Source organism: Mytilus galloprovincialis, chromosome 2, assembly GCF_965363235.1.
Source record: "Mytilus galloprovincialis chromosome 2, xbMytGall1.hap1.1, whole genome shotgun sequence".
Taxonomy (NCBI): domain Eukaryota; kingdom Metazoa; phylum Mollusca; class Bivalvia; order Mytilida; family Mytilidae; genus Mytilus; species Mytilus galloprovincialis.
Window position 1 is genome coordinate 97,218,880 of NC_134839.1, and position 60,948 is coordinate 97,279,827.

General features: G+C 31.4%; 1 protein-coding gene across 2 annotated transcripts; it reads right to left on the reverse strand.

Moving 5' to 3' along the window:
- Positions 1-11,827: 11,827 nt before the first annotated feature.
- LOC143065022 (uncharacterized) lies at positions 11,828-60,649 on the reverse strand. 2 transcript variants are annotated; one of them, XM_076238298.1, is made up of 10 exons: positions 60,518-60,649; positions 34,688-34,810; positions 27,894-27,990; positions 23,698-23,753; positions 20,320-20,370; positions 19,657-19,774; positions 19,204-19,255; positions 17,795-17,893; positions 17,092-17,172; positions 11,828-14,665 (listed from the first exon to the last, which is right to left on the reverse strand). In XM_076238298.1, the coding sequence occupies exons 2-10, from the start codon at positions 34,800-34,802 to the stop codon at positions 13,340-13,342; spliced, it is 1,995 nt and encodes a 664-aa protein (XP_076094413.1). In that variant the 5' UTR covers positions 34,803-34,810; positions 60,518-60,649; the 3' UTR covers positions 11,828-13,339. The 2 variants fall into 2 exon arrangements, with proteins under 2 accessions (XP_076094413.1, XP_076094414.1); XM_076238299.1 differs by lacking the exon at positions 60,518-60,649 and adding an exon at positions 59,215-59,349.
- Positions 60,650-60,948: the final 299 nt, after the last annotated feature.

Below are 60,948 nucleotides of genomic sequence, written 5' to 3' on the forward strand. Positions count from 1 at the left end.
CGTCAAATTTATTTTTTGATAAAACATTTAATAATGACTAAACCAATTAATAAAATTGTTTAGGAATTTTATAATTACAATTAAAGAATTAAATCCATGATTTTAAATGTAATACTAAAATTATACCAAAAAGGATTGTAATTTAAACTGGAAAACAACTTGTTTTGAAATGAGAATTGAATTGGTAGTGTAATCGTAAAAACGAAGTTCAAAGTTTAAAATCATGCATTATTTCTTTATATACGAGTCAAAACCGATGGTGCGTTTCATTTCATGTTAATCTTCAGGTAAAAAAGTGAACAAAAAGCGAAATCCAAACTTTATTATGTTAGGATGAAGATAGGATGATCCTAAGACACCTAATTAGGTGTCCTAAAGTTAGGACGAAAACTGAGATATATTGTAAATTAAGAGAGCTTCGAGAACCCGACTTTGGATAAATACCTGTCATAAGATGGACTTAGGACACGTCCTAGTCCTAAGATAGCTTCGAGAACACCACCCCTGGGGTGTTCTCGAAAGTATCCTAAGATTCGTCTAAAGTCATAGATAAGACCGATTTTAGGATGGACTTAGGATCGACTTAGGACACTCTTAAGTTGCGTCTCAAAGCTATCTCAAACGCATCTTATGTTAGGAGGTCTTAAACATATCCTATGCGCGAAAGTCTAAATAGTTAAAGTAATTGTTTGATAATACCTTTATTAGAGACGAAACCAATTAATAAAATTGTTTCTAAAATTTCGTAACAACATTTTTTTTTTAAATGCATGATATCAAATGTAATTATAAAACAATATCAAATAGGATTTTGATCATATAAACTGTAAAACAATTTGTTTTGAAATGAGAATATTGAATACGTAGTGTCATCGGATCTGGGACAATTTAGGTGAACGTTTGTATGTAACGACCAATGCTCACTATGTACTTTTTAAAGACACTTAAACTATGGGGTCACCAAAGGTTCTCAACACCTAAATAAAGTAATTCGAAAAATTAATCAGAAATAATACGATATTTTGATTTATATCAATTATATAAATCAAAACACAAAGGTTATTCCTGATTAATTTTTCGAATTATTTTATAATTAAAGGCGTTAAGAAACCTTTGTTGACCCCACAGTTTAAATGTCTATCGTAGGTACGTCATGAACAGTGGTTGTTACAGACAAACGTTCACGTAAATTGTCCCAGTCAATGGATGATTTTGATGGGTCAATCAATGGCCACAGCTACACTGTTTTGAATTTCATACTATATGTGCATTTCGACAATTAATGTCTCTTCCGTGTTTCTCGAGGACAAACGATGATTGTTTGCACTCCGAAACCTGAGACAACAGTGGAATATAGAAAACAAATCAAAACTCAGCTTTAAATATTACTTTGACTTGGCTCACTAGAAGGCGAAACTGAAATCGTACAAGAGTGAGAAGAATGGAGACAAGAATCAAGTTGCTAAGACGGAGACCAAGAATTCCCTTCAATATCCTTTTTAAGTACGTCCCAGTCAGGACCGGGACGAATTCTGGAATCATTTTAGAATGGACACACAGACATTTGATATGATTCTTATATTATAGTTGAACAACTGATCGAATCAAATTCAATACGTTCATCCATCATATTCGGGAAGTTTCTTCTAATCTGACTGAAACTCAGTTTAGTTTACCCCCATTAAACACAATTATTATGTAATTTACAAAAAAGATTGTTTATAAAACTAAAATTTGAACAAATAAATTTTCAAATATCAAAGTAATGTCGGATGTCATACACTTCAATAACAACGACATGTTTAACAATAAAAATAAACTGTTTCCTGTAATTAGCCTTCTTAAAGTAAAGTGTTATATGTTGTACACATCGTTGTTATGTACTTTTATACTAATACATAAATTTCACATAAAAATGCAATAAAAACGCCATATTAAATGATAATAATAGTTGTATGATTGATGTTGTTTCATCGTCCCGTAATTTATGTACGTTGTGTATTCAAATTTTTTGTCCCATTTGAATAAAGACGCTGTTCAAAATTATGCAGGTTAAATGATATGATGTAAATTTCAGGGGATTTTCTTTTTTACGTTGAATTTCGGAAAATACGTGGCATGAAAAATTGCATATATGGGTTTATATTTGTGCGTGTGTATGTGTTGCTCATAAAATTGATTCATTGTCTGGTTGTTTCTTCAAGTTTAAATTATTGAACCAACCAGTCTTTAATCCCATAATCTAAAAGCCGCGTGCTTTAACTTTAAAGCAAAGCAGCAGATATCAGTTTAAAATCTTTGATTTGATTAATCCTACGATAACGAATCCATGACCTCCTGCATTCTAGGCGAGCAAGCTACCCGTCGTGTTGCGTATGCTATTACAAACCTAGTAAATAGCCTGAGTCGGTAGGTGAAAAGGGAACAGGATTGTAGCTACAGCATAAGGAACATCCGATATCATCTGTGAAACGGATATTTCAGAACTGCCAACCAACTCGTGATGACGTCCGTAAAATTTACGAAGGGATGATTTCAACTTCACTATTGAATAGCTATCTAGTGAGCAGCAATCATCTATCAAAGAAATAATGATAGGAAATACAAGCCCGAGAATATATACTCCGTATGCAGGCGCTGCTGGAATGTTGCTACAGAAAAATTGAAAGCTCACAATTGGGAAGCTGAAATCATCCCTTTTGTCGTTATGTTTTGTTTTCAACCGACCCTCATTGCCAATATCTAGATGTAAGTCAAGATATGAGATACACTTAACTATATCTGTTGTATCCTTTATTTCTAGTTCGATGGGATAGATGCGTTTAACATAGTCACCAAATTTTTAATTATTTAGTGGAGAACATCATCTATATATAGCGGAAAGTAAAGTAGAAGGATATTGCAAACTTCTTTTGTTTCTCCCTAAGAAGTTCCTGTACAAGGTCAGCTTCATAAGAATAAAGGAACAAGCATCATAATTTTGTCAGCTTCAAAGAATGTTCCATTGAATCAGAGTGATTCTTTACAAAGTAGAAGTTATCTTTCCCTAAGACAAGATACTTGTATCTACGTTGGCTATTCTTTTTCATGAAACAAACCGATACCAACTCTTTCAATTTGTCGTTTAATTTAAAATGAGGACTACTTGTGTAAAGTGACGAATTATTAAATGTTTTAATACTATTGCAAGATGAAAGAGTCTTAGATTGTATGTACTAGTACTGTAAAAGATCTTTGGAATTTTATAGTATCCACATCTGATTCACGCAGCCGCTTAGAATAGGCAGTTTCACAATTACTATGAAGCCCGGCTTTGATTGCTGATAAAATTGATGTTAATGATTCTGAAAGAGGTTTCGTGGAGCTCTTGGAAGACCCAGCAATATAACGTTGTGTGTAAGGACACTTATGTAGTTATGGTATCCAATACAGTGATGGAAGATTCAGTTCTTCATCTTGGGTTGAAATTCCAAAGGGACATAGAACAGACCTAGGATTATCCCGGATTTTCTCTTTGGTAAGTATGTTGATTTTGTGTGTTTGGAAGTCTTACCTAAACATTTGTTTGCCTGTATATGGAGTGTATATCTCCAATTTGACACGAGTTTCAAGAACTTTCGATTGCTATCAATGATTAAGGATTTCTTTATTGACCAGGAAACTCTAGAACTAGAGGTTCCTAGTTGAATGCATTGATTTTCAATTGGCCATTGTCGATTGCTCCCTTTCTATTTTTATCCAAATCAAGGTTATAAGGTTCTTAAACTATTGTAGTCTATTTGCTGTAAAAATCAAATAAGACTGATTTCTTTTTAATATATATATAGTGGAGACCATGTTGTTAATCTGTATATATAAATCTTGTCTGGAAACATTTTCTGTAAATATAGCTTATTTCATGCTTAGGAGTTGTAGAAAGGAAACAGGTTCAATGCTTTCTCCTTATAATAGGGAAGGGTAGAATAACCTTGAAACAAAACGATGTAAACTTGTATAGAACATGATTCATTGCACATGCTTTTTTCTTTCTTTTTTTCACAAAAAAAAATATTTTGATTGATTAATGTCTGTTTAAAGTCAAGAGGGAAATGTTTCATGCATATAAAGGCAACAGTAGTATACCGCTGTTCGATACTCGATACTAGTAAACGTTAACAGTCAATCCAGTGCTAAAGTGCGATGAAATGTAAGATTTGCAGAAGCACATAGTTATACATTACTTTGCATTTTGTTATTTATTTCAACCCAAGACATTTAAATACATATCAGATACAATTAGTACTATACAAGAAAATTAGCCATAGGAAAACATGCTATGTATCGGTCAACGAGATAAAACTCTGGAATCTTAACCGACTGAAGTGCTATAGAGAACAAACAATGTATGTCGAATCCATTTCCATCAACTGTTGTGTATCATATCATTGTAAAATTCAAATTAACTTCAATCGATATTGTAAAAAATTCCTCTAAAACAGAACAAATAGAAAACATTAAATTAAAACGAATATAAAAACAATACAAAAACAACAAAAATAAACAGAAAAAAAATAACATATGCATAAAAATACGATTCAAGTACGTTTGAGATTTATGCATACTAAATCCAGTGGAGAAAGATGCTGTTTTTGTTAATCCATTATACGATATTGAACTCCAGGCAGAACAGTATTGGTTTTTCAATATCTTCAACTGAAATCAAAGTTAAAAGCATCTAATTAGTAATAACTTCAATCTAATCAGCAGAAGAAACCTTAAATTATGACAACTTTGGTATGATTAAACCCGCTTATCAGCAATATTCCAGATAGACCAAATTAACAGTTGTATTTGTCAACAGTATGAGAACTGATCAATATTCCCACAGAAAAAGGAAATGATATCGATATTGTCCCTGGAATGGCAAATAGGTTATCAAGAAAAGCATACGGGTACACATTTCGATCATATTTATTACGATTTTTTTTATTTCTGTTGTATAATATAACATTTTTGTTAAAAAAGCTATAACGTGAATTTGTATTCATCGTTATGTGTTTTGTTCAATGGTGACTCACAAGAACACATGTCCATCCATTGCCGTTTCTTATATCTTAACATAACCACAAGAAGACTACCAGAAAGCAATCAGAATTTGATCGAAGTTTTGATCATTAAAATGATTAACCAGCGTATAATATATTTTTTTTAATGACATGGGTATAATCTTTGTATCGATATCTTTTAAAAATATCGGATAATGAAATAAATAGAGAAACTAAAGATATATAGAAAAATCTTAAATGAACCGATTTTATTAGTCTCGACGTTGGCTTAAATCAGGGGGATTTTCCCGAACGTTACTTTTATTCCCATGTAAACGAAACTTAATTGTTTACTGATTTTGAGTTGGCATAGGAAAAACAAGTGTACAAAATGTCAGTAACATTAATAATGAATAATAAAAAAAAAGGTTGGCTTTCCGTTTTCTACGATTTTTGTTCGAACAAAAGAGTTCAACTTTTGTAACAAGTGCATCTGTAAATTAAAATGAGTTTCAATAGATTCATTAACATGTCTTGTTTGTCACATAATATTGTAAAATGTTATGAAAATGATAGATGTAAAATGAGTATCATTGTTAAAGGGTGTACGGTAACCTATAGTTGTAATGTCTGTGTCATTGTTAAAGGGTGTACGGTGACCTATAGTTGTAATGGCTGTGTCATTGTTAAAGGGTGTACGGTAACCTATAGTTGTAATGTCTGTGTCATTGTTAAAGGGTGTACGGTGACCTATAGTTGTAATGTCTGTGTCATTGTTAAAGGGTGTACGGTGACCTATAGTTGTAATGTCTGCGTCATTGTTAAAGGGTGTACGGTGACCTATAGTTGTAATGTCTGCATCATTGTTAAAGGGTGTACGGTGACCTATAGTTGTAATGTCTGTATCATTGTTAAAGGGTGTACGGTGACCTATAGTTGTAATGTCTGTGTCATTGTTAAAGGGTGTACGGTGACCTAAAGTTGTAATGTCTGTGTCATTGTTAAAGGGTGTACGGTGACCTATAGTTGTAATGTCTGTGTCATTGTTAAAGGGTGTACGGTGACCTATAGTTGTAATGTCTGTGTCATTGTTAAAGGGTGTACGGTGACCTATAGTTGTAATGTCTGTGTCATTGTTAAAGGGTGTACGGTGACCTATAGTTGTAATGTCTGTGTCATTGTTAAAGGGTGTACGGTGACCTATAGTTGTAATGTCTGTGTCATTGTTAAAAGGTGTACGGTGACCTATAGTTGTAATGTCTGTGTCATTGTTAAAGGGTGTACGGTGACCTATAGTTGTAATGTCTGTGTCATTGTTAAAGGGTGTACGGTGACCTATAGTTGTAATGTCTGTGTCATTGTTAAAGGGTGTACGGTGACCTATAGTTGTAATGTTTGTGTCATTGTTAAAGAGTGTCCGGTGACCTATAGTTGTAATGTCTTTGTCATTGTTAAAGGGTGTACGGTGACCTATAGTTGTAGTGTCTGTGTCATTTCCCTATTCCTAGCCATGTAGAGAAGCGGGGATGTTCAAAGTGATAAAAGAATCTATATTAAACAATGACACAGTGCACCTCTTGTTGCATGTTGAGATGTGATAAGTTTTGAGTTTCTCATAGCATAAGAACCTACCCCGCCTACTTTTTTTAATGTAAGCATAAACATTTGAATGTGTAATATAACAAAGGTATCTGATAAAAGTGGCAAAGTTTGGTGTGCAGATACCTTGTATACTTAATGACATCACAGCACAATCTTATCAAACTGATATGATCGCTTCATCGACACCCATTTGTCCATGTAATTTTGAACCGAAACAATATCCATGAAGCATGAAAAGAAGTAAAATAACAAAAATACCGAACTCCGAGAAGAAATCGAAATAGAAAGTCCCTAATCAAATGACAAAATTAAAAGCTCAAACACATCAAACGATTGGATAAAAAGTTGTAATTCCTGCCCTTTTAGTAAAGAGTTAACGAACACTGTTAAGTACACCATGGGAACGAACACACAATGCATATTTGGACTTGAAAAATGCATGTATTCAATTATTTCAATGGTTTGTAAATGTTAGCAGCATTGCTGCTATTCTTTTAGGGGAAATTTTGATATTAAATATCATGTATTAGCAACCTGTGGAATACGTCATTCAAAATGCTCACTGAAAAAGTGCACAAATTCAACTTTAACTGGAAATTAAATGCAAGTAGTAGTTTCAAAAGGTGAGCAGGAATCGCCAAAACACCAGACAACACCCACCACCGAACAACCGAATCGACAAAAGATCTGACGCACAATCAATGCAAACAACAACAAATTACACACGGCCTAGACAGAGTAAATAACAACGGCCTAAACAGAGCAAATAACACACGACCTAGACAGAGCAAATAACACACGGCCTAGACAGAGCAAATAACAACGGCCTAGACAGAGCAAATAACACACGGCCTAGACAGAGCAAATAACAACGGCCTAGACAGAGCAAATAACAACGGCCTAGACAGAGCAAATAACACACGGCCTAGACAGAGCAAATAACACACGGCCTAGACAGAGCAAATAACAACGGCCTAGACAGAGCAAATAACACACGGCCTAGACAGAGCAAGTAACACACGGCCTAGACAGAGCAAATAACAACGACCTAGACAGAGCAAATAACACACGGCCTAGACAGAGCAAATAACAACAGGATTTCCTGTCATTGCAAAGTGTCAGTGTTGATGTTGGAGAATTCTCAGTGAGCTATAAAAACCTTAGTTTTCTTTCAATAAATGTATGCAGTTTATCGATAAACAAGTCTACCCAAATCAAGAAAGATGAACTGAAAATATTGGTGATTAACTAGCCAATAAAGATCGGATTGAATTAAATACCTATGCTTTAAAAAAAAACAACTCATTGATATAATGTTTATGGATTTCCGTTTGTAAAAACCAGATGAGCAACTGAACATGTTCTTCCCCGAGTATTGATGTTTAGTTCCATTTCCATGGCTTCGTCCTACCGAGTATAAATGTTTCCATTCTTGTTTCACTATTCTGTAATTTGCAGTATGCGTTGCTCTGTTTAAAACCGAAGTGAAATGTCAAAACCTACCTGAGTACCTATCTTCTCTGAAATTGTTATCGCCATGAATATTAAAGCTTAACATTTAAGAATACTTGTAGAAGGAATCTACAAACAAGCAACGACAAAAGTATACCCAATACCCGAATGGACCGAGACAAAAGTGTTTGGACAAAATTACAATGCTGAGAACGTATCATAACTTGTACAATAAATTATGGACAATTGGTGGATGCTACCCATGGAATCAAATAGTTCACTTGCATTGGTATCGATAGAAAAAAAAGCAACCGGAATTGAAATTGAAATTGCATCTTTCAAACAATTTGTGGAATATAACGTTCCCAGTGACATATACATAACTAAACAAATCGGAAGTCAATACATGAACGTGGATGTGTTTTAAAATCAAAATATCTAAATATAAAAGCCAAAACTTGTGGTTATCAGACTGTCGCTTTAATACAACTATGGAAATTATGGCGAAATCTATCTTTTAGATCAAGAGTTTTCCTATTAATCTGTCAATTTGGGTTGTCGACGAATAGAAAAAAAGGTTCACAAGCAATTTTCAAAGCATTTCTGAACAAACTGCAATATTTGCTCATTATTTGATAAAATGCATAAAATGGCCTTATAAATTTATTTCGATGTTTACGAAACGTATTGTACGATGTGGGTAATCTGTATTTTTATGTCTGCAGTCTAGACGCTATAATAAGATAATGTCCTTTAGCTTTTAAAGTAAGGGTTTTCTTTCGTATAGTTATCAAAGGTACCAGGATTCTAATTTGGTACGCCAGACGCGCGTTCCGTCTACAAAAGACTCATCAGTTACGCTCATATCAAAATATATATAATTCCAAACAAGTACAAAGTTGAAGAGCATTGAGGATCCAATAATATCATTCTTGATGACTTGCCACTCAACGTACGAAGAATTTTAATCTTGAAATCAAGTTCTGATCATACCCTAGCAGATTTTCCCTCTAAGCACATAGGAGGTAATAATAACTTTCAAGTAAAATGATAATACTCTGATGGAGTACAAGTGCTGATAATATTACATGCCCGGTTGGCAGTTTTTAAGTACAGGCATTATTCTGTTTTGATATTAACACTTGATAAACTATCAACAATTCTCTCGATACATTAATATATCTTACAGACTACTTCAAAACGGCATTCAGAAATCAGTATCCAATGTATAATATACTACCAAAACAGGACAAACATGAGGATGAATGGACACACTGAGGTATACGAAGGGAAAACAGGCAAATGTTGGGCATTCATAACTCAAACTAAACCATGTCGGTGAACTTAAGCATATCCCGCTTAGTATATTACACACCTGTCGTATATAACAGTGATCAAAAGTGGTAATGCGTTCCAAAAGGATTAAAGTAGACAAAGGTAAAAATAGAGTGACCTGCATGGAAAGTGTGCCTATGATCTATTCTGTTTGGCAGTTGTTATCTTATAGTTTGTTTTTCTGTGTGTGTTGCATTGTCTTTTATTTTTTGTTCCAAAGTTTCTGTTGTTTCGTTGTTTTCCTCTTATAGTTGATATTGTTACATCGGTTTTAATTTGTAACCCGAATTTGTTTTCTCTCAAACGATTTGTGACTTTCGAACAACGGTTTACTACTGTTACCTTTATCTAACACATTCAACTTCATCCGATTACGATCGAACAATTTGTTGAATTAGATGATGAAAATAACACCGAATACACCACCCTTTTCCCCTAACAAAATGAAAGCTAATGATGTATAATTACATTTACTCAACTATTACATGACAAATATACTGACCTAAAAAGAACCCTTTTTAAAAACTAAATACTCGTACAAGTCAACTTTGCCGGGTGGAGTTAGAACCATGTTAAATATTATATCGGCACATAAGGACTGGCTACTGAGCTCACGTTATCCTCGGGGAATGGCAGTTTACCAGCAGAGGTATCATACTAATGACAGAAAATAATACATGTTATGCAACAGTGACTTATCATTTACGAAATTCACTGCAATAGATATATAATCGATTTTTTTTACAGCACTTGGTCGATTCCGATGCCAGTGGACTATCACTCACCTAGAGTATCGTAAGCTCAATAACCATTACTTCGGTACTGGCATTATTTCATAACGAACTCTTCTTAAATTGTCCTTTTATATAAATCAGGCAACTTGACCTCAGACGGATCTGGCAATTATTTGTAGTCCTTTTTGACATGTAGCTTTTCAACTGGTTCTCATTCATCCGAACAATTGGCTTTGAGCGTACCAAATGAAGGCAAAGTTCAGAAAAGCCTTTCGGATGTATACGAGATTATTAAAAGTTGTTTTCATATTGTATCTGGCTAAAAAGCAGTATCAAAAAATAAAATCACAAAAATACTGAACTCCGAAGAAAATTCAAAACGGAAAGTCCCTAACCAAATGGCAAAATCAAAAGCTAAAGCACATCAAACGATTGGATATCAACTTTCATATTCCTTACTTGGTGCAGGCATTGTCATATGTAGAAATGTTTGCATTGTAGAAAAAGACGATTCATAACCATAATTGACGATGTATCTCTAGTATATAGTCGACATATTGTTCGAACAGTTCTAACAGGCCATATGATTTCTGTGATGGGTATTACGGATTCATTTATATTCGTTGGTAACAAATTTAGTGGAAATTTTATTTCATTGTTTAGAAAAGGTTTGTATAGAAGCATAAAGAAAATTTAAACATGCTGAACGTTTAAATTCGTGGTTTCCATTTACCCATGAAATCAACGAAAATTGATTATCCACGATCAATAAATCAATTCACAGTAAATTTTAATTATATATATATATGTATATTTGGAAACTGTAAGATAAATGATCATTATCGAAATATTTGTGTGTATGGTAATTGATGTGTACGATACTCTCTAAATAGAATAACTAAAACATCTGAAGACGCTTTTATCGATGTTATTTTTGTGCATCCTCTTAAAAGCTAAAAATTCTTCAAGTTGTCACAAAAGTGTATCGTAGGTGTAACCTATTTGTCTAACAATTTAACAGTTTATTTTTTAACACATGCACACATTAAAAGTTCCATTCTATAGCGAATAACGGATACATTTTTACAAATAATATGTATGTTTCTATAATATAAATCAGAGGGTATTTCTTTACCAAAAGCAAAATTTTACTTGTAATATGTTTTTGTAAACACATTAATTTGTTATTTGTTACTATATTTATCAAAGGTACCAGGATTATAATTTAGTACACCAGGCGCGCGTTTCGTCTACATAAGACTCATCAGTGATGCCATTCGATTTCAAATCAAAAGTTTGCTCCCAAAAATAATTGTTATTTTGTATCAAATTTTCTCCCACAGCTGCTAATAGCGTTAAAAAATAAAAGAACAATTGTATATATATAAATCTGTTGAAATTGTCTTTTAAGTATATGCTTTTAACTCTATACTATTTTTTAAATGTATTATGGATATAGGATATTTCAATAGGTTTCAATGCCTTTCAAATTAAAACACTGAAAGTGAAACAAAAATGGAAAATGTCTGTACCAAGTCAAGAATATGACAATTTTCCATCCGTTTGGTGTGTTTAAACTTTTGATTTTGCCATTTGATTATGGACGTTCTGTTTGGAACTTTTCTCAGAGCTTAGTAGTTTTGTGAATTTAATTTTTAGGCAAAACTCTATTACAAAATAATCATGAACTATTATTTTAATGCAAACGAACATTTCACATAAACTTTTGTTTATTTCTACAACAACAGACAGTAACAGATTGTATCTCATACAACCAAACATAAAATAATGTTAACTCCTTCACAAGGATTTCATTCAATATAATATATTTATCCTTAAAATAAATAGCTTTAAAATCAAATATAAACAATATTAAGTAAAAGGAAAACATAACACTTAATACATATTTTAATAAACACATATCAAAAATGTTTGCACCTTACATTGTTTCATATAAAGAGATAGAGAGAGAGAAAGAGAGGAGAACGGGAAAAGAGAGTTAAACCATTCTGTAAAATTAAACCAGCTGAAAGATATAATATAATCACCATAGCGCAATATTTAGATAGAATATAAATGGAATTAATGAACAACTCTGGGACAAAAATACAAAGACCATAATATGATTTGTCAATTTTTAAAAGTTTAACGACTTTTAATTCAATCGGACTTTTAAGCTGGATTTTTTACAGTTATTATTATCATTTTCCATTAACACAAATAATAAAATCAATATCTATGATTTGTTTTTCCATAAAAGTTATAAAGAGTAAAATTGATACCCATGACTTTTAATTATGTTATACATAATATTAAGAAAACAACTGTTTCTTTACAAACTTAAAACAAAATTCAAAAAATGATTATGTACAGTAATGTATGATTGTTATATTATACATGATTGTTATGAATGTGGGAAAATGAAAAATATAATAGTGTAAAGGCTATGAAGTATAATAAAAATGCTTAAAATCAATTAGCACACATAATAAAAAAAATACATATTTTTTTGAAATAGTTTGTCCAATAATCAATTAAAATATAATTTAAAATTTATCAACAGTGAAAAGATCTATCAAAAAACTTATTTATGCAAAAAGTTAAATTCTAATTGTTATTTTTTTTTTAAATATGATAATTGGTTAGACATAAGCTTTTGGAACTTTTGAATTAATTAATTTTATATTTTTACCAACAAACAGAAGGAAAAGAACCACTACGTCTAGGGCAAAGCAACCATTATTCTAAGAAGAAAAAATAGTATGTCCAAAAAGAATAACGATTTAAATGGAATGAAGAAAAATCACCTATATCCACACAGACCTCTCCTGGTCCAATATTTAAACTATAAAGCTTATAATTAATACATACATCCAGTGTGTTTGAAGAAGCTAGCATTTACAAATGCAGTTTGTGCTATAAGCATTGACTTTTCAATAACATAATTCAACACTGTGTAAACGTATCACTTGTTATTCACATCCATTTTTAGTTATTAATGGAACAGTCTAATAAAATCCACATTCTGTTCTCATGCATGACGTTATAAACAAACAATTTAGCACTAACTTATATTCTGTCACATAAGCAAGACGTCCTTAGAACTTATCAATCGTATCATCCTCAATACAAATTCTTATTTGACAAACCCACATTAAAATTTCTTATCCATAGAAGCCATAGAATAATCATTCAATTCAAGGTTAAAGGTTCTGACTTTACGTGTTGCAGTTTACGTGACGTAACTGGTGTAGCTGCGTCATCATCAGTGAACGCGTACTTGTCAATTTCGCCGTTCTTTTCCTTTTTCTGATTGTTTTCAGAAGCACTTTTAGGTGCCGGAGGCGAGTGTTTTGTTGAATCCGGTAGATTCTTTGAATTATCGTTAGAGTCGATAGATTTCTTTTTCATGCTAAGGTCCTGAGGGGCATCATTACCATAATCCTGTATTGGTGGTCTATAGTAGGAGAAACCATTCATGCTTTGATAATGCGCGGCCATAGGGGCATACGGAAGGATTGGCCTCTCCGGTATATGAAGAAGTTTGCGTGCTTTATCAGCAGACGACAATGTACTACCCACGAGACTTGCTGGAGATTTAGTTACATATGGTATGTTGACAGGTTTATTTACATGGTTATCCTTCCCATTTTTATAAATCCCGGGTTTAGCAAGAGATTCCGTATTGTATTTTGGTTTCTTTGTGTCAGGGGAAACACAACAATCGACATGAGTTCGTTTAATTTGTTTATCGTTTACTGAAATCGTGTTTTTGCTTCCTATAGAATTGCTACTGCTGCTTGCTTTCATTATTTGGCTAGTAGCACTAGTGTTCGTGATCTTGCCGTTGCTATGAGTAATTGAAGCACTTGGTAGTTTCAGAGTAGTTGAGACTTTCGAGACATTTTCTACAGGCCTTGGATTAGGGACTGTTATTTTACTATCTGGATGTTTCACTGGTAGACTTAATATTTTCTCTTTAGAGTTTTTCCAACTTGACAACTCCTTTTGCTTCGCTTCCATTTTTTCTTTTGGTTTCGGTCCTAATAAGAATGATCTGTGAGGAGTTGGCACATTGATTTGAGTACATGTCGGAATTTCTGTCATTTTTTGTATGTCAGAGGTTTTCTTTGTTTCTGTTTTCTTTGTTTCTGTTTTCTTTGGTATTTCTAAATTTTGTGTGACGACTTCAGTAGTTGGTTTTTGTACCTTGTTCTCCTGTTTTGAAAAATCTACTGTGGAACTAACAGTTTCTGTACATTTACTGGAGCTGGTGGTAGACAATGGAAGCTCAGGCTTCTTTGTTTCACTTTTTGATTGGTCGTCATATTTGGTTGATGTTTGAACGGGAGAAGCCACTTTCTTATCAGTATCGTCCGCATTCTCGGACGGTTTGGTGGCACAAGGCATTTCAACAATACTCGTGTCAATGTCTGATGTTACTGTAGCAGATATACTTCGTTTAATCCGTTTAGCGGGATTTGTGTACACGGTATAAAATAGCCTTAAAGGTCCTCTCTGCAATAAAACAGATATACAATCAATAAATAACATTTTATATTCCTTCATATGTTAATTAACATTTTGAAAAATGAAAGGTATCAATACGTGAATAAATGCAAATAGACTTCTGATGACACGTGATCTTCATTGATAAAGAATTTTTTTAATTCGTAAAGGGTCTCCGCGGACCCTGTGTCTCGTCTGCGATTGTTGTTTTTAAAAGTGTTATGTTGAATGTAATAAGTAGAACAATTATCCGTAGAATACGGAAATTATAAATCAGTATCTAACTTTTTTCTTCAGATACTTTTTTTAATCAAAATATTTAGCATCTGTCCAAGTTCCATGATAATCAATTAATATTAAGAAATGGATCATGTCAAAAACATTATCCCAGACTTCCGTAAATGTTATTTGATAAAACAAAGTCCATCGATCAGTAAAATACGGCAAAATGAAATATATATTTTTCAGCGTTCTACTTCAGACATTATCTCTTTATCGTAAAAAAGCTTCTGCAAAACCATCATAAAATTTTATGAAGGTTGGTGTCTTACAAATCCTATTACCAGTAAAATAGGGGGAAATATCAAAAATCATCATTGTGTTGTGGACATTTTCTTTAAGTCATAAGAAACGTTTGTCAAATTGTGTATTTATCCATGAAAGTTTCACAATGACATTGATACAGTACTTTAATAACTTTTATATAATAATGTATAAAATTAACTGTAACAAAACAAAGTGACAAAAACACAAAAAAAAATGAAAAAACTAAATATTTTCAACTTTTGCACTAAATATTGATTTTTGTCATATTATAGCTTCTGTTTACATTTCATAAAATTCCATAAATTTTTGACAAGGTTATTAATGTCTTAAAAAAAGTTTAACCACAGACTGAACCTAAATGTTGACGCCGCCGACGGAATGTAGGATTACTACGTCTCACTTCCGCGACATAAATGTAGACAAATATATATAGAATACTTGTTGACTAAACAAATCGTCGATATATACCGACAAAAAAAATCAGGATTATCAAGACCTATTTCATTTTCAATAGCATGCATGTTTTCATCTGTTCAAATCAAGATCTTAAAATTACTACAAGTAACAATGAATTACATGATTTCTTTTTAAGACAAATACTCTGTAAAACGTTGGTTTTTTACCAAACAATTTTTACAAACCGTAAATGAGTTATATTGTATGGCAATTTCATAACTAAAGACCTCAATCAAAATTTCGTACGCGGAAAACTACTATACAGAAATTGCAATGATAACATTTTCAAATCCTTCTTGGGTGAAAATGCTATAGTTATACAAAAATCGGTTCCCATCTGATCAAACGAATAATCTGAAGAAAAATGGATAAGAGTAATTATTATATTATATTCAAAGGGTATTCATCCTCAAATTAATTTTTGTATTGGCCCGGAAAGAGAAAGTCAATCTTTTATTTGATAAATGAAGAATATATAAATGGGAGACAGATGATGCCCCCGCTTGCACATTACTTTATAAATGGGCATAACACGAAACGTCTAAAAACACGTCACCATCTAGGCATTGTGTATTAGTTGCATATCATTTGGTTGAGGCAAACTAACATTAAATAATGTAAACCAATTATGGGACGTACGTACGAACAGACTACTACGAGAAACACTTATTGATCGTTCTGGTGACGGCGGGGCCATAAAAACCACAAAAGATATAATGGGACAATCAAATAAGTCGAAGAGACACCAACGAAATCAAAAACGTTGAAAAGACTAAATTTTTACAAAACACTTCAAAGCTAAACAACTGACCCAAAACAAAACCGGGGGTGTCTTAGGTGCTCCAAAGTGATAGCAGATCCTGCTCCACATGTGACACTCGTCGTGTTGCTCATTGTTAATACAAATTTGTTTGTAAGTATACCACAATAGAGGGCAAATGACGGGATTGTTGATATAACAAACAGACAATGCTGTCATATGCGACACAGATATTCTCAGATTTGTACTCACCTTGTTCAAAGTACAAAAAAATATTTTCAATGTTACAGCATTTAAAGATCACTTTTAATGAATTAGTAATTATGAGTAAAATGAGGATATTTGAAAGGTAAATAAAAAACATTTTTATCAATGTCCTTTGTGACGTCAACGCATCATTTACGGGCAAATATATATTGCCATCAAAAGCTCTGCTAAAGTGTAACAATAGAAAACGATTTAATTTATTTTATGTTATATTCTCTTTTATTATATTGTTGTTCTACAGGGAATAAAATGGGTTAGCAAATACGAATCACAATATTCAAAGTGAGGATCTTCTTACGTACAAGATGATCCTTTCAACATTAATCAATTCAACACAAAAAAAAATACATTTTGAAGAAGCTTTTGTCTTATTACTAAATATCAAATTAAATAAAAATAAACTTACTCTTCTCCAAGCGTAGATGTATGCAATGTCCATAAGTGTGTAATGGTCCTGAAGGATTTCATCAGAGTGATAAACATCGATCTTCAAATAAACAAAAAACAATTTATGTATAATGATACTGCGTATCTAACAATACTAAATTTAAGAACCTACAACTTATGAAAACTGCTTAGTACAAAATAAATACAAGAAGATGTGGTACGAGTACCATTGAGACAACTCTCCATTTAAGTCAAAATATGTAAAAAGTAAACTATCAAAGGAAAAGAATTTTGAATCGTCGTTTTTTATTTATTTATACTGCCATGTCATTTTAATACATATCAAAATTACAATAAAAGAATGGAAGTAGTCTTTTTTAATATCATAATTATCAATCTCCTAAACTAACAATTACCCGGATTTAATATTTACTTCCATCCAACTGTATTTGTAAACAAATAAAAGTACAATAGCTTTAAAGTTTTGTCTTATAAATAGGTCAGACATATAGAAATAAATATGTATGGAGGAAATCTGATAACTATAAAAATATCCTTGTCAAATCTTAATCTTTTAATTTACAACTGACAATAAACTTAATATTTGAAAACCGCAAGAAATAAATTTTAAAAGACTGATTACACTTCACATGAATACTTCCATATGCCTTAAGAAATACAGGTTATATACACGTGGTTGGTTTGGGATAATTTATATATACCTGATATCGGTCACACAGATTGAATTTCAGGCGAATGAATTTCTTCAAATGTGATACGGTTACGGCAGCAGGACACAACAAATAACGACAATCAGTCATCTACAAAAAAAACATGAAAAAAGCACTGATTTTTTTTCTTTTATAACCATGTTAAATCTTACCATTAAAGCAATTGTGCTGATTTTTGTTCTGTAAAAACAAAGAAACAACAGAGTCATCAGACCGCAACCTTGACCTTGGTGACCCTAGACGCAGATTATGTATCGGGTTGTGCCTTGTCACCATTTATGTTTCTATTCAACACATGAACAAGTTTTCGTAATTATGCAAAGGCCTACATTAAGCTGATGGTTAACTTTTTAATTTATTGCCGTTTTTTAGTTGTAATCGATTGTCATATAGTAGAACTCTACTCCATTTGATTCAAAAGTTAAAATATCACTTTACCGAAATTTCATGACATAGGCTTATTTTAGAACTAGATAAGAAAAGAGGGAATGCAAATTAATTCATTATCAAATAAAATTATTATCAAATTGTTAAGTTGGTTATTTACCAAGGAAGTATTTGAACGTTTAATCAACCCGAAATCAAAATAATTTATAATAATTTAATAATAATAATAATGCAGTCCAATTGATACGGATATCTTTCTTTATAGGCACAAATATTTCATGTAAAAATAATTATAAATCTTAACATATAAATATAAGTATAATTTATGATAATGTTGTATTTATACTTCAAGTACTGAAATATTTATGTTGTTGTGGTTTAGGTTATCAGTTTATCATCATTTAAATAAAGCGACTACCGAATTCCAAAATTTGATGCATTTGAGCGGTATATAAAAACTTGATATTTTGAAACCGGTATATATAAATACCAAATATTAATTACTAATATTCATTCAATTATTTTGCTAGAACTACAGGCTTTCTTTAACTGAATCACTGCAAATATCAAATGATTCGGAAAATTCAGAAACAATAATTGGTCAGAAAAGGGTCTTTTCCACGAAACAAGCATATATTACATCATTTTAAAGTAAACATTAATCAATGGTAGAGAAAACTATTTCAATAGATGAACCTAAATATATGAAGCTGTATAAATAAAAAAATAAATTCAAAGAAAATAGTTCCAAATAAGAAACACTTAATATTAAAGTTATATCAGTAACCGCTACCATTGCTAGATATATCTAAGAAGATCAACACATGTCAATTCAGTGAACTAATATATTATTTTATAAAGATATTGTTACGATATGTAAGAATCAAATCTAATCAATATGACCTGGCATGTTCAAACAAATTATACACAACGTAATCTGGTATCAAAGGGAACCTCTATTGTTGATATAGTGTATTATTATTTTGTACATTAAATCCTATGTTCATACTGACCTCTGGTGAACTCTTGGGATCCCTTTTATCAGGTGATTTGGGTGGCTTACCGCTGTAAGATATTTGATAGTACTGTTATTGAATTTAGAAACTAACGATGAAAGGAATGTAAATAGATTATAAACTAACAGAATATGACAGGCTTTTGATAACTTGTGCAGCTTTTTCTGATATAATGCACATTTTAACTACTGTAGAATGAAATTTAATATGTTGCACTTGTGATAAGGAACGTATGAGAGTGTTGAATGCTATGCACATCAACACCCGTAAAACACAAAAACCAAATGTCTGAAAGAAGTAAATGATTTGGAAAAGTTCCAGACAGGTTTAGCTGAAGCACAAGAAATAAATGTAAATATTTTACGTGGATTATATTCTGAAACTTGATAGATAAAGAACATTATGTTTAACCAATAGTAATGAGTGACCGTATGCATTTATAAAACTCACTCGGTACTTAGTTGAAGTGATAAACTGATCTGTTCGTCGTCAGAAAAGATGACACGTTCTCGCTGTATTTCACCATCATCATCTATGTAATATTCTGGCCAAGGTCCATCTGGACTATCTGCAAAATTTGTGTAAAAAATTTAAAATAAGCAAATCATTTTATATGCATAATCTGTTCTACTGTATACTGTTTTGTAAGTATATAAATTCTTTTTTCTTAAAAAAAATTATATTTCGTAAGATTTTACAAAAACTTATTCCGTGAACTTTTACAGTTAAACCATTTAGTCCGAGAACGAAGACATCGAATCAAACACTTATGTCATGGGTGTTGCATTTTAAAGTAAATTGTCAAAGACCCCAAACAGTATTGGGATAAATCAAAATAAAATAATCTTCATGATTGGTAGAAAGAACATCACTTTGAGACGTCATCAGTTGTGAAATGCATATCTTTTGCTTTGGAATGTGTGAGAGTAAAAGAGGTGCATACAATTTTTGAACAGTTATTCGCAATATTATATAATTTCAGGTGGCTATTAATTTGATTCACTTCCGATTCACATTTGTAACGCTTTTAAGACATTAATGGTTGTAGGCAAATAACTAAGAGCATTTGAATGAATATTTTATACCCCAAGAACCAACATTTGTCATACTAACCTTCATCGTCAATGTTTTCTTTATAAAACTCTCGACGTCTTTTCATTTCCTCTGCAAAACAGAATCAGACGAGTTTTACTTTAAATACATTTTTCAATAAATCATAGCTTTTTCTTTTTTGATATCCGTGGCCAAAAGAATATAGATAATAATAAATATATCAGGTATACAACAATACACTAATTAAGGACATGTTTTGGGTAAGATATAAATGGACCTATACATTTTTAAACTCACGCACAATATGATATATTTTAGTGTTCATTTACATAAAAGATGTTAAATTGCTGTAGTATAAATGATATTTTGGCACACGAGAAGTGCGTCTGTCAGCTATGATTACCAAAGAATTTCTACAGCTTTGCATTAATAATATATTAAACAAAATACATATGCTAAAGTAACTATCCGCGTGTGTGTTAATATATCGCTCAGCTGTTAATGCTATGAATAATAAAGAGGAAAGAACTAAACATCTGGCAAATGAATTTGAGGAAAAATAACTAAATATAATACTTAATCTATGACAAAATTTTATCTAAGTAAAAATATTAACAAAAAAAAGTTTAAAATCTAATGTTATATTTATTTTTTTGTATAAAGGGTATTGAAATAATATGTATAGTCGTGTAAAATAATTAAAATCGCTTAACACAGGTAAAGTGTATACAGATGTATGTCGTTTAATCTTTATTGGTTTTATTATTAAATCCCGAGCTAAAGTGACTTTCATTGTTGCAACAGATACTGATATTTGCCTTTTTTGTATGAGATAAGTAATTCTAAATTTTCATCTAACTGCATAATATACTGTAACAATAATACAAGCCATTTGATATGAAATTATTTGTTTTGCATATATAACTAATGTCTGAATTAAAAAGGAGACCTATATACATATGTATATATCTATACATATCTCTGATTAAACTAACGAATACCGACATTGTATTTTAGAGATATGTATAATTTAAAGAATTGTCATAATTTATCGTTCGTTTCAGGAATTTCTTTGTCGAAAAAAAAACTCTACCATGCATATCCTTCCGGTCCAAATCAGTCAAACAGATATTTGAGTATTGCCAACAGATGCCTCTGCGATTATCTCTGTCTTTCTTTAATTACATGTGTCATACGTCATATCATTATTATATTAATTTATTTTTAATTTTTAATTTTTTATCTATTTGTTTTTTTCCTTGCTTAATCGGACAGAAATATTCAATAACTAAAATTAGAACAGTCTATTTCTTGGTGTTCAGATTTCCAGAACCGTATAATGGTAGCTTCTGAAACAACGATATCTTGAAAACGCTATTACCGGGTTTAGTCCCAAGTCGGCATGGAAACATGAAAAACATCGGCAGTTAAATATTATTGATAAAGTATATAGATATTTGTCATGCATGTTGAAAGTTGTTACAAACGGATATTATATTGTGTGTTTAGAATTTGCATGAGCATGTTTTAGACTGCTTTTTAACATATTCATGATTATAGTAAATGTAAAATCAAAGAGCTGATTGCTCTGAGGTGGGAAAAGATGCATAAAAGGTAACTTGAATTACCATACGGATAAAAGGGAAGATATTAAGACAGTAAAACATGAGAAATTATATAACACTAACGATAGTGATTGTTTTTCACACCTAACCAATAAATTAAATGATGCAGATGCTTAGATCATGTGTGATCGGTGTCAAGAAATGGCACGGAAGTTGTTACGAAATAGTAAAGCACAGAAAGGGATACGGCATATACAACTTGATAACGGTTCAATGATTTTACAGCCGGCAGTAAAGGCTTTCAGAAGACTTGAAGTCTTCTTCCACCAAAGAAAACCAGAAATAATGATGATGAAAACCAATCCGCTTTTTATATATAGTATAAATTATTTTTTACAGCTTGCAACAAATGGCCGAAAGTTCACTTTTTGAAGGCAAAATTTCCTAGTGAGCAAGCCATCAATAAAGATATATAAATAATGGAAATATAATTGAACAAGGTGACCATTGTTTTATGTGATGCGGTATTAATTGTTTTGGCCTGTCGTATATTTTCCATGGGAAACGATTAGTATTTAATGCAAAAAAGGGCTAACAAAACATGGTAGAGAGACAAAAATTATGGCAAATTTGAAATGATGGACATGAAGGTAATTTTATAATGTTTAACCCGCTATGACAACATTGGCGTACACCATGACATATTTTACCTCACAACTTTGACTAGCGATCCCCTTTCAAAGAAGTCCTTTGCATATGTCATATGCGTTTAATTCAACAATACAATTCAGTTAAAACCATGTAGGTGAGAGGCAACAGTATTTTACTTATCTTCAAAAATTGAAAATCATATATTATCAAGAGACACAAATCTTACGGAATCCATGAGCTCTAATTGGAGCAAGACCGACTGTGTAAAAAGCTTTCGTCTACTGATATGCACGCATGTACACTTTTTGGTGTCCGATTATAAACGATTGAAAAATCTTAAAATAAGACAAAGTATTACCACTCTTGATAAATCCTAAATAAAATTTTCGGTTAATCTGACTGATAATCAAATACCAGATTATCCTTAAGAGAACAGCATAAATACTTCGAGGTCAAATCCGAGACAATGGAGCTTATGCATGATAAGACGACTTTTATGGAATACATATAACATGTATTATTAGCAAGAAAGCGAATATAAGAGAAAAAACGCAATAATTATGGAAGCATTTAAAATCGGAATACAAATCAATTTCTTTTGTAGAGTTTTTCCTTCCCGAATAATTGAGATTTTGGTACAAATAGATTAATGACCATTGTATCTTTTTACTTCCAAAACCAGTCAGTCACAGATATTAACCTTTCCTCTTTTAATTTCGATCATTCCGTGGAAAGACAAGATAAGTAAGCCACAGAACATACAATTAACATTAGTACAGGAAAGTGTATATGAATAATCTTCCGTCAGTTCTCTTAAATTTTTGACACAAACACATACAACACAGTTGTGTATGCGTGTAAATATGTGTGTTGTTGAGAACCACTTAAATGCATGCTCAAAAGACCGTTCTGGCCATTGACACTACAGGAATGGTTACGCATCATTTGCTCAACTAAATATTATTATGAATGATAATGGGCTAATTCCATTCACGGTTTCAGGATAATTTGGCTGAACAAACAACTGCAACAATAATGTTTATCATATGCATCTGAATTTTTTTCGCGATTGTTTGATGTGATATATAATTTAGTAGACATGAAAACGAAACAATCATTGTAACTCTATCAATTAAATAAATAAACGCATCAAATGAATCTGACAACCTATTATAATGACTGGAATTAAAACATTACATCTATAGACGTCAATAAACCTTACCATGAAATAGACCAGGCACCAGTTTGTATACCATATCTTGTAAAGTATGGTCCATTCTGAAAAGGATAGAAAAAAACAATTATTTATAGCTGTTTGATCTAGCTGTAATGGTCATGCATGATCTTTCGAAGGTATTTTCGAATTCCTTTGTTTTAACTTTGTCGCCTTCTTATGCGCTTCTACATTCAAAATAGGTAGACTGTTCTATTAATGCTAATCCTTGGTCTGAAGACTGCGTAGAGATATATTTATATAGTTGGTGAATTAAGGCATTAAAGCATATCAAGACAATCTCATCTGCAACATGCACGAGTGGTGTAGCATATTTATTATTTATTAATAATTGCTACATATAGTATGCAAAGGAAAGCATACAATGGCCGGTTTTACATAAGTAAATAAGAAATGATACTTAATTTTGTCTTATATGATTGTCTCATGAAATTTATTTTCATAGTATGTAAAATAGAGTTATTGGAGTAATTCTTGTTTGCAACATATAAATTTATCTTTCAATTCTTTCGTGCAGTTTGATTAACGATACAAGAGACTCGATGTAAAAATAGTGAGATGTGTTTGATTGTGAATTAGACAATAATCCAGCAAAAACCTAAGAATCAGGATGTAAACACCTACAGGTCGCCATGAGGTATTCAACAATGAGCAAATCCGGATAATAAGATACCAAACTTCAAACTATCGAAATCAGCTGAGAAGAACTGGACTCGTCCGATCAGGACAAGGACGAAAACAACTAACAGAAAGACAAAGAGACATACACTATACCGACCTAAGAGTACTTGAATTAACTAGAAATAAAGGAAGTTAGTTCAAATAGAGTTTCAACTCGTTAAACAATGTTTTCCCAGATTAAAGTCCAATAATACTTCATCTCAAGGACGATCTTATATCAAAATAAAAACCATATCAGTTTAAATTAAAATACAAAATAGCAAACTTTCACCCGAAAAAATTGTAATAATTTAAATAATAATTTTGATACAAGCTCTAAAGAAACGAGAGCATAAATATGTATTACTCGCATTCTGTTAATATTGAATATATGTATGATCGTTGTTCAAAAGAAAAATACATGTACAACGAATTCAACTTTAATAAACAAATATGTTTGGACTACGAAAATAAAGGTGGACTGTACAGTACAGTGACAGATATATACAATATATAACATTTTCTGATAAATATCTTTTTCTTTATCTTTATTTATTCATGTCTATAAAAACATCTTAGCGAAGAAAAAAAGAATAGTTTCAATAAACAATCTGACATATATCTTACTGTCGAGTCTTTTATAGATGGTCTTACGTTGAGGTATATGACACTTCTTTTGGGCAGATTATAGGTCTCGCATACATTAATTTTGTAATATCATGTTATCTTGATATGAAATAATTCAATAAACTTTTTTTTATATTTCGGACACTATATAGTATCCCCTCTGTGTGAACAAATACGTCTCTTTCTCTCGTCATGTAGACAAGTACTCTATTATTATGACAAAGAAACTGAATATCTCATTATTTATAATATAATAAAATATGCTAATGGTCCATCGTTGTAAGGATTTGCTCGTAAAATAACCCTATTATAACCAGTGGTATCGTGCACATAGCACTTTCATTCAATTTTTGTCGACGTGGAAAAATCAATGAATAAATTTCCTGCCATTTTTGAACACCGCATGTATAATTCATATCAATCCACTCCAAACAAATTACAATTAAGTGACAGAGCAATTTTAGTTGCTAATATTATCGGATTTTCTCCAGAATAAGGAATACAGGGACACTGCCAGATTCTTCACAACTTCATAGAAAAAGCTAATATTTATTATAGAAGGACCGCTGTATGCATGTGTATTATAAATGCCACCCCCTTTGGTGAGTAAAAAATAAAACGAAATCTTTAGTGGAAGCGATAACCTTGGCCTCAACTGAAGAAAAGAAAAAAACCCAAATAAGACAATCAATCTTCTTAGCATAAATAACTGAGTAGTTATAAGCATTGCAGTTAACATTTAGCATTTGCACACGATTTGAATAATTAAACTAGATACCTTTAACACACAATATGCACATGTATATATCGTATAACACACACGTAAATATCACATTATATGTATACGACATGCACATATGATCACATATGATATTTAACACAAATGAAAGGACCATTCCTTATCAAAACGAGCGAAACCCCTACGTACGATACGTATATATGTGTCATTCAACGCCACGCGTATTGTACGTATATCTGTCAAATCCACACGTACATCACGTATACATGTATGTCCAACTCCACACGTACATTACGTATATCTGTGTAAAACCATACGTACAGTACGTATATTTATGTCGAAACTATAATTTATACAGATTCCTTTGTCATTTTGCTTATATGATGACATGGATTATAACGCTGTTTTAAAACATATGTAAGACTAATAAACTCAGATATGCATTTAAAGATGCTTTTCTTAAATTGGTATGATACTTTCTTTAAAAAAAATAAACAGTCGAATTACACAGTTGAAACGGGCGTTATTTCAATTCTAGATAAATTAATTATATATATTTACACAATTTATTTATTCTAATCTGATACAGTCAAGAAAAAACAAAAATCTTTATATTTAAACACTTATTACTAAAATAATCATTAACTATATCCACGCATGCACAGACTCAAAAAATATAATGGATATCAAATTTAGCCAAAAGAAGTAATCATCGCTAATAATAAATTCGATCGATAAGTGGACTTCTTGGATTTACATCAATACATTTTACATTAGAGAACACCAAGGGTCGTCTTCTAAAGCTAATTTGACGTGAAATAGCAAGTGCGTGCCAATGTTCAATGCATGTGCATAAGACGGCTGATGAGTACAGCACGTGTTTAAGTCACTTTTCGAACATTCTCACACGCCTTTTCAATCATTGAATGTGTAACAATAAACTGAATACATGAACAAAATAGAACATTTATCTCGATGCCTGAACGTAAAACTTCAATAACCATTACAGGAAATTTGATACTTATTCCTTTTGTACACAACTTTAAAAAAAAACAATTGGATTCAAATTCGAAGCAAATATTCTAGTATATGTGTGCATTGTTTGATCTCAAATGAGACTTAGTATGTGCAGGGTGTTATAAATATGTTGTATAAAGTACTGATATGACTTGCAGTATAGATAGCGGAAGTAATTAGTGTGTGGAAGGTTTAATATAATGCTATTGATTGGTTTAAAAATATATATAAATAGGCGTTGGAGGAACATTCAATTGACAATTTTAACCACTATATCTAAGCAAGCTAAATAGTATTAAAAAACAACAGTTACAACCAAATGTATACAAAAGGCAAAAAAATCCAAAAAGTATTAAATTAGCTTCCGTTTCACGATTAATTGTTTTAACATTTTTATAATTAGTGAATCTACCTTTGAATAAATACTATATATTTCTTTTTATTCCCTTTTAATTTTTTTCTTCTTATTTGATTGATTTCATATATCCGAAAGGTTTATGAGAATGAGAGTTAGATGAAAACCTCCTCAGTGTCATCTGTTAGAACACGAACTCGAACGATAAAGATATGGTGGCTCCGTATCTATTGTCATTTGTTTTCAGTAATTAAACCTATATAAACCATAATACCACGTCCTGTTGGAGAACTTTCCTGATATCAAAAGTTCTGTTTAGGACGGGGATCTCGTCAAATTGTTCTATTCTCCCATAAGTTGTTACACAAATTAATGTAAACAGTATTTTCTACTAATTTATCAAAAAACCCTATCCCAAGACACATCTAAAATAAAGACATACTTTTCTTACTATACAAATTCGTGGTTTCTCTGATTTGACAAATCTTCCTTGAGGCGATTCAATAATGCAACCCAGTCAAACGCGACACAAAGACTAAAATACTGTTTAACTTTAAATTCAAAAGTAAACAATAAGTGTATATATGAATATCATATCTATATCATTAATAATGTTATAATACAAATTTTAATTTTCAGTGAATGTACAGGGTCATACAAGCCAAAGAACGTACCTTTGTGCATCGTCTCGTATTTTTACTTGACACATATGTATAAATAGTGATCGGTCAAGGAAAGTATATATGATAATCATTTCTCAAATGCAAATTTAAATAATATACAAACCTAATATTAATAAGTGGTTTTGTTTTATGAACTTGAACGTCACATATTGGACAAAACTTGCTGCTATCTAAATATCGTACAATACAGGTCTTGCAAACTGAAAAGAGAAAAACATATATCTACTTAAGGCCTTTATTACTACAGTATATATGTCATTAAATGTAAAATATTCGTGAATCAAACAAGCAACAAACTTATTTTCTGTCGGCATTTTTACTCATTAAATTATATCAAGTATGAATTAATAATTACTACATAATAAATTAAACGATAAATCATAAATAGTGTTACAAGTGCAGCAGTGGATAAGTATTTCTTATTATTTGAGAATTAAACTTTCAGAAGTCTATACAAAGCTTATGTCAATATTTTCATGATCATGCAATACATTGTGTCTACCGTATATTTAAAAACTATAGACCTTAACAGATACTTTATTTAAATACACACATAAATATACGATAAGGCATCTTGGTCATGAGATACTTCACTGTTAGCACTATCAATCTAATAATTTCCGTATCAATGCTTAGCTTACATTGATTATTTTATATATTTTTACCTATATCAACATTTACGTTTATTTGTGACACTATATGTTACATGCGTTAATCAATTTGTCTACTACTTCCTTACAATTGTTTGTTAAACTTGTGTCGGTTGTTTGCCTATATATGAACAAAATATAATAAAACGCTATTTGTTTTAACAAATCAACTTATATCTTGCTAATTATATTTTGTTCAATATAAAGGTAACGACATCTTCTTCATTATTATGTACTCTTTTTGTTATACCAAGAATACTAATCGCTATCACTTCTTTTTTTTAGAGAGAGAGAGGCTGGAGAAATATACTGGTTTCTTAACAGTTTTTGGAATACAACATAATACACAAAGAATCGCACGTATTACCAAATGTATAAGTAAAACTGACTACACTAGCCAGCAATACCTGAGCCCTATGGAAAAAAGACGTACAAACGCGAGAACAAACAGACAACATAAGGTAAGAATGGTTGAAACAGTTGGGAAAATGGTTTTTGCAGTTAATTTCTGAATTTGTACAATACTTAACAAATACAAAATGCTTGAAATGAGATAAGCCATAAGGCATAAATATCTATGAGACAGCACACCAACAAACACAGGGGTAAAGTCATGCTTGCCAATGAGACAGTGCCCTCATAAAACATAGGGGGTGAGCTAGAACATCAACAAAATTAATATAATAAATTGAAGATATTTTTAAGTCAAGCATCCAACCTTAAAGTTAAACTCAAAGTAGTCCAAGCTTTGAATTTAATCAACATATACTATACAGAAGATATACCATCAATACAAAATCACTATACAAAAACAAAACTGATGAAATATGATAGTAACGTTTATACCTTGGTATCAAATTTCTGTTTACGATTTAATCAATATATAATATAATTCATATTTCTTGTCAAATATAATAAGAACTAAGTCAAGTGTCTGCCCTAAACCGTACTTCATCGTTTTTATTTATTTAGTTATTTATTTATTTTTTCATTTATTTATATTTGTATTATTATTTATTTATTTATTTTTCATTTATTTATTTTTTTTATATTTTTTTTTTTTTTAATTTTTTTTTAAATTTATTTATTCATTTTATTCATTTATTCATGTTATTCATTTATTCATTTTATTCATTTTATTCATTTTATTCATTTATTTATTCGTATTTTATTTAAGTATATATTTATTCTTTCATTATTATTCATTTGTTTATTCGTTCATTTATTTTATGTATCCATTTATTTCTATTACGTTGTTTAAAATAAGATTTTTTTTGGAAAAACACATACAATTAAAGTAGGAAGAAAATTACTGCTAAAACTATACAGAACGATCATATATTCTGAAGACACAAAAAAGAAAAGCAGTAAAAATAAATAACTATATAATTTTTAGCCAGAGCTCATGTTTTCGATAGATTGCTTTAAACTTATCAAGCAAGTATTCGTTCGACATCACACCAATCGATCTAAGCATCACACTGGTTAACCTAATCAACATCACACCGGTTAAACTATTTCAAACTCCACACAAATTAGCATATTCAACAACATCAAAACGTTCAGGCCATTCAATAACTATTATAGAATTTGAAAAACATCACGTGACAAGTGTCAATTGATTAGGTTAGTTTGTTCATAGCTATTCAGTTGTTCGGTTCTAAATCCTTGGCTTTTAAATATTTGGCTCTGAGCGTTCCTGGTGAAGGTTTATACAGAAAAGCGCTTCGGGTGCATATACCTTATGTTGTTTTTATTTTAGACTAATTGTACAACATGTCACTGCAAATAAAAAACACTATATGACAAATATAGAATGCAAACCTGCAAAGAAAATAACTGGAAACGATTTGTTATCTATGAATTATTCATAGTATTCGAAAAGTAACATCTAAAATAACAAACCTATCTTTATGTTTTTGATATTTATAGCCAGCCAAGTGTGTTTGTTTTGATTTATTATCATAACATACAACTGACGTTATGGACTTGTTGATTGAAATTATTTGTTAAGTTGTAACAATATACTTGGCTGCGTTTATTATTAATCTACAAACCAGAGAAAACTACATCAAGTCTTGTGTTTAATTCAATGATTCCCTTTCATACAATTAAACTGAAACATTTATTTAGTGCATAAATATAACATCATATATATTGGTAATAAATATAAAAACCATATATATTGGTGATAAATATAACACCATATATATTGGTGATAAATATAACACCATATATATTGGTGATAAATATAGACACCATATATACTGGTGGTGAGCCAAAGCCATTCACGATTTTTCAACATTTTCAAAGAATGAACAAAATAAATAATATGTACTCTTTTATATATGCACATTTTTCTATATGACATAATTTCAATTGCATGAAAAGAAAAAGAAATGCTTAATTCCTATTACATAACCTATTTTTTTATTCAACCTAATTATTGACTTTGAAGCAAACAATTACGGTGTAATAAAAATATGTTTATTAGATTATTTCCCTCGACTCCTCCTGTTTCAATAGTCAAAAGTAATCTTTCGGATATGGCCACTCTTTACTAAAGGATACTGTAGGAGGTCTGGTGTTTAAGAACCAGGATATAAAATAGATTGGGAAGTTTGATAAATTGACAAATAAGTCATTATACAATATTTATCTTCAGAAAAATGCCCCGGATTAAGTGCTGACATCATAAGTATCAAAAATGCATGAGAAAAAAGCTTATCACAATCATTATGAATTGAAGTGTACTTGTGATGACTACCGGTTATGAAGTTTCTAAAGGATGTATACGCAGTTATTCTCTCTAAAATACCAGTGTAATTGGCAATATATATTATAGCTTTTGGTTTTCACAAGGAATTAGAAGATTCTGCATGCATGATCGGTAGCATCCACAGACACTTATTAACATATGTATGCATTCATAAATAATATTTGGTGAGAAGTTTCAAAAGGGAATATGACAGATTTGAACAAACAGATCTTGCTTTATTGGATGAGAACAAATGTGTTTCAATCTAGAACAGAATATCAGAAACGAAAATTTACCACGTCTTTTGCATACTCCAATTTTCAAATTATTTTGTAAAGCAAGTTTATTAAATATCACAGATATGTATTTCAAACACGTTCATAAATTCTGCAACAGAAAAAAACGTATGCTGTTTGATATCAGGTTCTATAATTATATTTTAATTTGATTTTATTCATCGATTAATAAAGATCTTCCTTCATACTTAATAAACGCAGACAATATGTCATTTCCTTGACCATTAAAGGACAGTATAATAACAAATCGTATATGTACATCTAATATTTTCCTATCAGATTCGAATCTGGTATCCATTCACACATTGTTCTGTAATGTATGATTGTCATACTATATGAAATTCCGCACACGAGCGAAATGGAAATTCATGTATGCAAAAAACTATAATCAATTTGGACAAATAGTTGTTCCTCGTTAGTCGAGCATCAATAAAGAGATTGTTGAAATGCGCATCCTGTGCAGTAAATAAGGTAACGTTAATGGTATATTAATCCGGATTACTGTTCATAATTGTTGTCAATTCAAATCTATTTTTTGTGTCGTGTGAACGAGTACAAGAGATAACAATATCTTTATCAGATGTTGCGTAGTTAGTTGAAAAAAAGTGTAGAATTGGGAAGTAAAAATATTAATTATGTAAATAACAGCTAAAATCCGATAAAATTCATTTCTCAGGAATGCATGAAACAAAACAAAAAATGAAAATATACCTTAAACTGTGAATAAAAAGAATTAGATATATTCCTGCGTGATAATGAAACGGAGGCATGCAACTGTTCGGTAATAATTGCTTGAATTAATTTAACTGAATACAAGAGGGAGTCGTTTAATAAACTTTAGAATACCTTCAAACATGGTGTTGTATAAAACAACTTATGGAATTGAAATAACATAATACAATACAGAATGATCTACTTGAATGATTACCGTAGCCCTGCAATGTGAAAAATATATGTTAACAAAAACGATGTTCCTTTGAAGTGATGATTGTTAAATATGATTATGGTATGTTGAAATAAACCTATATTACTTGACCACACAACTTAATTACATGAAGACAGGTATAAATGATAGCCAGAAACTATAATCTACGAAATAATGCTTGTATTTTCGCTTTCTTCAATTCTAATTTTATGAATTGCCATTATTTATTTGAAAAAAGAGGTACAATGGTTTCTTATATATAGACAGTAGAAAAAAATACTAAAATTGTAAATTTATCTATGGAATTTTGAAGTGGATTGGCAGTTGGTTTTAATACTCATTCCCCAAAAATCAATGCTTACTGATCATCAGCGTTTGTTTAAAAGGTTTCGTCGTCCAACAGTCATACTCTTTCAAATGGTTTTGTAATTAAGTGGTTGTCGTTTCTTGATGTGCTATATATTTGTTTTTCGTTATTTTTTTTTTTGTACATATATTTGGCCGTTAGTGTTCTCGTTTCAATTGATTTACATTTGTCATTTTGGGCCTTTTATACCTGACTATGCGGTATGGGCTTTGCTCGTTGTAAAAGGCTGTACGCTGACCTATAGTTGTTAATTTCTATGTCATTTGTGTTTCATGTGAAGAGTTGTCTCATTGGCAATCATACCACACATTCTTCATATATGGTTATACATCTATGATTTAACTAAGTCACTTTTAACTTCAACAGATTGTAACTACATAATTGTGCCTGTATTTTAGAGGGTTGTTATATGGAAAATTGCATGTTCCTAACTCGTACATGTTTTCTAGAACGCAACAACATGCAAAATCTGAATTAAGGTAAACATCATACCATAGAGCCGACTGCATGTCTTAAATAAATGTTTCATGTTTGTCAAATGATGAATTTTGTTTTCTATTCTTTATACTCGGAATAACTAATCGAAGAATTCAAATTGAGAAAAATATTCAACGAGTGACCGAACAACACATTAATTCACGAATGCGCGTAGCGCATGAGTTAATTATCAGTGTTGTTCGGTCACGAGTTGAATATTTTACGATATTTGAATTCTTCGATTAGTTATTCTTTTTATTACATTGGCAAAATGGCTTTTTTTAACAAAAAAATAATGTAAAACATGTAAGGAACTATATCTTTTGTTTACGCATTCACAATTTGTTTTGATCCGCCGTTATCGACGTCTCGACAACACCTATTGTTGTATGACGTCAGAGAGTGAAAAAAACACGTTTATTTCACATGTGAAATTATAGGGTTTTTTTTAACTGGGAAATCAATGTAATTTATTGCAACCAATGTAATAAATCTTTTTAATGGATTAAACATTTCCGATTCTTACATACGTTTCGATACAATCGACGAGCCATTTTCCTCGTTCAAGACGACATTTATTTATATCAACATATCATTCTTCCTTTATTTAAGGAATGACTGTAATATTTTTTATGTTATTTCGAATAGACAGATAAAATATTACAGTCATTTCTTATAATTTAATTCTAAATTCCATTTTAAACCGTAGAAAACCATGAAAAAACGTTGATGACGTCACGGTCGCATGACTAAATTATGTCTATGGGCTGATAACAAAATAACGTCAGCCAATCAAAAGACGCGTTACATCCAAAATTAAATTATTTGCATATGAATATTCTAGATTTGAGATTTGAGATTATTTATGTTTACATTTACTAAATATAACTTGCATGTTACCTCAGTAATTTTTTTAAAGTCATTTCTATTAGATGTTTATGAAATGTTAATCTTTGCGAAATACGTACATTTCCTACGTCCGTGTAATTCACGATTTTCCTTAGGCAGTTAAGTTGTACACAATTTAAAAAAAAAAGAAATTGGCATTAGAACTAATAGAAATGTTCGACGCAATAAACATTGCCTTAAAAGTTAGTATATGTTCATATGTTCACTTTGAATGAATTGAACAATATTCATCTTTTGAATTACTATATAGGTAATAATTATTCTATAATATCAGGACAGTACTTCCTAATGCTATCCGTGTAAGTTATTAACAGCTATATTAATCCCTTGAAAATCATATAATCATCGACAATACAAATAGCTTTTATTTGATAATTTAATTTACAATCTGCTATAGAATTCCAATATCACGATAATCTTAACCATATAACAGTTGAAAGCCTTTATGGCATTGCTACGTACAGTTATCGTCTGCGCCAACAATATCGGAAAACTGTCAAAACAGATAAACTTACATGAATGTAGACATTCTACGATCGTTGTGGCATCAATCAGGTAGCCTCCACACAGCACGCATACCAAATGCTCTCGTAGATGTCGAAGACTTGTCCTCTTTGGTCGATGTGCCATTGCGCAAGCTGAAATATATGATACATTTTAATTCTTGTGGTGCATGTGTGTAATAATATTTTAAATGAAGGTAACATGTTTAACGAGTAAAATGTTATTAATGACCACCAAAGGTGTCAAGAACTGACAGCGTGTAATAAAATGTGGGCGGTACAATAATATTTCATATCAACATTACGTAACTTGGTTAACAATTGTTTAAAGGTCAAGGTTAGTCATTATAGGTCACATTACAAACCCAAAAGATAGAAATGATATTGTAAAAATGGAGATAATATATTTTAAACCACGATCAGCTATAAAAAGTATTTTTCCAAGACTGTAGTCAAGTGAATAATTTACAAAGAAAATATCAATATAGAAATGAGTGAAGAGTAGAATCTAGTACGACTCTCTAATGATACTATAAAAATCCTTTATTCTCCTGACTTGTTCAAATTAAATGTGAGAATACACAATTCAACTGAATCAAATAAATAACAAATCAGTTAATGCATTAACGCACTTTTCACTATAAACTATATATATAAACTACGAGATGAAAAATACGTATTCTTATTTTGCTTGTTTTTTTTCCTCGTCTGTTATTTATTCACGAAATTTTTAATCATATAATGACTGGTCTTTTTCATGTAACGTGTTTTGTATCTGTATTTTCCGTATCAGAAATAAATGAGAAAGGAGATTTGAGAAAATATGTGACCAACCATTTATTATACATTCAATTTAATTTAAAGTTTCCTTATTTTAATTTCGTATTCCAGCGCTTTGCACCATTATGCATTTATTGTTTTATCTATTAGCTGTTTCATTCAATCAATTTATATCTATTTCCTGGTTTCACAGTCAATAAACTATATATACTTTGTGTCAATATAAATCACAATAATCGTTATTTACATCTTATTTTATCCAATAACAGTCAAAGTGTAGCTTCGTGTACAAAATAGAAGATAACCCACTGTACTGAGTGTTTTTTCATTGTAAAATAAGATAGTGTTGGTAATTGGTGAATTATACATCGCACTTCTGATGTACATTAACATTACCAGTGATGTAATCAAGGGAAATAGAAATGGCATCTGTATGCGCATCTGGTGAAGATGTATTTCAATAAAGGAATACATTTCACTTTATCGTGTGTAACATATCGCCTTCAATCCGCTTCTCTAATTGATTTTATACGTAGTCAAATCGTAAAACATCACTTCTATTCAGTGTGGTTATTGATCCTTTCCTTTATAATTCTGGGGAAGAGATTAGAAGGACAATATGATTGATTGGCCCTCACATTCCTACGGATTATAGGCAGTGCAATGATAACGACAAAAACGGTTAGTGCACTCACCGAACGTTGTTACCTGAACGATATTACACTATACAAAATCTAACAATCTTGTAACACATAAGACGTAATACGATCTCCAGCTACTGACGTAAATGTTTGTAATATTAGTTCCGCACCATATACACACCGTATATAATGCGGAACTTCAGATAATATGGTGAGAACAATACAAAAGTATGGATGTCGTTCCTTGATAAAATACGGACCAACTTACGATGTTACTTTGCCTCAACAAATCAATAATTTCTTCTTGTATATAAGATAACATAAAAGTCCAAACCGGCCGTGCAAGCTGAAGGGCTGTTTAGTCAGTCAAGGTCGTTAAAAACTTCAATTTGTTGTAAACCGGGAGCTTGGCTAATATATATTCTTATATGCAACAATTAATGTATACATCTGCGACATACACAATTTCTTCGTAAAGAATGAATATTTTCATAAATTATGTAAAGCTTCTATTTACGTTTTGTAGTCACTCTGATTTTCCTATGCAAAGTCAATAAACGAAAGAAGGGAATTCGACTGAATTTTGAGATAAAATAGTCAAAATATTTTTTTGTAAATTTACCGCAAAGTATTGTTTTTTTCTAAAAGCTTATCATAGAAAAGCCACAATTAAATAGTTTTTAAAATTTCATTAATAAGATATTAAGTAACAGCTGGGACCAATAGATATGTATTAGTCTCAGGTTTACGATGAATGGTAACATCTTATTTGTTCCGAGATTAATTTTGTATAATATAGTGTCTTTAAAAAAAATCACAACCCTGTGTCTCGCCTGCGATTGCTGTCAGTGCATGCAAAATTTTAGCGATTACCAACAGATATTCCATTATTAATAAAATCAAGGAGGCTGTTCTTGGTAAAATAGAGAGAAAATTTCAAAAAAAGTATGACAAAAATACCGAACGCCAAGGTATTTTTATTTTACAAAACGATATTTTTTTTTAATTTGATGTGTATAAAATTCACCACTTAACTTATGCAGGGAAGACTAATATTCTTTTTTTCCTAATATTTTTCTTACCACACATGCATCAAATTATTATATTTATTAAGTTTAATGGAGAAAAAACTTCAAATTAGTTTTTTCCTCTTCTACTAGATCAAAATATGTATTCAGAAAAAATACCTCGTCGTTCCCTCAATAAATTACAAAAAAAAAAGAAAAATTCTAACTTCTTGAACAAGTTTCTGTACACTTCCACTCTGTGCATTCAAGGGTGATCAGCTAAAACATCTATACGGTATGAGGAACAGTTACAACAACTGAACCAAATGCAAATGTCCAATTTTAATATTACATTTCAGATCGATCTACTGAACTGTATAATTGTAATTGTTATATTATACGAAGGAGAAGACTTCATAAATTGGTGAACATTATGTCCGATCCTATTTGTATCTTTGAGTAAATACAATTGTAAGCACATTTTTTACAGTGTAATCGTTATAACTTAACAACTATACAAATATTTCCCAGTGGTATTAATATAAGTAACTGTATTATATATATTTGGGAAGAGACTGTACATGTATTTACAAATGTATAAAGGGGGGGGGGGGGGGTGTCAACATTAAACATAAAAAGAACGGGGCATTTTAATGTGAAATATTTATTCAATATTATACAGATGCATTCAAATACCAAATGCCCTCAAATGCAAAATAAACCGAAGTATGTGAAGCGAACAAAATGCATATAATTTAGGGTCAGTGGTTACTTTGAGAGGTAAGCTACTCATTAGACGAATCTTTTTACGAACATACATCATAGTAACTTATTTAGTTTCCTACAGAACTAAACTCGAGCGATGGGCAAATATCTCAGTCAACGAAGCATGAAAAGTAAGTCAAGATGGCCTTCTTTTGTAAGAATGTATTGTTACATTCCCATATCCTTTAAATTGTACAAATACAACAAATAGTAACTGAGCACTGACATCGGACGTATAGGTTGTTTATCGAAGTTTTAATCTTGTAAATCGAAAATGTAATTCGTACAAGTCAATGAACTTGTTGATCAAATTGGCGTATCGTTTGTGTGCTTAGGTTGCTGTCATTTGACCTTGTATGTATATCCTTATATATTATACAGAACGATATACACAACACGTTTAATGCCAGCCAATAACGACTACATAAGTAGCATACATGTTTTGAATATGCATAAATGTTAGCGACTTTAATAGTACCATGCACATAGATACGACACACGAGTGTATGCCATTAAGTATGGAACGCCAACACTGTCTTATTATGCCCATTTTTCATTATATGTTGTGCATTTACCTTTATATGATGTGCATTTACCTTTATATGATGTGCACTTGTCATCATATGATGTGCAAATATCCTTATATGATGTGCAAACATCATTATATGATGTGCAAACATACTTATATGATGCGCATATATACTTATATGATATGCAAATATACTTATATGATGTGCAAATGTACTTATATGATGTGCAAACATTCTTATGCGATGTGAAAATATGCTTATATTATGTTGTAAGATCCTTATATGATGTGCAAATATACTTATATGCTGTGCAAATATACTTATATGCTGTGCAAATATACTTATATGCTGTGCAAATATACTTATATGATGTGTACATATCATTATATGATGTGCAGTTTCCCTTATATTACGTGCAAACATCTTTATATGATGTGGTTGTGTCATTATATTATGTGCTTGTAATCTTATATTATGTGGTTAGGTTTACTTCATTATATGATGTCGAAACGTCATTATATGATGTGCTTTCATCGTCGTTATGGTCAATGAACATGATTACGATTAGAATGATTACTGTCTACGTCATAACTGATTCCGATCTGCGTCTGCGGGGTAACCGTTACTACTAATTAGGATCAAATCTGTTGCTACCGTTTGGAAAATGGTTGAGACTTGAGATAAACCTTAGCATGTTAGTACCTCGTTTTAAGATGCAAAAAAATCACATCTGATATTGTTGGAAAATTGTAAAAAATATATATGAATTGCAAAGTTTTGTTTAAATCGCAAATCTTTAATAATAAACATACGGAGTCTTCAATACGGTTAAGGTTATTGAATTGAATAAATAATTCTTTTATGTCATGCTATATGATCGTTTTAACGAGGGAAGGCATTATATTTGTCAATTTCGGTATACCTATAGTGCCTAACAAGATTGTGTGAGGGAATTCGATGTTTGCTATACCACTGTTCATTTCAACACACTTTATGACAATACTCCTGTACAAATCGAAATGAAATTTTTTGCAGTGTTTTGAGAAATGATTTTGCTTTGTAGAAACGTATTGTTTTCGAAACATTTTATGTTTTAAAAGGATAAATTTTCTGTATAAAGTCAATAATTATGTGGACTTTTGAAGCCCAAACTTTGTACGGCCTTAAATACATAAATGAAAGATAAAAAAACTGTACCAATACAGAACGACATGTTAATGAAATTATAGCAAAACTTTTGGTTGACAAATTTTTATTCGTTATCGCTAAAAAATAGATTTTGAATATCTTACATTTTCTCCCTACCCAGTTTACCCCTATTACTTATTATAATGTGGACCGGTCATTGTTATTAAATATTACGCAATTTGATTGGGTTAAGTTATAATTGGTTTACCTTCAAACTGTTTATACTTTTCATACATGACTATTGATTAAATCAGGACGTGCATACAGTAACTAAAATGACCTTCAAACTGGACACTGGATGAGTCCATGTTATGTTTTATCAATGAAAGTATAGGTATGAAAGGTAAGAAATGCCAATTCTCCTATTTTCACAAAATTTTCAAAATACACAGTAAATAGATTATTTTTTAATAGTCAATTGCGGAGAAAAACAGAAAAAGTTTTCAAATAAGACGTTTTATTCCAATCAACAAGTCATTTTTCGGAGAGAAATGCCGAAATACACTTTACACACCGCTACGCTAGGTAAAATTATTATTCATCTTTTCAAAAAAAACAACATTTTTCAGTCTCATTGGAACATGCTAATTACAATTAATCCCAAACTAAGTAAGTCATTAAATAAAGTCAAAATATGTCCGATCTACCTATTTTTAGAGCAAAAAAGTCAATACGATCGTTTTAAGGTCAATTTCGTCTACCTCACAAAATCTTGTTAGGCACTATAACGTTAGCAATTTTTCTATAAGAAGATAATACACGAAGTTTAGTATTTTCATTTATGTAAATATTGCCTTTCTGATCATGGTTAGCTGTTCGAGTTTCTCTTTATATATTCTCAAGATAGACACAAACAATTGGGAATAAATCGGACTCTGATAGAGTAATGGCTCATATAAGGAACCGGTCATTTGTAATAAAAAAAAGAGGGGATAGGAAAAGTGGCATTCAATTTTATATAGTTATAAATTTGCCGCGGTATAATGTTATGGCGAATTCTTCGTCAACCGTAGGCATCAATATTTACGCCTCGTTTCGCTCATCTGAATTGTTAAAACCTGAAAATTTAGTTTCAACAATTTCTTCTAGCAGAGAATTTTTCACCTGATGCTATTATTGAATGAAGGTGTGGTAAATATTAATGAAACCACAAACGGCAAATCCAAACTAATATAAAAAAGAAGATGTGATATGATTGCCAATGAGACAACTATCCACAAAAGACCAAAATGACACAAACATTAACAACTATAGGTCATCGTACGGCCTTCAACAATGAGCAAAGCCCATACCGCATAGTCAGCTATAAAAGGCCCCGATAAGAAAATGTAAAACAATTCAAACGAGAAAATTAACGGCCTTATTTATGTAAAAAAAAATGAACGAAAAACAAATATGTTACACAAAAACAAACGACAACCACTGAATTACAGGCTCCTGACTTGGGACAGGCACATACATAAATAATGTGGCGGGGTAAAACATGTTAGCGGGACCCCTCCCTAACCTGGAAAGTGGTATAACAGTGCAACATAAGAATAAACTAGTTCCCTGAAGTCGCAAACGATTTTCATACTTCAGTACTTTGATTATATATGTTCTTGTCTATACCTTGCAAGAAAAGATTTCTCTATTATTAGTTATCAAGATAATAGCCAATAAAACAACAAAACTCTGAAAAGCCAAAACTGCCCAAAAAGTACCTTTACTATAGAGTATATTCAGACACATTGCACTATTTGTTTTTTTTAAATCTATTATGTTTCCAGGATAAACGCAAAATATTAAAAGCCGCTGCCGTAAATCTTCACTTTGGAAATCCAAAACACCACTCTCTATATGTAAGAGAACAACAGGTCTCAGTAAAAAATAAATAAATGCAGTGCATGTTTTAAGTTCATTTAGACACCAGATTAAAAACGCTCAATTCTCTGGTTTTGTTGGATTGATACACACCTTCAAAAATTTGAAGGCTGAAATGTCATTGGCTGATGTAATATATACAAGGACAGAAAATAAAATGACGTGTTGTCAGATCCTTGTATCCAAAGCTGAAACAGATGATCTGTACATTATATATTAATAAATAAATGTGTTAGACACCGACTCTAGTTTGAGGGAAGGAGCACGTGTATTTCCTTTTTCGAAATTAAAAAAACAACAAAAAACATGGTTTATTTTTTTTTTAAGTTTCATCATTGTTTTATTTTTTTCCTCATTTTGAATAGAAACAAACTATTTCGCTTCCCTTCTGAAATAGATAAAATCTCTTTCAAGAAATTTAGAATCAAACGTTTAAAAAACAACTTGCCCCCCACCCTCACATAAAAATATCAATGGTCGGTAAGTTAGCCCTGTTTAATTGAGTCTAGAGGTGAATACTAGTATATGAGCGGCTTCCCACGAAACCTTTTATATTGCGGGTTACTGCATGTCTAGTGGTGGTACTTTCGTCGTAGTATGTTCGCCTTGAGTGAGAGAGGTCGTGGGTTCGAACCCCGGCCGGGTCAAAACCAAAGACTTTAAAATTCTTATTTACATGCTGCTTCCCAGCTAATTATATAAGCACGCGGGATTAAGGATTAAGAGCAAAAGCTGGTCGGCTCGGAATCAGAAAAATGTGTCCGGGTAAGGTGAAATACATGTCTTCCTTCGGAATGCTTCCTTTTGAACTAGCATGTTAAAAAGTCCGGCTCAGGGTGTCGGTCTAGTACAAAACAGGGTTAATATTCATACCACATCAAAATTGAGAATGGAAATGGGGAATGTGTCAAAGAGACAACAACCCGACCAAATAAAAAAACAACAGCAGAAGGTCACCAACAGGTCTTCAATGTAGCGAGAAATTCCCGCACCCGGAGGCGTCCTTCAGCTGGCCCCTAAACAAATATACTAGTATACTAGTTCAGTGATAATTTACGCCATACTAATTTCCAAATTGTACACAAGAAACTAAAATTAAAATAATACAAGACCAACAAAGGCCAGCGGCTCCTGACTTGGGACAGGCGCAAAAATGCAGCGGGGTTAAACATGTTCTTGTACGAATATGCATATATCAATTTGCTGCTGGACCTCAAGAATCCACCCATAATCATCTATAGTTGAAACTGTGAAATATATGCACAAAAAACATGATAAAAAGCTGCACGTTAATGTAATACACCGAGTTCAGGTTCATTCCATATCTCCTTTCATCCATTTCGGGTGAAAGTGATGGGCGCTGGGTGGTCGAGTGGTTACATTGTCATTTCGTGGCCTTTTATAGCTGAATATGCGGTATGGGCTTTGATCATTGTTGTAGGCCGTACGGTGACCTTTACTTGTTAATTTCTGTGTCATTTTGACCTCTTGTGGAGAGTTGTCTCTTTAGCAGTCATACCACTTCTTCTTTTTTATAAGTAGTCGAACTGCTGTATCACTAGCATGTCAACCCTTAGGTGTGCGATTTCAAATCCCGCACGTGGCAGGTAAGCTCGATTCCAATCTTAATTGACCAGAATTGTATGTTTTCCAAACGAAGGTCAGGGGGTCTCTCCGGGCACTTTTGCTTTCTCCACCAATATAAACTCACCGCCACGAAATAGCATGAAAGTGTTGAAAGTTGCGCGAAATAACAGTCAATCAATCATCCATACCGGTATACTTATGGCCTCTAAATCTATATAATAGCAATGTCAATGTATGACATCAGTATACAGAGATAAAAATAATAACTATTTACAGTATATACAAAACAAGAGAGAGAGAGGTTTCAAAATTACTAAGCCAGCTGGAGGACAAACGCACGTGTTTATATATTTTTTATAAACGAACAAGCTGAAGTTGACATTTTACAGAAATCTTATACATCCTTCCTGTTTTCAAGTTTTCGTACATGGCTTAAAGCCTTATCGGATAAATGTTTTTTGTCATATTGAAATTTCCCGTTTTAGTAACAACAATACCCAAATACTAGTAGTTATATTGTTTTATCATCTCAATGTTAGTATCATTGGTTCATTCAACCTATGCCAACATTTTGATATTTAGGTATGAAATTATGTTAAAAAATGTTGGCATAGGTTGAATAATTTGTTACAGATTAAGTATTATAAAAAACATAAATTAATTATGGGCTAATCAATCTACAATCAGTTTAAACCTAGCGTTAAAGTATACTCAATATACAATTTCTTTTACAAGTACTAGTTAAAATATAGATATTTGTTTGTGTTGATGATCTCTATTTCATAAAGGAATTAGTTTAAAATTAATATAATGAAATAATGGGGGGAAAAGGATTTTATAATTTCTATTAAAGGAACAATCATCTAGTCATATACAAATATAGCCTTTGCATGAGGTCGATACAAGGATATATTGACCTGAAAGAAGTATATTGACTGAGGACGAAGTCCGAGGTCGATATACTTCTTTGGGTCGATATATCCTGTATTGACCTCATACAAAGGCTATATTTGTTATATTATTAATTTCCGACCATGTTTGTATGGAAATCGTCATTTAGGTTTGTTGGAATTTTATAGATATAACATTGTCTCCTTGACAATAACAACATATGAGTTGTTATTTCATTTACTTTTTTTTGGACATCTTATGCATTTGAAGATTTTTTTTTTCGTCAAATAATCGATCACAGATATCATTTGTTTCAAAACGTTAAACAATATCCTGCAATTCATTACATGACGTCACAAAGTATATCGGTTTTTAGATATTCTAAAAATAACTTTGCAATATGCTTTTTGCCGGTCAATATGCTTTTTGCTATCCGCCGTTTTCTCTCTACCTTCGAAAATATAGTTTAACATGTGACTATCCCTAAACGAATCAAATTTGTTAAAATATACGAATTAATAATATTATTAAATATCTATCAGTATCATTCTCATGAAAAATATAAATATATATGATCAAAATATTACATTTTTGTCCTTAGTGGGTTTCACAAAGTGGTCCTAAAATGACCTAAATTTGGACATCTTTTAAAGTTGGTCACAAAGTAATGACTACACGAGAGTTTGTTTATATAAATGACACTCATTTTTTATATTAATTTTGCAAATTATCTTATAATTATTATCTGATTATCAATTTGGATGATGGAGTTCCAAATTAGAGACACAAAATTTAACCATAAATCTCACAACTCAATATAATGAATAAAAACAAACACGGAGTACTTGAATTTTCTAAACTAAAACAAAATTAAAAAAAATGGTGTACTGTCCCACTAGAAAGTTACTGCCTATAAATGAACCAAAAAATCAGTTTTTTCATATATATATTTCAAATTTAATATTGCAAAATTTATTTGATTTAAAAAAGTATGTTATATTTGTATATTTTGTTGCTTGTTGTAGTATGCTTCGTATAAAATAAAACAAAATATTGAACAAAAATTAAAAATTTGCACAAATGAAATTTCTTTTTGTCTCTTTTCTCTCAAGTATTGTTATATTTATGTGTTTAATTTTAGAAATTTAGTCTATTTTTTTTATAATAATTTAATATTTATTTCAACTCAATTTTGCTTGTAACCAGGGTTTTATTTTTTTGTCTTTTTAGAATTTTCTAATAATTCAATTTTTTCTACAACTCAATTTTGCTAATACACTATTTTTGTTTCTGAATTTTTAAAGAGTAATATTTAATGCTAAAATAGACTGACTGTATTTTACCTTTAATTAATTAATAATTGTTATAACAACACCTATTGCATTTTGTTTGTAGGCATAGGTTGAATATATTTTTATCAAATGTTGGCATAGGTTGAAGACACCGTATCATTGTAAGAAAATCGGAGATTTTTTGGCATCCGTCCAAAAAAAAAACTCACTAAGACTTTAATTTTGACAACTTTCCTTTCAAGTTCCAAGCCTTACAATAATCATGGAAAGCATTTAGTTGAGTCTGCAGGTCCTGTGCTGTTTCAGCCAACAACACCGTGTCATCTGCAAACAATATAACAAAACACTTAAGATATATTTCTAATTCTCTTTCCAGATCTTCTGGTATAGTTCTGTTAAGTCATGTAATATTTCTAGTCACTAAGAAATTATTTTAGTCAATCAAAAGTAAATAAAATAGGAAAGGTGATAAGTTTTCTCCTTGTCGAACACCATTGTCACAAGCAAGCAAAGTATTCCGAATTATAATTACTATTTTGTATCATCGGTACAGCGGATATAGCTTTGTAGGTACTTCGAAGCATGAAAAACTATATACCGTACATTCATTTAACTATGCACCGTACAGAACGATTCATGTGGTCAGCTATACACAACGCTTCTTGTCGGAATAAAATATCGAAAAATAACATATGTACAAAATATTTCAATGCCAATTATTGAAACAGCTATACTTATTACGCACAAACAGTGGCCTTCTATCAGAAAAAGAGTTGCAATGAATATAGAATCATATCGGATGAGACGAGCGCCAACTTCTTTGACAAGTATTTGCACATGTTTTTAGTAAGGATTCTTGTTTTGGGCAAATAGTGAGACTAATCACCAACCTACGACCAAAACATTTCTTAAAACAACAAATATGTTTAGATTGAAGTACACATTGATATAATGTAAACAAAACAAAGATTTTCGTACCGTGTCAGAAGAAAAATCGATCACGACCCCTTGGTTAGTACCTATATCCGCTGTACCGATGATACAAGGAGACGCCAGCGAGTGGGCAAGTGTTGAAACAAAGAATGATGATACAGTAATAAGGTGGACACAGTAATTACAAAGTTAATGCTTTTTATTCTATTTTTTGTTAAAGAGACGAAAAAGAGGAACAAAATGCGAAAGACGGGCGTCACCCCATTCATCTCGGTTGGAAAATAAAAATATTAAATACCCTAAATTGGAAAAAGTGTGGCAAAGTGTGATTTTCAGTGCCCCCCCCCAAAATAAGTACCACAAAGGTAAAATCCGATCTAATTGGACGAAAAATTAAATCTAAAACACTTCATCAGGAATCAACCCCTTATATCTCAGAAATCGTTAACGCTACTCCAAATCTGTTGACATACTAGTACTAATGTTTCAGAATTTTATTAGGAATTAAAAAAATCTTTATTAAAATAAGTTGAAAATAAACAATCTGTATATGCCAATATGTGCTCATTGTTGAATACCGTATGGTGACCTATAGTCATTAGTTTCTGTGTAATTTGGTCTGTTGTGGAGAGTTGTCTCATTAGCAAAGATACCACTTTTTCATTTTTTATAATTTCCCACATAGCCATTTCGCATTTTGTGGGCACTACGTCGACTAAGCTTGCAGTCTTCGAAATTGGGTATTTTCTCACATAATTGGCGTTTTCTGTGGAAAAAAGATTGGTTCAAAGACAAATTAAAAGTCCTATCACACATATTTCCGACTTGGTATGGTTTTAGAGGAGTTGCGACTCAATGAAATCGGTCTACTCCTTTAGTAGCACAGATTATATGATATACTAGATGTAATATCATTGTACATATTCAATACTACATTATACATCTTACCATTTACAGATTAATATTATTCAATAACATTTTATAAAACAAACCATCTCGCCATAGTATGCATCAGTAGATAATTGTATAGCTATTGTTATGAAATATTTTTGAAACAGACTGTGATTTCAATGGTGTCTTTTGCAATAAATAGAAATAAGCAGATGTGGTATGAGAGCCACTGAGACAACTCTCCATCCAAGTCATAATTTGTAAGAGGAAACAATTATAGGTCATAGTACGACCTTCAACACGGAGCCTATGCTTAAACCGAATAGCAAGTTATAAAAGGCTCTTATTTGTTATCATTTTCTCCACAGCCGGAGATTTCTTCAACTAGCTCCTGTATCAACTGATTTTAATCTTCAACCGAAATGTTTGAAACGTTGATTTTGTTAAATTGCTTTGTCTCATTTTCCCTATAATTTGCACTTTCGCTAGCGATAGACACATATTTGAGCCGGGTTAATAATTTACAGAAGCAGATCGGAATCAGTTATGACGTAGACAGTAATCATTCTAATCGTAATCATGTTCATTGACCATAACGACGATGAAAGCACATCATATAATGACGTTTCGACATCATATAATGAAGTAAACCTAACCACATAATATAATGACACAACCACATCATATAAAGATGTTTGCACGTAATATAAGGGAAACTGCACATCATATAAGGATATGTATACACCATATAAGGATCTTTGCACATCATATAAGTATATTTGCACATCATATAAGGATCTTTGCACATAATATAAGGATCTTTGCACATAATATAAGTACATTTGCACATCATGTAATAATGTTTGCACATCATATAAGAATGTTTGCACATCATATAAGAATGTTTGCACATCATATAAGTATATTTGCACATCATATAAGGATCTTTGCACATCATATAAGGATCTTTGCACATAATATAAGTACATTTGCACATCATGTAATAATGTTTGCACATCATATAAGAATGTTTGCACATCATATAAGAATGTTTGCACATCATGTAAGTATATTTGCACATCATATAAGTATATTTGCACATCATATGAGTATGTATGCACATCATATAAGTATGTTTGCACATACTATAATGATGTTTGCACATCATATATGGATATTTGCACATCATATAAGGATATTTGCACATCATATAAAGGTGTTTGCACATCATATAATGACAAGTGCACATAATATAATGACAAGTGCACATCATATAAAGGTAAAAACACAGCATATAAAGGTAAATGCACATCATATAAAGGTAAATGCACATCATATAATGAAAATGGTCATAACAAGACAGTGTTGGCGTTCCATAATTAAGTATCTGATATAACTTGTATATGTTCGACATAAATACCGTCAGTAAAAGGTTACCCGCTATCTTTGGATTGGTAGAAGGAGCTACTGTATGGACTTCCATACTAAACATAACTTATGAGAAACGTAAAAACTATATTTAAATCAAAATTGAAATTATGTGAACAATTCCGAATCAAGATACCTGTAATTAAAACAAGATACTCCGGAACACAAGGTTTCATTTCATTGCGTGCTTTCCATTTATAATTGCTTTATGAATTCATCATTATTGTTCTGCCAATGACATGGAGTGCATTTGTTACGTATATTAACAATATAAATAATCGTTGAATCAATTTGTACTTTGTGTGTCAACGTTAACTTACAGTGTGATGACCGGTGAATCCAGATCAATAGAAAAGTCACTCTTGTTGTGATTAAGGTTAAACGTCAATAGTTTGATTATTTATACAAAATAAAAGTTATTTTGAAACCACAAGTATTTGCGTACTTCTTAAGTTGTCTGTTCAAATTAAATTTAAATATAACATCCAAACGCATATCGTCTTACTTTTTATTATATATATTGAGAAAAATTCATCAGAAACTTTTTGAATGATATTTCAAGATATTTAAATCTCTGCTGTATCATAATTGTAAATTGTTTGTGAAGATCTAATACATTATATGATAATCTATTTGTGAAGATCTAAGGGACGACATCAAAAGATCAATGTAAGATAAAAAAAAACTTAATTCAAATAGTTTTGGGGTGGGGGGTTGAACTGCTGCAAGATTTGGTTATCCGACATTGATTTTTACATATATCCATATGGGTCAATCAATTTTTCCCAAATTAAGTTAATAGGGGGGTAGGGGGGTCAGTGAAAAAACTATTTGAATTAAGTTTTTTATCCTTCATTGAACTTTTGATGTCGTCCCTAATACATTGCATGATCATCTATTTTTTATTCCATTCAAACATTTTCCGTGTTTTCGTTATGGTCCTTGCACGATTATTCTTTTAAATATAGTATTTGATTTTATATATGTATTTAAAAGAATGTATAAGTCGCATTATTGTAACTTTAATTTTGCTTATAGTGACTTAATTTCATATTGTAATTTGGTATCCAGTAGAAAAATAAATTCAGTACGGTTCATTTTTTTCCCGCTAATGCGACATTGCAACAATTTCTTACGAAACCTTTTTCATATGCATTTTTCTTTTTGTTAAATCAATAGACAAAAACATAATTCATGTATTTCAATGTATTGTTATTTCTTGTGAAATTAAAAACTCGCGAAACGTTGAAAATATTTAACAGTTTAATGGGAGACGGTTAGATACTTTTGCATTACCAAAATTCATATTCACACTTTAAGTTATGTACACTATCTAAGCATAGAGCAATTCAATGATTAACTACTGATCGTTATATATATATATATATATATAATCGTTTAATAATAGTTTCAAGACCCTTCTAACAATTCATTTATCTTAATCTATTATGTTATGTTGTGTACTATAAAAAAAAAGTAAGCGAGACTGTCTTGATTTCTTGCAATACTATATACTATATAAAACACTATCATTTTAGAAAAAATATACAAGTTTATAAAAATAATACTGATGAAAGTCAGTCCTCCAAGTTATGTTACGTTTTGTTCACACATGTGCATGCTTATGAACACATATATGTAATTGTAAATATATATTTTTTCTATGTAACTATGACATGTAGTTTTGTGAGAATAAAGTTCATTCATTTTCATATTCGACGTTGCCAACATTAAGTTTCGAGTTCGGTAAGATCTCTCCGTTGTATATCATCTGAAAATACTATTTTTTCTTTGGAGAAAAAGAGGTGCAATTATTCGTCAGCGACAACTGATTCGGACCTCTTATACCGACTTGTATATTTTTCCAAATAATAGATTTTCACGACAGCGTGATTGATAACTAGCGAATATTCATTGCATAATAAATAGATTCATCCAAACAGGAAATATTTACTCTAGGGCAATCCGCGTGGTGCTGTTGTGTCATAACAACTTATAGTTCATTAGTGTTATTTCAATTTACTACTGACATAGTGCCTTTATATGTAACAATTTACTACTGACATAGTGCCTTTATATGAAACAATTTACTACTGACATTGTGCCTTTATATGTAACAATTTACTACTGACATAGTGCCTTTATATGTAACAATTTACTACTGACATAGTGCCTTTATATGAAACAATTTACTACTGACATAGTGCCTTTATATGAAACAATTTACTACTGACATAATGCCTTTATATGTAGCAATTTACTACTGACATAGTGCCTTTATATGTAACAATTTACTACTGACATAGTGCCTTTATATGAAACAATTTACTACTGACATAGTGCCTTTATATGTAACAATTTACTACTGACATAGTGCCTTTATATGTAACAATTTACTACTGACATAGTGCCTTTATATGAAACAATTTACTACTGACATAGTGCCTTTATATGAAACAATTTACTACTGACATAGTGCCTTTATATGTAACAATTTACTACTGACATAGTGCCTTTATATGAAACAATTTACGACTGACATAGTGCCTTTATATGTAACAATTTACTACTGACATAGTGCCTTTATATGTAACAATTTACTACTGACATAGTGCCTTTATATGTAACAATTTACTACTGACAAAGTGTCTTTATATGTAACAATTTACTACTGACATATTGCCTTTATATGTGTCGTCTTATACTTCGCTGAAATATCGCTAAAGGCAAAGGATTTTTCAGTTGATGCATATTTTAAAGGAATACACAATATGCAGTGATTTCTGTGTCAAAACTTTCACGAATGAAAAAGCATTTGCATGTAATGCTTGAAAGTTATTTTAAAGCATTTGTACATACTTTCAAAACAACTGTGTTGTTTAAGTTATTTTTATTCCCTTTTTTTACGATTCAAATAAAATAACTATATGCACTCAGGTCCTGTGTCGCTAACCTGTATCACCTACATGTGGTTTTGGAAATCATGTAAAGTAAGATTAAAATCATAATATATAGTATATAAGATACCTCAATAATGATTTAGACAAAGATTGGTTTAATTTGGCCAAGTACATGTATATAGTTAAATTAAAAGCAGGCCATCCCTTTGTAGCATTACAATAGTTACTGAAGAACCTTTATCATTTAATTAGATTAGTTTTCAAGTTGTGATCATTTGAAATTGAGTTTTTTTCCCCATAGACCTCTATATTAAACCCCTTTGTTCTATCTGAAGCCATTTCGGCCATTTTGGTTGGATGTCATCGGATACATTTCTAAATCAAAATATCCTATTGATAATTGTGGCTAAGTTAAATTCTATTTGGCACAGTAGATTAATTTAGTTCATGATGATTTATTTGTAGATCTAACTTTATTGAACATTTTTACATTTTACAGTTAATCTCTATCTATATTATGATAGTTAAGATAATAACCATGATCTGCAAAATTTCCTTAAAATGACAAAATTAGGGACAGCATCCCAACAACGGGTTGTCATCCCCTTACTGACATTAATACTTGTGCGAGCGCATACTTTTTTTAAACCTGTTCACTGGACTTTGAATATAATTTACCTCCATTAATAAACCATACATAACACATATTTCCCACTTTTTTACCCGATTCTTGTAATTGAAAAAAATATATAGCCATTTTAGTGTCTTGTTACCTATCTTAAACACCTTCCCTATTATTAAGATCAGTGTAGAAAACAAAGAGGAAGACAAGCGATAACACTGCATATCAAAACCAAATTCTTACAAGGCACGACTTTTGAGATCATACATGTTTTTTTCTGACTGTTTATGACGTCTATACACTAAATCCATTGGATGTAAGATGTTTACTGATCGATAATTGAGTCTTAAATTCATGATGTATATATTTGTATTAGTTAAATTGTTATTGGATTTGAATTAGCTGTCAGTAACTGCGAGTTTTCTCAGATCTGTGTCTTTCTGATGTTGGGATTTTTAAGTACCCGGCCACGTCCACTCTGTGTTTTGTTAGATGCATTCATATTTGTCTCCATCTGATGAGTTAAGCCCATTTCAATTGCTTTTTATAGAGTGTTCTGAAGTTTTACTGTTACACCACTCTCACAGGTTATAGTAGGGGAGGATTCTGACGTCCGCTAACATGTTTCACCCCGCCACATTCTGAATGTGCCTGTCATTTAGTGGTTATTTTTTACATAAATTCGGCTGCAGTTCGTTTTCTCGTTAGAAAAGTTTTACATTTGTCATTTCGGTGCCTTTTATAGCTGACTATATATGCAGTATGTCAGTATGTGCTTCGCTCATTTTTGAAGACCGTAAATTTACCTATATAGATGTTAATTTCTGTGTCATTTACACGGTGTCTTGTGAATAGTGGTCTCATAGGCAATCATACCACATCTTCTTTTTTTGTGATAGACAATTTAGTAAATATAAATATAGATTCTACCACTGAATCGAGTGTGATACGATATTTATCCACTGAGACAGTTAAATTTTCAAATTTAAAACGCGAGGGTTGCCGGAGCGTTTTAAACAGGGGCGTAGCTACCCGGAGGCACGACAGCACGTGCATCCACGTCGTTTTCACAAAAAAAAAAAAAAAAAAAGCACAATCGGAATCGGAGACTTGGTGTCTTTTCCGTCTATCCCGGATATTAGTTTGACAACCTAGTTACAAGTGTTGATGGAGCTGTTCATTCAGAAAAAGATCGTACATCCGAAGTTGCGTGCACATTGATTCGGCATGCAAAAAAAGAAATAGCAAAATAAAAATTTATAAATTGAATGTTAAAGGAAACACCTATGTTGTCACTTTTTTTTAATTGATGAAATATCATTAAATAACGACATTTGGTTTCAAAATAATTTTTTTTTTTGGAGATTATGACAAAATCGGAAGGTTACTTGTATCTTTTACAAGATTTTTACTTTTGAATTTGTAATACTCAGTCTACGATATGTAGTTTTGGAGCACATTTTACAGTGTACAGTTCATCAGTTTGGAATGAGATGTACCAATCGGCATTAGAATTATCAGATCCCTTCGATATCGTTGAAAATATGCCGAGGCGATGTGGTTGACAGACTATATATATACCGGAGCCAATCACCCTGCAACCACGCCAAAACAGTATTGGAAAATCTCATTATTTGTTGCGTTCATAGACCATATGATAAGGCAACTGGAGAGTGGAGTCGCGTCAAGATATCAGAAAATCGCTTCTTTGTGCTGTATCTGCTTCATCGTGTTGTAGGAAATATCACAAACGAACAAATCTCAATATTGTCTGAAACATACGAAACTGACATAGCATGTAATTTTGACGAATTCAATTGGGAGGTCGCTCGATGCCGAACACGTACGCTGGTTTATAACATCTCGCGAGTGCTACCATGCCATGATGGCCCTGAGATCTATCAGTCACGGTACTACGTATGTAATTGAAAACAAATGTACGATAACAATGAACAACGAAAGTTACATAGCATTACTGCATATTCATCGGGTTTTCAGTGTGAATGTTGACAAAGTAATAGAGAAGTTTGTTTCTGCCCAGACCCGAAGAGCAGATTTTGGACAATTTTGAGTAAATTCTGTATCACAAATATGTGTTGCTTATGTATTACTATATTCAGAAGATTTATTAATAGTTTTACATTCATAAATTTTTATCTACATATAGCTCCTCTTTTAACCGTCCCGGTGTATGACCGAAAACCGAAAAATAAAAAAAAAATCTGCATAATAGGGTCCCAAAAATTTTTCGCCTCGCTCCGCTCGGCGGTAGTTGCTTCCACATCGTTTCTTTCTAGCTACGCCCCTGTTTAAATATTTAAAATTTAACTGTCGAGAGTGGATAAATAACGTATTACACGAGATTTGGTGGTGGAATCTGTTTCTCCTAATGATTTTCTAGCATTATGCAGGCACACTTGTTCCTTTTTTCGAATGATACGCAAAAAGATTTGTTCTTTCTTTGTGACGTCATCAGGTATGGTCGCCTTTTTTCATGCCGTCACAATAGAAAATTTAGAGGAAAGCAAGTAAAATTCGACGTCATTATCGAATTTAAACCAATGAAGTACTGAGATCAAACGAACCACACGTTGATTATTTTTTTTTTATCCAATGGGTGCAGAAAGAGATATATTGACGAAGAATTAGAGAAATAAAAGTATCGATTAAAAGTCTTGCACATCAATGTGAATAAACAAAATAGTTTTCTTGTATTATTTTAAATTTTAATTTCTTGTGTACAATTTGGAGTTTAGTATGGGGTTCATTACCACTGAACCAGTATATATTTGTTTAGGGGCCAGCTGAAGGACGCCTCCGGGTGCGAGAATTTCTCGTTGCATTGAAGACCTGTTGGTGACCTTCTGCTGTTGTCTGCTCTGTGGTCGGGTTGTTGTCTCTTTGGCACATTCCCCATTTCCATTCTCAATTTTATTCAAGGTTGGTAACAGCAATGCGTCAACTATATACTGAGGACCTCATGGTAGAATACTACAAGGTTGGTAACAGCAATGCGTCAACTATATACTGAGAACCTCATGGTAGAATATACAAGGTTGGTAACAGCAATGCGTCAACTATATACTGAGAACCTCAAGGTAGAATATACAAGGTTGGTAACAGCAATGCGTCAACTATATACTGAGGACCTCATGGTAGAATACTACAAGGTTGGTAACAGCAATGCGTCAACTTTATACTAAGCTACATATAACCCTAATGTCACTTTATACAAAACATGAAAAATTAAAATACTAACTGAAATACGGACATTCTATAAATTATCAAACGATATATGCGTTAGAGAGAAAGTGTATTCATTTGCAAGTTTGTATTCTTTTGGTCTTTCATTGATGATACTACGAGGTTATTGGAAACACATAAGTCGAGAGACACTGACAACGTTATGATATTAAAATGAAAAGACATTGAATAAATCACAAAATAGTGAACATCATACGTTTTATAAAAACTATATTTTAAAAGTTTATAACTACGTTTCATAGATGTTTCAAATAAGAATTTTCTACTTTTGATTGACTTAATACAGGCAGCACTGCTGTTGTACTTTTTGTGATGTTTATTTACCGACAAAACGTAACAGCTTTACGACAGCAGGAACGAGCTTTCGATCAAAAGGTAGGAATATATAAATAGCTCGAGTTTACTCATATAAATTCATATTTTAGAACGTGAAAATGTAATAATAAGAATGGAAGGCTTCTTTTTGAAACCTGGGGTTGTAACAGTGTTAAAAGTGTGTGCGGGTTATTGTCATTGAACAGCAACTCCAAGACAAATGGTGAGTGGTCAAAACGAGATATCTTGAGGTCGTTCAACATAGTCGTAGGTTCCCCAAAATCTATTGTAAGAAGCGGAAAGATACAACGGAAACAATTAACTATACAACTAATCAAAGAAAACTATAGATATAACAACAGTATTCCCAGAACAAAACAATAGACGAATGGACAAACAACAATCCACAAACCTCTACACATAACAAACAATAGACGAATGGACAAACAACAATCCACAAACCACTCCACATAACAAACAATAGACGAATGGACAAACAACAATCCACAAACCTCTACACATAACAAACAATAGACGAATGGACAAACAACAATCCACAAACCACTCCACATAACAAACAATAGACGAATGGACAAACAACAATCCACAAACCACTCCACATAACAAACAATAGACGAATGGACAAACAACAATCCACAAACCTCTACACATAACAAACAATAGACGAATGGACAAACAACAATCCACAAACCTCTCCACATAACAAACAATAGACGAATGGACAAACAACAATCCACAAACCTCTACACATAACAAACAATAGACGAATGGACAAACAACAATCCACAAACCACTCCACATAACAAACAATAGACGAATGGACAAACAACAATCCACAAACCACTCCACATAACAAACAATAGACGAATGGACAAACAACAATCCACAAACCTCTACACATAACAAACAATAGACGAATGGACAAACAACAATCCACAAACCACTCCACATAACAAACAATAGACGAATGGACAAACAACAATCCACAAACCTCTACACATAACAAACAAAGGTTGAGCAATCAGAACCCCAACAAGTTCTGAATGAATTATAATATCAGTATAGATTTCTACAGGAAAACAACAGAGACATTGACAATCCTTACAAGATTTCTATAAACCCAGGGAATACCAAAAACACTGATAAATCGGTAAAAACCATAACTTCTTGCTAAATACAAAGTGCACAGCATTAACAAAAAGTTTTAAAAGATGTGTATCTAATTGATGGCAGGTCCCTTTGCACACTATGTTTTAAATAAGGAAATGACTTGCAAGAAATTTAATACATTTAATATACAAAATCAAAACCTTGTTTGTTAAAAATTAAACTAGTGTTTTTAAACTAGTGTGTCTTGATACTTTTAATTTTTTTCAGGTTAGTTCAAATTCAATGTAATCCAAAACGTCTATAATCTTAATACCCTAACTAAGACACAAGTATTAATTATTTGAGATACCCCTTGGTGCAGTGAAATATAATTTACTTATGCGTTATTGTTAAATGCGATTTGTGGGGTATATGCAGTACATTATGATGTAAAATGAGGCGCGAAGTACATTAAAGTAAAATATGCAATCAATAAACCAGCAGGAATTGTGCTTATGAATTAACCAACGTACTCATTTCAGGAAACTTTCCCAAATCCAGTTGGTTTCTTTTCAAAATTTATATTAAAAAAACTATTTTCATATATATCTCGCTAAGTAGTTATTGTTAAATTCTTTACTAATTTACACCTATCGCGTAAGGCCTTGTGAAGGTCGTCAAGTGAAGAAATATGAAACGTTGAAGAAAAGGATTTTTTTTCTACTGTAAACTGAATCTAAGTGGACTTTCCCCAACCAGATGACTCTACTTAATGAATGTCTTGAATTCCAAACAAATCTGAGCGATGTGACAAATTTACAACATCTCTAGTTAATATGGTATATAAACGTACACTTTTTCGTCCTGTAACACTTCTTCAAATTTGTACACCATTATTGCTATTATCGAGATATTTGTTCCATGAGAATCAAATGTTCTGTATCGTTTATTTCAGCAAGGTCAAATAAATTAGAAAAAGTTGTAGTTGTAATTAATCTGTTGTATAAAACACCTTCCAATTTACACAAATGTCTATCACATCCATGTATAGGTTAAAGGCTAGTATAGTACATTGTTATAGTTTACGCCATATGAACAAACGTGATCTCATCTTCACAATGGCACTGAAAGGCAATTTTTGGTGTACCGTTTTAATTTTGAACGTTAATAAAAATATTTAAAAAAAACGAATATCAGAATTATAAATGTTTGAATTCTTGCACCTTTTTTTTTTAATAAACAGGTCCCTTTTCATAAATGCTGACATTCAAATTGCGAGACTCAACTTTTGACTTATATTGTGATGATTCAGCATATAAAACGATTGCAATTCAACTTCGGAACACCAACGTTAAACCAGTTTGCCGTTGTTTAATCTCAGTTTCATAATACAAATTCCACTGAAGTCAAACGTGTTGTGTACTTAGATGTCGATGCGAACAGTCCTTGTTTGTACAAGTTAAAAGACGTCATCATAGTTTCGGAAATAATGACAATCCAATTAATTCAAGATAATTCTTCTAATCAGCACGGAACTTTAACATATATGTGTTTTTACATTTCATCTGATATTATAGCCATTTGTTAACAGACTTTTAGTAAGCCTTTGATTGAACACAAACTTCTCCATCCATCGTATAGCATCCAATGGATTTCCGGATTCACATGAACAAGTTCATGTTTTATCAGTCTACAGCGAACGTCACTTTCCATTAACAGAGTGTCATTTACTTTTTAAGTCATTTACATTGATGAGTTATTAAGCCATGTAATACTTAAAAAATAATTGATAAATGTATTGGCTAGAGAATTATTATTTAGCACTGAGTATTTATCATCTAATTTTATGCAAATTATCTTGGTTCGTTATTTTTCATCTGCTTTAATTTGAAATTTAAGCTTTAGCAGAAAGAACAAATTAATTAAAAGATAAATCCACTCAAGTTAGGGTTCTATATAAATTTTATATCATTTTTGGTATACTGTCGTTTTTAAAAACTTCCACATAATTAGTTATTCATTCTCTCATAAATACTGAAAATTTAGGGAAACTCATCTCAGTATTTTATTGTCAATAAAAAAAAATTACAAAGTTTTCCAATCAATTTGGAAAGTTTGTATTTCCGTATTCAATCAAAACAAAATTAATGCATTCGCCTGTGCGTCATTTATTTCATGAACTCTAGAATTCAAAACTAAATATAGCACTTCTTTAGTTGTGACATTTTGCTTATTCCCAGATGAATTCGTACAAATAGCTTAGAACTATAAAAGCTGTATAAACGTTTCGTCCTTATAATAAAAAATTAACATCCACGTAACTTGATAAATTAATTTGACTTTAAATACGATAAAGCATCAGCGTGCACGCATGTTTTTGGTATACATAAATATAATCTTGTTTTACGTCATGCACTTGTAGTTCCGTATCATAAATCATAACAAGTATGACAAATACCAAAAGAGATATATTGTATGATTTCCCTGTAACATTTAGACATCACATGCAAAACTACACTTAAAAATACCCACGCGTATTTCATCTGACGACGGAAATGTGTAAGTTCTCTATGGATACAGAAAATAACAGCAGCATCTCTGTAAGAAAAGTTCCTGTATTGCCAGAAAATCAATAACTTCTCTCTTGCAACAACGAACTAAAGTTTGATCAATCTAATAGCCTTCTGTCTACGTGCTGCAAGAGGGAATTTACAAATGTGTTTTCCTATATTCTGTAAAATGATCGCCTGATAAAAGTACACACATTTCCTTTCTTTATTTCTATAAGTTTAAGTGCGCTATGCATAATTTAATCCTTTGTAGATATAAATCAGCATTTTGCAGTTCATTTCACAAAAATTTATATTTACTGGTTATCTTATTTTAGATGCATTTTTTTATCTAAATTGTATTGGGTACTCATCATCTTAAGTTAGCATGTTTTGTAAAAGTCATACGTAATTATCTAATAATTCATTCTTATTTTTTTCAGTTCTTTAACATTCTTTCATTTTAAAATTATTTGGTTGATAAAGCAATGTACAAAAATTACTTTTAAAATAAGAAACTAAATTCTCATTAAAAAAACTTCATACAGCTACTATATGCTTTCCTACAAATGTGAATAAATAATGACAAGGGGATTTTTAATTAATCCTCTGTGATTTATTACAATTATTCTTCTTTAATCCGATATTTTCTACTACCTTGATCACATGACAGTTTTTGATTGATGAACACTGCGTGTGGTGATCAGACAATTTTATCTCTGTTCGTTCTGAATGATCCCACACACATAAAATCTATCTTCCTGTGTGAGATTCACACGTATATTGTGCAGTCCTTGAAATGATTTTATCAATAGCCTTCACATTTGGTGCAAATTACAAAGTTAAATGCATTATCAATGCATCACCAAAATGTTTGCAACAATGTCGGTAAATAGCTCGCCGCATGAAACATATCGTCTGCTTCTAGTGGGCGGAGCTACCTAATGGCAGAGTGCCAGTACATTTACATATAGCTGATAAATTAATTAAAATTTATATACTTTTACAATTTATTCATTTACCTTTAATCGAAATTATAACGGATAAATATTATAGAAAATAATACTTAGAAAAGCGCAATATTTCGTTCATCAGAATATATTATATTTCAACATATTGGACTTAATAATACAGACGAAAATTACACATGGCGGCCATGTTGTTGTGGTTTTCATCGTCTGAGTTAACCCATTAAATTCGTAATATTATAAAAACAACTGAATTTTTGCATGATTCGCAGGGAAACTGTTAACGACATTTAAAAGTTAAAATTTTAGTGTACTCACCAGAAAAGAAATACTAAAAAATCTCACAGTGTCATCAAATTACTGTTATTTTCAGATGTATTATTCGTACGTCGTCCTGTATTGCCTTCAGCTGTTGTCACGTGATCCTCAGTAATTTATAAAGCTTCAACTCGATAAGAATAGAACTATGTGTACAAATAATTTTTGTAACGCATGTTAAAGCATTATTATTCTTGTCATTCGAGCGTGATTTAAACATATTAACAAGAATGCATGCTGTGTTATTGTATTATAGTATTTCAAACAGATTGAAAAGTATCGCATTGCTTCAAACGTGATCTCAAAATCGAAAATCAAATTATCCACGATATATATTGCTCGTTTAAAAATTCATAATTGGTCTATAGAGTCATGCAAACCTGTTTTCAAAGAGCTTTGTGATTGATTTTCTTCCCAACGATAAATTTTAA

Coding starts and splice junctions, on each gene's coding strand:
- LOC143065022 (XM_076238298.1), bottom strand. CDS start 34,802: ATGGCACATCGACCAAAGAGGACAAGTCTTCGACATCTACGAGAGCAT. Junction 19,775..20,319: donor AGAAAACATTGACGATGAAG/GTTAGTATGACA, acceptor CAAATTTTGCAG/ATAGTCCAGATGGACCTTGG. Junction 19,256..19,656: donor TCACTTCAACTAAGTACCGA/GTGAGTTTTATA, acceptor AATATCTTACAG/CGGTAAGCCACCCAAATCAC.